At 35.9% G+C, this 72089-nt stretch overlaps 2 long non-coding RNA genes across 3 annotated transcripts; one reads left to right on the top strand and one right to left on the bottom strand.

Moving 5' to 3' along the window:
• The first annotated feature begins 705 nt into the window (after positions 1-705).
• On the top strand, positions 706-10938 carry LOC126826856 (uncharacterized). 2 transcript variants are annotated; one of them, XR_007682428.2, is made up of 3 exons: positions 706-884; positions 8411-8742; positions 9637-10938. It is a non-coding gene; the product is annotated as an uncharacterized LOC126826856 (long non-coding RNA). The 2 variants fall into 2 exon arrangements; XR_007682429.2 differs by lacking the exon at positions 706-884 and adding an exon at positions 7906-8302.
• A 2280-nt stretch (positions 10939-13218) lies between these two features.
• LOC126826851 (uncharacterized) lies at positions 13219-62822 on the bottom strand. The gene is made up of 5 exons (XR_007682421.2): positions 62534-62822; positions 57567-57720; positions 39393-39437; positions 16484-16573; positions 13219-15514 (listed from the first exon to the last, which is right to left on the bottom strand). It is a non-coding gene; the product is annotated as an uncharacterized LOC126826851 (long non-coding RNA).
• Positions 62823-72089: the final 9267 nt, after the last annotated feature.

The following is a 72089-nucleotide window of genomic DNA, read 5'->3' as shown; positions in this document are numbered from 1 at the left end:
GTTAGTTAAAGACGTTTGTCTTACCAGGTATAACAATGCAACAGTTCATTTTTACATTTTATATAGCATAGCTGGGTACATAGATACAAGCATAGTAGACTACAATACTATTTTATATAGCATAGCTGGATACATAGATACAAGCATAGTGGACTACAATACTAAAGTCATTCTCTCAAACTCGCTGGGGCGAGTCTGCTGATAGAAATTGCTACATCTTTTCCCATAAGAATCAAGCTGCTGTCTGACAAATGCTCACAGATACGATAGTTATGTAGCTTTGGGTATTGGACCTTCAATTATCTAATTGGTCAAATATGATGTAAATAGGTATAAACATCGGTTTATTAAGCCAAATGATGCAATCGTAATTTTCCGATCACGTGTTAAACGTGATATTCTCATTCCCACGGAACCAGCTAATGTTTACCAAATTATAACTCTTTTTTTATATAACAATCTGTCATTCATTCACTAATTTGATTTATGTACACATTAGAAAATATGTTTGAATCCCACAGCTTGCCAAAGACATTAATTAATAGAATATAATGCCATCATTTTTCTCTATTCCTGGTCTATAAATTTGAAAACAATGTCGCAACGACAATATTTCTACATGTCAAATTTTGGCCGGCGGTGATAAGAAACCGATATTAATTTTAATCGGCCTTATACGGCCTAAATCGACATCCGTAACACCATTTATCCTCGTGAATCTTGAATTTATTTCAGCAGTAGGAAGTCAGAGAGACAAACTGGTCTGTATTAAGAGAACTTAGTTTTCATTGTAATTACGTGCTTATCTAATTCATTCGTAGTTCGTATATAGTGATGGATACAATGTTGAATAGTGAGTGATGTATAAATCTTAGTGCTTGTTGGTAGGCTATGTTTTTGTTTTTTTAGTTTGGGGGTGGATTTATGATCAAACATTTTATTACTCTGTTGGCAAATCAGTTGGATTTGGAATAGCGGTTCGGCGAGAGAGGGAAATGGGGTTTAAAGTCCACTCGGCACAAACTAGGTCATTTCGGGACTAACGTACGGTTTAATTTTATTTCAATAATTCGCATGCGCGTAGGGGTCTTTAGCAGTGGGAGGAGACCGGAGGACCCGGAGAAAACCCACGAGGTTGGACAGGCAACCCTACTCCTTGTCACGTACAGCCGCGGATTCGAAACCACGCCAGTTGACTCAATGACAGGCCTTATGATATAGCGCGCACGTGCTAACCATTCGCCCCCCCCCCCCATAGCGGTTCGGTAGCCCTACGACCCTGGGTTGCACAATACAAGGGTGGCTGTCAATAGCTTACTGGACACCATGAAACTTGATCAGTTTGGCTCGGTAATTTTTTTACCAAAGTCGCCTGACCATTACAAACCATTGATCATAAAGTATTTTTTAAGGTTGAACAATTAGTAATACCACTGATGTGCAAAATATGTGGAAGTACTAGAAGCCATTTTATAATGTCACCTTCCCTCCCGTCGCGAAACCAATATTACAACTCAAATCACATTGATTATTGTTGCATTTTATTATTTAAATGTTCCTGATGATAAATAGATGTATTTAATTTTTATTAAACATTATAGCTTAGCCCTTTCTTTTATGGACGAAAACTCCGACCGTCTCGGCAGTATAAAAGGGAGATGACTCTTAATTTTGTAGGAAGAAGACATTAAATTACTATACGGCATTTATAAGCAAGCTAACGTTAGAAATATACTATATAGGTGGGGAATTTTCACCAGACAACTAAGTTTCCGTCAAATCTTCATCGAATTCGTACTTTATAGTCCGGGAGCTAGGTGGGTTTTGTTCAACATGAAAGGTGCGGAAGGTTTGGCATGCCAGTGGTGTATGGCTGGGTTAGGAGACCCCAGAAACCCAATTCTTAAGTTGCGCCAGTGGTGGGTGTGGTAGGAGGAGCCACCCATAGTATTCCCCAAAATGGGTTTATTCAACATGGAAGGTGCAAGTTCCACTTCAATGGCATTTGATAGAGGAATGTGCCCTGAATTCGGAAATATAACTTAAGAATAGGATTTTTCACATTATTTCGTGATCTATTCCAAGTATATTGCACAAAACTACATGGACATTTTTGATACTGCTAGGAACAAACATATGAGACATAAAATTAATGAAGTTTTAGCTAAAAGTATGACATAATCTCAAAAATAACGAAAATATCACTCGACCCCCATCGGTAAATAAAATGTTAATCAACATGAAAGGTGCGATTGAGGAAGCCTAAGCCTAAATTGTACGGAATGATATCAGAAATCATTATCATCAACTTGAGCATGAAATTCCTGGTGGTCAGTGTACTTAAGAAGAGAATAATGCTGGTTTGCACCGAATGCCCCCCTAATTAGAAATTTAATTAACATGCAAGTTGCGATATTGGAACAAGGTGTAAAATGTAGGGACTGATCATAGGATTCACAACCACTAACTTAAGAATGAATATTTAGGTGGTAAATGAACTTAAGAACAGCAGATGTGACCAATAACCTTAAAAAATCAGTGTCAAGCAGTGCAATATGCCCACAATGCTAAGTTTCCTCTTGATCTCTGATAGTAACACTGATACATTAAAATTACCGCCCACTTCCTTCATACTAAGAGTCATTTAAAACATAGATCTATGTCATGTAATTGCATATATCAACCAAGACCTAATCAACCAGAACCTAACTTAGGAGAGGCAACCATCTCCATCACATTAAGCATCATCAGATTTCTCATTCCTCAATGTCTTCCTCAACCAATGACTCCCATAGTTCAGGACCATTAAACCATAAGATTCCATACTGTCTTTCCTTAAACTCCCAACCATCTTCCGGCGATGGGTGCTGGTTAATTCCTGATTTATCAGCGTTTCCCTATATCTTTGCGACCAAAAATGCCCTTGTCATCTGTAGTGACACTTTTGATTCGCAGAGAGGAATCATACTACTATTGATGCCCTTTTCAGTTTCTCCAGAAGATTTTTACATCTTGCCTTAGACCCATTACGTCTTCATAAACACGGTGTAGCGATGCCTGTTGAGTGAGGAGATTTCTTGTCGCTTAGCCCCATACATATGTACGGTGAATGATATCGCTACATCGTGTTTGAGAAGAAGCAATGGGCCAAAGGCAAGATGTAAAAATCTTCTGGAGAAACTAAAGGGCATCGATGATAGCGATTCGGAAGTGTCACAAGTGTCACTACAAATCAAAAGGGGCATCTTTTGTCTCAAAGATATCGGGAAGCGCTGATAAATCAGGTATTACCCAGCACCCATCGCCAAAAGATAGTTGAGAGATGGACAGAATGAAATCATGCGTGTTAATGGTCCTGAACTCCGGGAGTCATTTGTTGAAGAGGACATTGAGCAATCTGTTCAGGATACCTCTGATGATGACATTAACACTGCTTCCTCTGATGAAGACAGTTGCCTTTCCTAAGTTAGGTTCTGGTTGATTAGGTCTTGGTTGATATCTGCAATAACATGACATAGATCTATGTTTTAAATGACTCTTAGTATGAAGGAAGTGTGCGGTAATTAATGTACCAGTGTTACTATCAGAGATCAAGTGGAAACTTAGCATTGTGGGCATATTGCACTGCTTGACACTGATTTTTTAAGGTTATTGGTCACATCTGCTAAAGTTCATTTACCACCTCAATATTCATTCTTAAGTTAGTGGTTGTGAATTCTATGATCAGTCCCTACATTTTACACCTTGTTCCAATGTCGCACCTTTCATGATAATTAAATTTCTAATTAGGGGTCATTCGGTGCAAACCAGCATTATTCTCTTCTTAAGTACGCTGACCACAAGAAATTTGATTCTTAAGTTGATGATAATGATTTCTGATATCATTCCGTACAATTTAGGCTTGGTTTCTCACTCGCACCTTTCCTGTTGATTAACATTTTAATTACCGATGGGGGTTGAGTGATATTTTCGTTATTTTTGAGATTATGTCATACTTTTAGCTAAAACTTCATTAATTTTATGTCTCATATTTTTGCTCCTACCAGTATAAAAAATGTCCATGTAGTTTTGTGCAATATACTTGGAATAGATCACGAGATAAAGGAAAAATCGTTTTCAGTAAAATCGAAAAATTGCTAATTAGTGACCTTTGACCTCTTCTTAAGTGGCCTTTCCACCAAAAATCCTATTCTTAAGTTATATTTCCGAATTCAGGGCACATTCCTCTATCAAATGCCATTGAAGTGGAACTTGCACCTTCCATGTTGAATAAACCCATTTTAGGGGGTACCATGGGTGGCTCCTCCTACCACACCCACCACTGGCGCAACTTAAGAATTGGGTTTCTGGGGTCTCCTAACCCAGCCATACACCACTAGCATGCCAAACCTTCCGCACCTTCCATGTTGAAGAAAACCTACCTAGCTCCCGGGCTATTAAGGGATCTTTTACGAACACGCCAACGTGTACACGGAACATTTGGGTTGTATCTTATCCGAACAAATAGACGTGTTGTTCCTTGCCAACCAGCCCCCTCGCTTCGCCAAGACCTGTTGTCTCCCGCCATTTAGAAATGAAATGAAATAAGGGTTAAGACGGACATATGTCATACAGTGTGCTATGAGGGAAATTTTGTCCGGACAGCGGCGCTACGGCTTTGTCTTATTTCAAATTATCGTTAAAAGCAGAACACTTCGTTAAAGTTGTGGAAAAGCACAAGAGAATCTGGTAAAAAAATTGAAGGAATTGCAGGATAACAATGTAAACATGAACGCAAAAGTTATCACGTTAAAAGCTCGCCACATTCTGTACAGGTAAGGAAAAAATGAGTGAAATGAATGGGATTTAACGTCCTATTTTTCTTTTGCAATCGGACTAAAAAGGACGGGCATATGCCGTGCATATGAGGAAAGTTTTGCCCGGACATAATTGATTTCCAACTGTCAAGGTGTACACGGGGTCTCGGTTTTGTCACACCATCCAAACGACTAGAGACTGTTCCTTGCTAGTGTCTGTGTTATAGTCATTGGGCCAGCTTCACAATAACTCTTACTTCCCCATCCTTAAGGAAGTAATAGCTGTACAGAGAAGTGCCTGGAAACACATTACAGTTGTCGTATATTGTCGTCACCCCATCTGGTCGGTCCGGTTGAAATAAACCATATATATTTCTGAAATTTATATTGATTTGGTTGTTTTTCCCATCGAAAGAAAGAGCCCTAATGATGTTCAAGGATTTTTGACAAGAATTTCCAGGGTTGTTCATCGTTGTTACGATATATTGTAAGCCCCTCTGACATACCATAGTCGGTTACCAAATGTCGCATAAACAATTCTTTTCAAAATTGTATTTTACAGTGAAGCTGTTGTAAGTGATGTAACAGTATTAGAATTTGGGTCTGTTTCACGAAATTTTAACTAAGTTAAAATCTAAATTTTAGTAATTTGATTGGATAATATTAGATTGATTTTAGTGCTTAGCCAATCAAAATTGAAATATCTACTAAAATTTGGATTTTATCTTTAGTTAAAATTTCGTGAAACAGGGCCCTGGAGTCTAAGTTAAATACCGAGTTACAGAGAAGAGATGTTGTTATTGACGAAATAGAACGAAGTGGTGTTGGAACTATATCACTATATATGGAAAATAAAACTTATTCATTGAAAGAACATTATTTGGAAGATGGCGACATAATACATTTTATTTTATGATCAGTAGTGGAATACCACGTTTTATCAGTGAAATAAAAGTGTTATTCCACTGGCTAGTTGTTTTTACCTAAAATGATTGTAAAATCATAAAATAAATAGAACATTTGTCGTTTTGTCGTGAATAACATATTTTATTTCATCTCTAAGCAAGAAAACGTTTATATTTTCACTCATGCTACGCATTCGTGAAAATATAAGTTTTCTTGCTTCTCGATGAAATAAAATATGTTATTCACTCTAAAACGACAAATATCCTCTATATCTTTATAAATAGCGTGATCATTGAATTAATTCTCTAAAATAGATGACGTATGAATTCAATGTATACTCTACCCCCCACCCCCAACTTATATTTATTATTATAAAATGGCACACGCGCGAATTGCATTGCAATACGTTCAGTAAAAATCATATTGATTGTATGAATTTGTCATTTTTTCATATTTTTGTTATTGTTCTGCATGGCCATTGTTTTGAATAGACTGCTCCATAATATTTAATCATTGGTTGTTTTGAATAAACTGCTCAATAAAATGTAATCATTTTTTGTTTTAATAGACTGTTCCGTAAAATGTAATCATTTACTGTTTTAATAGACTGTTCCATTACATTTATTGTTTTAATAGACTGTTCCGTAAAATGTAATCAATTCAGAACAACCCGCGGTGACCATGACAAATTTACTTTACGTGAAACATGTACACATGGGGTAACAATCGGAAGTTAGTAACGTGTGTCACGCGTTGTCGTCCAGGCCATGAGCCATGCCTGTGGACTATATCTACTGGAATTTGGCGTGGTTTCATATCCCCGCTTGTACGTGACAAGGCGTAGGGTCGCATGCCGAACCCCGTGGATTTTCCACGGGTCCTCGAGTTTCCTCACACTGCTAAAAAACCCTACGTGCTAGTTCTTTGGGAACTGTCTCTGGCCGGATGATATCCGCTGACATTCCTATCCGTCCCTATATAGCTGCAATATGAAAATGCGATTACCGCTCTTCCCCACCTCTTTTCGCAGGCTATTTTGGAAAACTTACCTTCTATTTTTCATCGTAATCCTTTATTTTTCGCCAAAGAATCATTTCTTGCCACAGCTGATACACATTTATAATACTTCAACACTATTTTCAAGTAGAATTTAGCGATTAAATAAACACCCGGTCTGTGCGTGTTCGAAACACGTAATGGCTGATAAGTTCAAAAGTATTCTGTGTATGTTTTTAATCTCAAAACTTAAATAATTCCTTTGGTGAACAAAGAAGAATCGCGGTGAAAAATAGTCGGTAAGGATTTCAAAATAGCCTTAGAACAGAGGTGGGGAAGAGCAGTATTTTCATATTGCAGCTATATAGAAAGCGATAGGAACTGTCAGCGGACATCGTCCGATCAAAGACAGTTCCTAAAGGAACCATCTATGCGCAAGCGAATTAAATGACCTAGTTTGTGTCGAGTGGGCGTTCTTGAATTAACACAAAGGGGCGTTCTAGGAAATGAAATGAAATGGGGTTTAACGTCCTACTGTTCTGCTCCTAACCTGGGCTAATGAAGACGGGCATACGCCATACAGTGTACTATGAGGGAAATTTTGCCCGGGTACCGGCGCTACGGCCTACTCTTATATCGAATTCCAACTGCCAAGGGATCTTTTACGTACACGCCAATGTGTACACGGGACCTCGATTTTCGTCCCATCCGAACGACTAGACAGCTGTCCTTGTGGGCGTTCTAGGTGTTGAGCATGAAATAATATAATAAAAATAGAACAAAGAAAGGAGGTAGATATAAGAAGTAAGATTATAAGCCTATATTAGCCTCTATTGTTTTAATTTAGAAATTGCATTGCGGATAGCACGACATTAACAAATTTAGAGTTTTGAATCTTGTCAAGAGAATATTTACGAGCACACTAAACATTTCATCCGAACGAATAAAATGGAGTAGTCTCCCTTAGACTTTATGTTTACCTCATTTTGAGGAAGTAAATATGGGATTTCCCCCTTTAAAAATACATAGAAGTTGGTCATTTTTTACAATAGAAGCCGTAAGCAGTCACTTTTGGCTTACAAATATAGGGAATTAGGGCCGAAAATTATGGAAGCCTATAACTACCATTCATAATTTCTACTTTTCGCCTCTTCAGAACACTTCCTAGGCGAAAAATAGAAAAGTCGACAGTACGACAGATCATAGGTCGCTAATAGCGCAGTGTGTTAATTTCCTAATTTCTACTTTTCGAGTTACATTTTGGCTTGTATAGCGTGTTGGCGCCTTCTTACTGACATCAATAAATACAAAAATATGACTAAGTCGAAAGTCGACAAGACGGTATACAAGCCAAAATGCAAGTCGAAAAGTAGAAATTAAGAAAAAACGGGGGGCGCTGTTATCGCGGTGTGTTATTTCTTAATTTCCTATTTTCGAGTTGATTTTGGCTTGTATACCGTCTTGTCGCCTCACATTTTGTCGTAACTTCTACTTTTCGACTTTTCGACTTTCGTGTTCTGAAGAGGCGAAAAGTAGAAATTATGAATGGTAGTTATAGGCTTCCATAGAAAATAGTTTAGGAGCCGGGGAATATATTGAACACGGTAAGATTGCAAGCACCTCCATTCACACAACATTCATCAACGATTTTGTATAATGGTTTAAATATCATAACAAGGGTATTAATTTAATTTCTTTTTTTTACATTTTAGGCTTTAGTAAAGACGTCACACAAATATATAATTAAATCATGAACAAAGAAAGGGGAAGAATGTCAGTTGAGCATGACAGAATAATACAGCAGAACTATGTATACTTGTTGGATAATCTAGATGCTAAGCACCTATGCCCGTATCTCCATCAGTGTGGCATCCTATCGGTGGATGAAATGAACGAAGTGATGACTGAGGAAGAATCAAGGGGTAGAAGACAGAGTGTTGTGAAGGTTTTAGACATTGTTAGAAGGGCTGGAAGCTCGGCCTTCCGAAACTTTAAACAAAGTCTCATTGAAAGTGGATACAGCTCAGTGGCTGATAAATTAGAGGTATGACAAACTTAAATGTTTTAAGTTGTCAGTCATGTTATATTTAAACGATGTACATTACAAGGGGGAGTTCCTCACGGCTTGGTTTTTGGGGTCAGTTTTGGTGCAAAATTGATGGAAAGTTATATTAGCGACGTAAAAAAGAGTCCATACCCAGATATTCACGAAGAGCTGGAGGTATATCTAATTTAAAGTAGCTAAGTCCGTACCTCAATATCTTCCAAAATCTTCGACATTGAAAACACGATTTTTTTGGCAATTTAAATCAGCATTGGTGTTGTGGTCTTACCTGGAAAAGGTCGGCTTCTGATATCCAATATTTAATACAAAATAAACATTTTACCATTGGTACACGAATCGTGTACCATAATGCGTTTCAGCACCATTTGTAGCAAGGTGCTCAAAGAATGAGGCTAGACATATTCCACAAGTCATGTCAAACGGTGATGCCATATTCTTATTTGGAGAGCATGCGCAATATATACTATCGGTGTTGACTGAAATAACCAGACGCTAGAAACTGTCTTTCGGTTGAGACTTCTGAAGTATTTCGCCGAACATAACTGATGACAATTCACAGTAAAACGGAAACGATTGAATGTAAAAAAAAAGTTTATATAAATTCATATTACATTATTATATGTGTTGCGACCCATTTGTGCCAATTTCTAGGCCCAAAATATTAGCGATTTAGCTCCTTTAAAATTACACGTATTAAGATATTAAGTACATGTAGGCCTACATTACTTAAACGCTGTACATTCAGGCGTTCCTTGTAGCTGAGTCTTATGGTCAGTTTTGGGATTCAAAAATAAGCATGGCCGTTTTGTCACTAGGTAGATTATAATTAGATATATATTTAAACACCGTTGTGTGTGAACTTTCTTTTGACAGGGTCCAACTTTAAATGCAAATAATCCACCCCATAATTATGTTCACGAAAAAATAAAATGGATGGAACGTTCTATAAATCAACATAAAGAAGAACTACAAGATGTGAAGGACACACTTAATGCCGAGATCAACAGAAGAAAGTCCGATGAGGAGCGTGATAAAATTAAGAAACCGGGGAGCTTACTAACACCATTTAGGAAACTCAAATTGAACAAGGAGAAAACTGGAAAAGAAAGGAGTGCAACCACAGACAACCTTAAAACCAAAGTTAAGGAATTCGAGAAAGCACCCGTACGTAGACGAAGCTTAGAAGAAACGCAGACGTCAGAAGTAATAAGATCGTTAAAAGCAGAAAACTATTCGTTAAAGTTGTGGAAAAGCACAAGAGAGTCTGGTAAAAAATTGGATGAATTGCAGGACAACAATGTAAACATGAACGCAAAAGTTATCACGTTAAAAGCTCGTCATATTCTGTACAGGTAATGTAAAGAATGAATGAAATGAATGGGATTTAACGGTACTACTTTTCTGTTCCAACCGAGATAATGAAAAGGGGTATAATCATGCCATGCGGTGTGTCATGAGTGAAATTGTGTCCGGACGCAACTGAATCACAATCGTCAAGGGTTCTTTTACGTTCAAGCCAATGTTTACACTAGACCTCGGTTTTATCGCCCCACCTGTTCCTTGCAAGTGTCCGTGTACTTTCATTGCGTCAGCTTTAAAAAGACGTTTAAATAACTCTTACTTTTCCGTCCTTTAGGAAGTAATAGTTGTACAGACCTGAATTTCAATGGGTGTCTGGAAACAACTTTAAATTTGTTGTATTTTGTCGGCACCCTATTTTGTCTGTCTGACTGCAGTAATCCATATATTTCTAAACTTGTTTTTTCTATTGAAAGAAAGAACTATAGTGATGTTCAACTATTTTTAACAAGAATTTCCAGAGTTGTTCATGGTTATTATGAAATCTTGTTAGCACCTTATTGAAAGGAAGATCATATTGGCTTTTAATGATTTTCGAGCAATTTCATTTGTTGCGCAATCTTATATAATCCCCTCTAGAGTTATGCCCCTTTTTGTTGTAGCATGTCAGAACTTTATAGATACTGTTGTCTATCAGCCCTAATGGTGGCTCGTTCACCAGAAGTTCTTAGGCTCGATCCCGGCGTTCGCCGAGAAAGTTTCTCTGGATTTTCCGGGTTCGTTTCCCCATTCGGATGGGACAAAAACCGAGGTCCACTGTACACATTAGCGTGCACGTAAAGAACCCTTGACAGTTGGATTTCAAAATGCGAGAAGGCAGTAAAGCGCTGCTGCCTGGGTGTGACACGTACCCTGTGTCCGGACGGCCAAATCTTCTGGGGGGGGGGGGATGGCTGAATGGTTAGCGTGTGCGCGCTGTATCATAAAGTCTGTCATTGAGTCGACTGGCGTGGTCTCGAATCTCCGGTTGTACGTGACAAGAAGTAGGGTCGCCTGTCCAATCTCGTGGGCTTTCTCCGGGTCCTCCGGTTTCCTCCCACTGCTAAAGACCCCTATGCGCAAGCGAATGTTTGAAATAAGATTAAACCATATGTTAGTCCCGAAATGACCTAGTTTGTGTCGAGTGGACGTTAAACCCCATTTCTCTCTCTCCAAATCTTCTGTGTCACACTGTCGTGTGTCTAAGTAGGACTTGACGTTGTGATAAATAAGACTTCAAACTCTTTTCTGTTCTCTGGAGATATCTTTATAGGTTACAATAATATATTCTACAACATCGACCCAGCTATTGTTCTTTAGGTATTTAAACGTTAACCACGATTAAAACCTATGATGTGTACCCTGGCTATTTCGCCCAACCGTCTCCCGGGAAAACGCGCTAGTCTAATTTGTATGAAAAGGTGAGGGGTGTCAACTATCAGGGCGGATCCTTGGCCATATTTGGGCAAGCGCCGCATTAGAGCACGCCGTTACGTCAACCCTAATTTTATGAAATTGGGCTAATTTGTACTGTACGAATGGTGCGGAGACCTCTGACCTGATGTCTGATCGTTAACGTAATAGGATATCATTTTTAACTAACCGTGACACAACAGTAGCCCTCTTCCAGAAATAACTGGTAGCAGGAACCGTGAGTCAAGTCTAAGAAAGATGAAGGAATCCTGCAAGCGTAGCCTGCATAGTGTCACATGGGCACGGAAAAGTAAGACGTTTTTGCAGGGGGGGGGTGTTGGAACTATATCAGTATATAAGGAAAATAAAACTTATTCATTGAAAGAACATTGTGTGGAAGATGGCGACATAATTCACTATCTTTATAAATAGAGGGGGTGAGGGGAGGGGTATGTGGTCGAATAGTTTAACGCATATGCATTAGATCATAAGGTCTGTCATTGAGTCAAGTGTAGTCAGGCCCGTAACTAAGGGGGGGGGGGCTCGTTGCTCTGGGCCCTGGGTGTAGTGGTTTAGATTCCCCGCTTGTACGTGACAAGGAGAACAGTGTCCAAGCTCTTGTGTTTTCTTTAGGTCTTCCTGTTTCCTACAGCTAAGGATCGCTACGCACAAGCGGTTTATTGAAATAAAACTGAACCATACATTAGTCCCGAAATGGCCTAGTTTGTGTCGCATTGAATCAAACAAAATGTCACACATTATCGTCACACATCATCGTCACGCTTCACCATTTGTCGACCACTGTCAATATGTTGGAATTTTTAAAAATCATTTGATTATATGATGACAGTTGATAAATATGGACTACCGTAATGTTTTTTTTTATTATTATTATTTAGAATGTTTCGTTTGTGATTTGTTTAGAATGTTTCGTTTGTGTTTTGTTTAGAATGTTTCTTTTATACATAAATTTAAAAATGTGATTTTTGTACAATGCTGTCTTCAGTGCTTTTATGATAACGTTCAACTTTTGTAAAGGTAGGCCTATGCTAAAAATCGAATCACAGCTCAGAATTAATCGACGCCATTGGAAGACCCCCATCTCAGCCCCTTATAATACAATTATTGCGTGTTTCGCCCCCATCCCACCCCGCAGGGTCTTGTTCCTAATTTAAAATCTGAAAGATTGCTGCTCGTACTAGCAATTATTTGCCAATTGACTTCAATGTTGAATGGCTGTAACATCACAGGTTGTAGTTTTTTGCTGAACATACCGTTGGTTCCGATCTTTATAGGCACACAGGGGGCCGCATTTGGCACTCACCACACCATAATTTTGAAGGGTGTTGACAGATTTTTTGCTAGGAGAAAAGTACGTTCTCTCAAGAACCCGACTCTACAATTGGAAGAAAAAGAAGGGGATTTGATGATGACTTGGGTCAAAATGTCACTTCCGACGTAATGATTGCTCTATACATAGACACTTTACACCCCCTATCCGTCCGCTATAATATCATCAGTATTACACAAAACTGCTATGAAATAGCACATTTGGTCCCTTTTCTCAAATTCTAGACCAAAAAGTCAACCCCCAAAAAAAGCAGGAAAAGGGAAGAAAAAAAAACAAGGGAAAAATTGTGTATTTACAACTCGCGCTAATTCATACTAATGCTCCATTCATCGGTGTGGTTTGATCACAAAACAAAAAGTACAGAACAATTTATTTCAGAAAATATCTGTTGGACAAAAGAAGCTTAATATTCACATTAAATAAATTACATTAATAAATCAGTTGATAATAGAAAATAGATAAAAGGGTATTATTAGAGATGTTACTTTATTTGCATAAACTGAAAATGATCACTTTGTATGGCTCTGGGTCTAAAAGCACATATGAAACATGCGTTATGCAAGACTAAATCTGCCTATTGCAGGTCTTTTTTTAGGCCTTAAATGTTATCTAAATTATTAATTAGACATTAATTAACTTATCAAGACCATAATAAACCCTCGATGCCATCGTAAGCCTGCGATATTTAGTAGATTTCAATACGTTTAGTGATGGGTTATTTAACGTAAAATTGGATAATCGAGACTTTGTATATTATCGTTGCAAGGGTAGTAATGACGATCGAAGCTAACCTAATAATTAAATAGTTAATTGAAGCACTTTGACTGAAATTTTCAGCATATTCTGTTTTCATTATATGTTTTTTTAATTATTATAGCGAGAACTGTCATCTCACTATCTAATCTTACCTAATGCCCCTTTAATGTAATATGAATGTACAAAGTGATTTATATTCAATTTTTATATTATTTATTGCAATTTCTAATCAATTATATTTGGTGAAATACTAATTACTTCCCATTTTTATATTATTTATTGCAATTTCTATTCAATTATATTTGGTGAAATACTAATTACTTCTGCTTTGTCTTGTAGAATATGTTTGTCTTTGTTCATTACAAATGGCGCCAGAAACCATAGAACCCACGACTCGTGTACTGGTTTTAAAATGTTCATTGATATTGGATATTAGGATCCCATATTTTCACGGCAAAATAACAACATCAATATTGATTGAAATGGATAAAATAATATTGAATTCTAATTCGTGTTTTTAATTTCGAATATTATGGAAAAGAAATGGGCCCCTTTTACAATTGTTTGTCATGTGTGGGGTTTAACATCATACATCATGCTATGGGTGAAAATGTGCTCTGATAGCGGAGCTAGCTCCTACTTTTGTAATGGTATTCCAATGGTATACACGATACATACGAACGACTAGACATGTTACCTCGACAGGCCCATCGCCCTGCGCCATTGACACGGGGAAACCAAACAGGGAAATCCCTGGGGAACTTTCTCGGTCACGACCGGTATCGAATCCGGGACATTCTGATGAATGAGTCAGCGCCATATAGCCTTAAAATTTCGGATATATATAACGCGCTGTGTTATCCTTACAGACAATAGAATCATGAAAATGCAGAAATAAGAAATCATCTGTTCGTTTCGATAGTATATTTCAAACATTTTCACACAGCCCCTAAAAAAAGGCAGTTTGTCATTCTTTATTGATACTATAACGTTTTCCTTTTTCCATGTCCGACTGATTTACGTCTGTCGACGAACACTGTAACAAATTCGACGAAATTCGGCTAGATTGTCACAGACTCGGCTTCTGTCGATAGGCAACTTTTTCACCATAATGCACTAATTGATAAACATTTACTATTCGTCAGTTGTGGTTTTCAATCAACTTGATTACGACAATTGAAACCAGTGGTATTATTTTAGTCAATGTGTGCCTTCCTGGACGACTGAGTCAATAACAAGGCTAAATGAGCAAATAAAGCGAAATGAAGTAGGCTATTAAATAGGAAATATATTCGTACTAAATCATTCCATGGCCATAGGCCACAAATGAATCTTCTAATACACTGCAGCAAGTTTCGGCTTCTACTAGAACTAGAACTTGTCTCCGATGTGACCTTTGTGGAAGCAGACGTTAAACGACCACGTGATAGATAGCTGTTAAATAACATAACGATACGACAGTAGACGATCTGGGGGTTTCAACGTAGAACAATGTTTTGGTGGATACATACATATATATAAACAAGTACGAATGCACTATGGACCAGGAAGCACAGCCATCTTGGAATTGTGACGTCATATCAAAAACCAAATGCAGTTGTTCGAGGAAAACGCATGCCAAATTGATCGTATTTGAATTGGCGGAGCCTTAAGCCTTTTTCGAAGATTGTCGCTCCCAGCAACAAGAAGAATAAGATGGGTAGCGCTTGGGCCCGAGTTCCTGGTCCAAAGATCAAAATATGATATAAGAATAAATATATTGATGTGTATATATAATTGCATCCTTTGAAAAATGAAAAATAAACCACAGATGAACCAGAACTTTAAAAAAAAGTTTCCTTTGTAAGAAATATTTATGTTTCAGCAGATTTTATCTTCCTCAAAAACCATAACCTGAAATGTATCAAATAGATAACTCTTAAAATAGTGACACAACATAATAAATTTATTATTCTCGGCTGTTATAAAATGGGTTACATATCAAAACAGGGAACCATATAGATACATTACATGTACGGGCTAATCAATGAAATGAAATGGGGTTTAACGTCCTACTTTTCAGCTTCGACTGGGCTAATGAAGACGGGCTTGCGCCATACAATGTGCTATAAGGCATATTTTGCCCGGGCAGCGGCGCTATGGCCTACTCTTATATCGAATTCCAACTGCCAAGGGATCTTTAACGTGCACGGCAATCTGTACACGGCGCTATGGCCTACTCTTACATCGAATTCCAATTGCCAAGGGATCTTTTACCCGCACACCAATGTGTACATGGGAAGTCGGTTTTTCGTCACATCCGAAGGACTAGACATGTTTCCTTGTCAGGCCCACCATCCTCCACCACTGACAAGGGGAAATGTGCTGGGAAATCTCGAGGAACTTTCTCAGCCAACACGGATGTCGAACACGGGACCTCCAGGTTAGCAAGCCAACATCTTACTCGCTCCTCATAACGTTGATCTTTAAATAAGGAAAGAGGGAAATGGGGTTTAACGTCCACTCGACACAAACTAGGTCATTTCGGGACTAACATATGGTTTAATTTTTTTATTTCAATAATTCGCTTGCACGTAGGGGTCTTTAGCAGTGGGGGGAAACCGGAAGACCCGGAGAAAACCCACGAGATTGGACAGGCGACCCTACTCCTTGCCACGTACAACCGGGGATTCGAAACCACGCCAGTTGACTCAATGACAGGCCTTAAGATAAGATAAGATAAGATAAGATTTTATTGTATCAAGACATCCATTAAGGACAGCATACAATATGAACATGTATATAAAGATATAGTATAACAGATAATAGATATATACATGTATTTTGATAGATCTTTAAATAAAGTGAATAATGTACACCTACCTCTATGTTGGTTAAACACGGGCAGCTGCCATGGATGATATTGTTTATAAGATGGTCGACCATATGATCTTGATATGACTGATGGTGTTCCTAGAAAAAAATACATCAAATTAATTATTAAAGGGTGTAATAGGCAGCGTATGCACGTTATTTCCAAACACCTAAATTCTCATATATTTCAGTCGTGTTGTTTTCTTACAGGGGATGTTCCGTGATTGTAATGAAATGAAATGGGTTTTAACGTCCTACTGTTCGTTCCGTGATAGAAATGAAATCAAATGGGGTTTAACCGTTCCACAACAGATAGGTGACAATATCAGCTACCACCAGATCTTTCAATATGGCGTCTGCAAGGTGATAAATTGAAATGTTTCCGGTGAATCGGCCAAATTTCTTCCCCTGATTAAACTCATTAAAAACCAATATACAAATTTGTACGACTCGCAAATTGATAGTTTACATATTATTTTCAGTGATAGCTATGCAGATGTGTGTCATGTTTTGCCTACAATCTAATTTGAAAATTTCCCATGTAACCGTATAGTCAAATCATTTCACATCAAACATTGTTTTCTGTGCTAAAGAACCCAAGAGATTTAATGCTACTTTAGATTTAACGATTATTTGACACTGTCAATATAAAATCCGCCACATTAAAGGACGATATTGGTGCCAGTCATTATCACATATGTGATAGAGCTGGTTAAACACATTCCAAATATAATTTTAACACAGAGATCATTGCTACGATAGCTGAGTAATACAGGTTTGAAAACACGAGTCATACCTCTATATAACTTCCGATTCAGGAAACCTGTATTACTGTATTATATTTGGAACGTGTTTAATTAGTGCTATCACATATGTGATAATGACTGACACCAATATTGTTCTTTAATTGTAATATTCTATCATTTATGGCGAATGACTAATGGATTTTCTTTACTGTTTAGACACTTTTAAAAAGGTTATTCCAGTTCAAATAATTTGTCGTTGTTATTAAACAGCCTTTAATCATAGTAATTACTAAATATGGATTACGCTCCGTTATTATAAATATCTTTGGATGCTCAAGTTTAAACATGCATTATGCAAGAGCAAAATCTGCTTATTACACGTCTTTCTTTAGGCCTGAAATGTTATCTAAATTATCAATTAGACATTAATTAACTTATCCAGACCATAATAAACTCTCGATGTCAAGGCTAGCCTTCGATGTTGGCTGGATTAGATTCCTATATGCCGCTAACGGCCATTGATAATTAAATCAAAAAAGTGGATAATCGAGACTATGCTGTTTATATTAATGATTTTAGTAATGATGACCGAGACTATGCAAAAATTTCACCCGCTTCTTTCTCGGCTCATAGTGAATCAATTTGACTGAAATTTTCAGCAAATTACCTTTACACTATCTAGTTTTTAACTATTATAGTGAGAACTGCCATCTCGTTATCTTATCTCCCATAATGTATCTTTAATTAAACAGACAGTATGTAACAGTTAAATTTGCCTATTGCGGTTCTTTCTTTGGGCCTTAAATGTTATATAAATTATTAATTAGACATTTATTAACATGACAAGATCATTATCGGATGGGTACGATTTTAAGTAGATTAGTACGGTTCGGCCATTTAATGGTTTAATTAAAAAATGGAGAAGCGAGGCTAAGACTCGAAAGAACAGTACGGTGGTTACGATCAATGCACACATCTTGTCAAAACTACAAACAGTGATAAATTCGCTCAAAATAAAGTAGCTTTGATGAAATGTTCAATATAAGTAGTATCTGTGGCCTTCTGGCCATATTTTTACCAAGGAGAGTTGACGCCTTTGTTCTATTCAATAGATTGAATAGGGTATTGTTATCCGAACAATGGGGATATGAATATAGATGAATAGGTATTGTTATAATGAACTCTTGTTTATCCTTTGACCTCGTTTGACTTCTGTTACGAGGTTAGCTGGAGGTCACGCATTGATTATTGGGGGGGGGGGGTGAGGGGGGGCGTGGGGTTGCCCCTTTATAGACAGCCGCGTCGGGGTTCGTGCTGAGGTCAGGTCGTGCGTGGTCTAGCGTTAAGGGCTAATGTTAAGATCGACCATTGATTGGATTGCGATTGTTTATCCGGGGTTGGTTACCCCCCTCCCCCTTCCACTCAGTTACCAGCCCCCCCCCCCCCACACACACACACACCTGAGATTTTTTTACTTGCGAGGAACCCCCCCCCCCCCCCTGGATGTGATAGGTTTCGGAAAGGCGGGTTTGTACGCCAATATATACACGGGCCTCAGTTTTTCGTCGTAGCCGGACGAGGGCGAGGCCAGACAATCGCGACGAAGTTATTCGGCCAATGCAGGGATTAAACGTGCGACCTGCAGGCTAGCGAACCGGCGACTTAACCACATAGAGGCTCCTTGATAAAGGACCGCGTAGCAGACGATATGGCACGCGTGACTGACCCCCTTGTGAATGGTTGTAACGGCAAAGTGAACATACACTTCTCAATGGATGCAATCAACCATGAATTTACACAGATAATAGTATTATCTGTATATTATAAATGTTTTCTGGCAATATCAACCAAAATTTAACGTTAAATTTAACATATACATATATCTCAATTTTTATGTATAAAAAGACGGAATCAGATTAAAAGCAAAGACCATTTACTCAACACAAGTTAAATCTAAATATACTAAACCATTATCAATAAATAAATGGTGAAATAGAGAGATGAAACGGAAAACTGCCGCATATTCAATTTGAGCAATAAAATAAGCGGTAACCCTAGATTACCGAGAATGCATTGCACATACAAGACGATGTTGTCTTTAATCACTGATTATTTATCATAAATATCGAAGCCCAATAAATTCTCGAATTTTACATTCCCAAGTCTTTTTCCGTGGGTTTTTATCTTAGAATCTTTATCGACTTGATAAAGGTACGCGCCAAACGCTCACTAACGCTGGGAGATTTAGACAATCACAGCGTGCTACCTTTCACGTTACTCGCGCAGCCAACACTAATCGTCGCAGTTGCCAATTAGAGAAACCTTACATTTTTGATTTTTGTCTTAATAACGAGTAATTGCTCCACCAATCCTCAGACATTCAGCAATTCGTCGTGGCATGCTCCTAATGAACCGTCCAATCACGATTTGGGGAAATCTGACCCACTCATCTTGCAGTGCCACGGCCAATTCTTGCCGTGTTGTTGGTTGACGTTGACGCCGACGAACACGTCTTCCGATCAAATTAAACGTAGTACACTAAAGTAAAGATACCATAAACAGGAAATCTTATGCAAGAATCGATAGGAAAGCAAACATGGATAGGATAAGCCAGCAGGCGAGAGTTTTCATCAACCCATCCTTGAAGTGTCAAATTTGACAATGAACCCCTCCCCCCGTGGTTCTGTTGGGGTGATAAGTTCTTCATCTGTGAACATACTCTTAGAGCATGTCCATGACTATTTATCATATCACAACTGCATAGGTATTTTCATTGCAATATCCCCTACTTTTTTGAAGAGTATAACGGCTTTTCATTCAAAATCAAAATAAAAGAATCTTCACTGGGTAGTTTTTGTTCTTCGAATATTGAAATCTCTTGAACGCATCTTTACATACTGCAATTACATTACCCCCCCCCCCCCCCCCCGCCAAAAAAAAAAATCAAAAAGTTGAAAAATCAACTTTAATCCACACAAAACAAGGACTATTACCTTCTCAAGAAAATTAAACCGCACTCTTAACACTCTTTGCTGTGCTGGAGCTGGGTTAACTGATAGCAAAGAACTTAAGAATTAGTAATCGTAATGGGGCTGTTCATACTAATTATTCCGTTATAAAAGGACTGATTTGTGTCAGAAGTTTAAAATATCTAGAATCAATATACTGGGCTTTAATGTCGCCTATTATTCGACTACGTGGACGTTCTCCGAAATGAGTGTACTACAAAAACCAAGGTCCTGTACCTTGAAAACGTAAATCTTGATGTCCTTAGAACAATCACTGGATTAGTGAGAGCTACATCTTATAACCTATCGTAAATTGCATCAGGGTTCACTTCGATTAAAATGAGACGGTGGCCCCATAAACTAACCTTGTTTTACGAAATGGCGAATTTAGAAATTCTCGTTTGCAATTGTCGAAATCATTTATTTATTTGGACATTTATTGTTTTAAAGAAAGAATTCATACTTTATTTTTTTTTATTTTGGGGAATATTTTATACTTCTTGCCAAAATATTTTTAGACAAAACAAATTTTCAAATTGTGGAACCTTTGAATACTAGTAGATGTCATTTAAATTTGCCCCCCCCCCCCCCGGTCCCGCCCCTCACATGCGCACACACCCACAAACACCCAACACCCCATCACAGACTTTAACATCAACACGAATAATATCTTTTCATGTTGTTTTATTATAAAATGTATATATTCCCCCCTACGGTCGTTTTTTTAAATTATGCATACCAATCTTACTCACCTTTATCTCAAAAATGATGATTAGAACGCTCCAGTACACATGTAATGGTGAAAAGACAGACAACCAGCACGAATAATACCTTTTCATGTTTTTTATTACAAAATGTATATATTTCTTCCACGGTCGTTTATTTTTAAAAATATGCATACCAACCTTACTCTTTTTTCTCCTCAAAAATTGGTGATTAGAACGCTCCGTTACTCATGTCATTGTTTTTTTGTCTTTATGTATTTTCATTATCTATTTGAACTCCCTTTTCAGCCCGAAACACGTAACTTATTATATTCTTGAAATATCACAAGTAAATGATATAGCCGCGTGTGCAACTATTATATCGTTTAGTTTCGAGTAATATTCATTTTGAGCTTTTTAAAGCATCCCCGTGAAAAAATATTATCTAAAATACTTAATCATTCAATATTCCATTATTTTGAAAATAAAAACCACACAAAAAAATGTTTAGGAAGCAAATTTCTGAGCGTTAATATCCCCGTGAATAATATTATCTAAAATACTAAATCATTTGAGTTACCGTATATCCCCAAAACCTGTAAGAAATAAATTAATTGTTAATTATCATCCTAGTTTATACATGCAATGTGTTCATTTTATTGTATTTCATACTTGGTCATTTTTGAGAGTAAATAGCAGTTTTATCAATAATTTTCTCAAATTGCATCAATCACACACCAAACGTCAATTGTGATTAGCTTATCAAACGGGGGAAATTTGTTGCAATAAGAAATACCTATATTCGGACATTGATTTACTATAACATTAATACATCAGCAGTAACTATAAAAAACGTTAAAGGAGCTAAATCGCTAATATTTATGGGACCTAGAAATTGACAGAAATGGGTCGCAACGAATATAATAAGGTAATGTGAATGTATATAAACTGATTTACATTCAATCGTTTCTGTTTTTACCGTAATTTCTAATCAGTTATGTTCGGCGAAATGCGCCAAAGTCTCAATTGAATGACGACCTTTAGCGTCTGGTTATTCCAGTCTAAACCGATGGTATTTATTGCGCATGCTCTCCATATAAGAATATAGCATTGACATGACTTGTGGAATATGTCTAGCCTCGGTCTTCGAGCCCCTTGTGCCAAATGGCACTGAAACGCATTATGGTACACGATTCGTGTATCAATGGTAAAATGTTTCTTTTGTCTTGAATATTGGATATCAGAAGCTCATCTATTCCTTGTAAGATCACAAGACCAATGCTGATTTGAATTGACAAATAATTCGTGTTTTCAATGTCGAAGATTTTAATGATATTGAGTTAGAGACTTAGCTACTTTAACAATAATTTTTGTAGATATGGAAAAAAAGATATTGATCACATAGAAATACCAACATTTTTTTTAAAGATATGGAAAAAAGATGTTGATCACATAGAAATACCAAATTTATATTCCATAAATGGTAGATGTAGACATTAAACATACATTATGCAAGGGCTATATCTCCCTATTGCAGGACTTCCTTTAGGCCTGAAATGTTTTCTAAATTATTAATTAGACATTAATTAACTGATCCAAGGCCATAATCAACTCTCGATTGCTTCGGATTTCTCAGATATTAAATAGATTAGAACGGTTCAGCCATATTTTAATGGCTGCAATTATTGCAACATCTTGTCAAACCTTCAAAGGCTAATATCTTCTCTCGCAATAGAGTAATTGGAATGAAAATTTCAAATTATTCACTTTACATTATCTATTGTCGAACTATTATAGCAAGAATGGCTAGCTCTTTATCGAAATCTTACATACTGTATCTTTAAGTTAAAGATAAAAGTTACAAGTTTGTTTTTTATATGAAATTTTACAATTTTATAATAATCTACCGGAAATATACATAACAGGGATAAAGCATAACGTTTCCACGATATAATAACCATGAATGTAAGTGAATAAACAACAAACAACGCTTCAAAATTCATACGTTCATGGAAAAATCTTACCAATCGGTGCATAGATACGATAAGCATTCATTAAAAATCACAGAGAATATAAAATATGTGACTGGACAAAAATATTACTATATGATATATATGTCCAGACTGAAAAATCTCTGTTTAGACTGATATAATAAAATATCTGCAGTTTATAGGGAACTCTGTAAGATGCACATAAGTATATACCACTGTTTTATTTCGAACAAGTATAAAAACATTTCATTGGAGAGATTAAACATTATTGACATAGATTTATAATGATGTTTAGTTATTTTCGAAAGATATTTACTCGTGAAGTAAGGTTTGTTAAATAATCTCTTCAGTGTTTAATCAATTGTAACGGTGATTTTCCGAGTTGTTAGATTTGAACCGTGAATTTTAAATATGTTTTGTACTAGACAATGTAACGGCATATATATACATTTCGATAATTGCACTTTTATTAAAGTTCAAAAGTTCGGTGTGGATATTCCATATGTCGTGAATGCGGCGAGGAAAATGATACATGCCTATTTTTTAAGTTTCATAATAAACCATCTAGAAACCTCAATTTAAAGCCGGAAATCAACTGTATCGCGTTATGGGGAATGGAAGTAATTGTATAAGGTATTAGACAGGGAAAGATTTGTCAATGAATGTCGGTGAAGGGGAAATTTCCAAATAATGTTTAACCCGTTTCATATAAGTTGTGAATAAAAGGGGTAGCTTATTCCAAACCATATAGCTCATATTGTCTTGATCATCCCTATGTGCGTAAATAATCATCTAATAATAAATATAGCCTCATGCAACAGAATGACCATATGTTCAGATAGGGAAAAATGCCTCTTCAGACTAAAATATCTGCAGTTTTGCAGAACGACGAAGTCCAGTTAAGTTTATCCACGTAAAAGTAACTCCATCTCGACAAATAACGACACCCCAGTTTGAAAGGTATATTATTTGTGTGCTGGTGATATCAAATGGAAGTACTAAAATGGCTGAAGTATGTCGAATGTACAACCGTCTGTTATCAACACAAGGACGACAGGGTATTCCCTTATAGTAGTAAACCAAGCATCCATTTTTTTAAATGCAGTTAAGCCCCCCCCCCTTGTTATATAATCTGTTACTCTAATGAACTTTTAAAAAAAAAAAACCAAAAAACGAAGAATTAATTTATCAAATTAAAATTGAATTTATAAGATTAAAATTGAATTTATAAGATTAAAATTGAATTTATAAGATTAAAATTGAATTTATAAGATTAAAATTGAATTTATAAATTGAATTTATAAGATTAAAATTGAATTTATAAAATTGTAAATGAATGTCATTATAAAATTGAAAATGAATTTATAAAATTAAAAACGAATTTATAAAAATTAAAAAATGAATTTATAAAATTAAAAAATGAATTTATAAAATTAAAAATGAATTTATAAAATTAAAAATGAATTTATAAAATTATAAAATGAATTTTTAAATTTATAAAATGAATTTTTAAATTTATAAAATGAATTTATAAAATTATAAAATGAATTTATAAAATTTATAAAATTAAAAATGAATTTATAAAATTAAAAATGAATTTATAAAATTAAAAATGAATTTATAAAATTAAAAATGAATTTATAAAATTAAAAATGAATTTATAAAGTTAAAAATGAATTTATAAAATTAAAAAGTTATTCTACAAATTTAATTATTTCTTTTTTTTTAAACTGAAGATTATTTTCCAAAATTAAAAATTATTTTCCAAAATTAAAAATTATTTTCCAAAATCAAAAATTATTTTCCAAAATTAAAAATTATTTTCCAAAATTTCGATTTCCATACTCCCCTGGCAATACAATCTTTTGTTCTTCAAATGCTGACAGAATATGTTTTTCACTGTCAGAGCATCTAAAATATGGAATAATCTTCTAGATACACACTTAGTCTTCGTTGTGTCATTAGTAACAATAAACAAATTGGGGGGGGGGGACAAGAAAACTAACAAAATTCATACTTTCAAATGAAATCTTTATTATACACATTACGGTATCAGAAATTTAAAATCGAAAAGATTATTTCGTATATATATATAAAAAAAACATATTAACCATGCCAGTATGACAAAATGTGTTTTGTTTTCAATACGTTTTAGGTATGCCACTCTAGAATTTCGTTGGATTTCGTAATGGGGTTTTATTATCTTTCGATGACTTGTTGTCGCAGAATCTCCATTTTAAGTTTATGTTCATTCACGATAGCATTGATCTTAGCATTTAACAATGCCAGTCTTAAATCATGCGCAGATGTCCTATTATTTACACTGAATGGTTCGGAAATGATGTCGAGTGGATGCTGACTGATTACATTCGGATCTACATTACCACCGTGGCGACCGCCACAGTATTCAGTATTATCTGAAAAAAGAAAATATCCAAATAGTTTAGTCTAACAAAGACATATCAATATTTTAATTATGTGAATAATTTATGTTGTTGCAATGTATCTAAATCTTTCAAGCACAAAACAACGTATCCACCGATGCATCTAATGTGTCGTTTTAACATAGTTAGGGTGACCCACCATAAATAAATATCTCCATATATCTCGACAATTTCGCCACAATATTTATATATATGCCAAGCCTCAAATCAGTTTCACACAATTATAGTCACTAAATAAACGATCATGTTGTACTTAAAAAGCTATGACCATTAATCATCTATAAATAATAGACTGAAAACTGGTTCCATGTGTCGTCCATAACATCCAGACACTTTTGAGTAAAAGATAGGTTACGTGCCCTTGTTTTGAAATTAGTCTCGCTTAACCAGTCTATCGACCATTCTAGGGCTGATTGACAGGTCGGGATAATCAAGACTACTTTTTTACGAAACATAACAGAAAGCTAGAACAAGAAATTGAATTTAGAAATGAGCACGTTATCTAGCTCAACAATTGTAAAAGTAAAATGAAACTACTGCTAGTATCATGTTCCTGTCTAACCCGAGTGTTTCTGAGATATTATTTGTACTAAACCAAAAGATGCCGCTCTTAACGGTACAGTTAATGATAAAGCGATTTAAAAAATGAAACGAACGTAATTTCTAAATCTGCTTTAATAACCAAGAAGCTTAATTTTACTGCTATTCAAAATCGTCAACAATAATTTTTTTACGGCTGTAATAGTTGATAGATTTGTAGAGAATTGCACGTGCCATGGCTATTTATAGTATCATACTGTCAGAAAGTTGGCCTCGACACCACGAATGTGCACGCTTCAGTGGTAGTCTCGAACTATCAGCGGTTGACTGTATTTCTGTAGGTGCGTGGGTCACCCTAACATAGTATAGTGTTTTAAGTGGCTTTTAATTACTTACCAAACGAAGCCCCATTTTTTACGCTTTCACCCGGCCTTTTCTTTGACGTTCTCGTTAGCTTCATTTCGTTTCTTTTAAGATGACGCCAGTAATTCTTTAATTGAGTCGAACTTCTAACAGGGAAATTTGGCTGTGCACAGAAACGTTTTTCAATTTCTTTCCAAGTCTGTTCTTTGAGAGAAACCGATTCTATATCCCTTCGCTTATTATCAATTATATTTAGGAATTCTTTTACCACTGTCAATAGGAATTGTTTCTCGAAATCTGTCATTGAAGGTGAGCGACTTTTTGGGGTATCCATCACGTACAAATTATGTCTGTTGTACTGAGAAAACTTATCACAACTCTACTTTATAAATAATCACAATAATACAATAATAGAAGCATTGCAAAAGAAATTGGCCAGAGTATAGTACAAACGGTAGTTGTGTACAATATACACAAGATCTGCTACGTCACACAACGTCTTTCAATGCGACTTTTCCGACAACGATACCATTTCGTCCACGCCGTCAGTTATTTCGCTAGGACAAATTTTGTGGTAATTGTATCTTCAGATGTTTGGCCCCAATATACACCATATACACACCCATCAGGTATTTCGCTAGGACAATTTTTGTGGTAATTGTACCTTCAGATGTTTGGCCCCGATATACACCATACACACATCCACACACCCCACACACCACACCAAGCATCTTTACTAGACGGTCATGTCTGAGTACATTGAGTATAATAATCGTCTAGCCACGTTTGACAACCAATGGACCCATGTTCATCCATCAGCTTACAAGTTAAGTGAATCCGGATTTGTTTATTTCGGGGATAATGGTCGTGTGCAGTGTTTCAGTTGTAAATTGATATTGAAGGATTGGAAGCCATTCGACGATCCATTCCACGAACATGCTAAATATAAACCAAACTGCCCCTATATGAGAATGATTAAAGGGTCTTTGGGTGGTGGTTACCGATGGGAATACAAAGGAATACTAGATGGAAAAGTCATCCAGTTGGCACATTCCCGTGTGTTGTACAAGTGTAAAGCCGAATGTATTGACGCTGCTAAGAAAGCCGACTTTAGCTATATTGATAGTATGGGTAGATCCTATTTATTCCTGACAGAGTGGAATTGCAAAGAAGATAAAGTCAAACAGTGGGATATAGACAACATGTCAGCCTAAACACCTGATTTCGAAGCTTATTTGTTTAAACAGTGAATTACCACAAAATTTGTCCTAGCGAAATAACTGACGGCGTGGACGAAATGGTATCGTTGTCGGAAAAGTCGCATTGAAAGACGTTGTGTGACGTAGCAGATCTTGTGTATATTGTACACAACTACCGTTTGTACTATACTCTGGCCAATTTCTTTTGCAATGCTTCTATTATTGTATTATTGTGATTATTTATAAAGTAGAGTTGTGATAAGTTTTCTCAGTACAACAGACATAATTTGTACGTGATGGATACCCCAAAAAGTCGCTCACCTTCAATGACAGATTTCGAGAAACAATTCCTATTGACAGTGGTAAAAGAATTCCTAAATATAATTGATAATAAGCGAAGGGATATAGAATCGGTTTCTCTCAAAGAACAGACTTGGAAAGAAATTGAAAAACGTTTCTGTGCACAGCCAAATTTCCCTGTTAGAAGTTCGACTCAATTAAAGAATTACTGGCGTCATCTTAAAAGAAACGAAATGAAGCTAACGAGAACGTCAAAGAAAAGGCCGGGTGAAAGCGTAAAAAATGGGGCTTCGTTTGGTAAGTAATTAAAAGCCACTTAAAACACTATACTATGTTAGGGTGACCCACGCACCTACAGAAATACAGTCAACCGCTGATAGTTCGAGACTACCACTGAAGCGTGCACATTCGTGGTGTCGAGGCCAACTTTCTGACAGTATGATACTATAAATAGCCATGGCACGTGCAATTCTCTACAAATCTATCAACTATTACAGCCGTAAAAAAATTATTGTTGACGATTTTGAATAGCAGTAAAATTAAGCTTCTTGGTTATTAAAGCAGATTTAGAAATTACGTTCGTTTCATTTTTTAAATCGCTTTATCATTAACTGTACCGTTAAGAGCGGCATCTTTTGGTTTAGTACAAATAATATCTCAGAAACACTCGGGTTAGACAGGAACATGATACTAGCAGTAGTTTCATTTTACTTTTACAAGCTTCTTAAAACAATTGTTGAGCTAGCTAACGTGCTCATTTCTAAATTCAATTTCTTGTTCTAGCTTTCTGTTATGTTTCGTAAAAAAGTAGTCTTGATTATCCCGACCTGTCAATCAGCCCTAGAATGGTCGATAGACTGGTTAAGCGAGACTAATTTCAAAACAAGGGCACGTAACCTATCTTTTACTCAAAAGTGTCTGGATGTTATGGACGACACATGGAACCAGTTTTCAGTCTATTATTTATAGATGATTAATGGTCATAGCTTTTTAAGTACAACATGATCGTTTATTTAGTGACTATAATTGTGTGAAACTGATTTGAGGCTTGGCATATATATAAATATTGTGGCGAAATTGTCGAGATATATGGAGATATTTATTTATGGTGGGTCACCCTAACTATGTTAAAACGACACATTAGATGCATCGGTGGATACGTTGTTTTGTGCTTGAAAGATTTAGATACATTGCAACAACATAAATTATTCACATAATTAAAATATTGATATGTCTTTGTTAGACTAAACTATTTGGATATTTTCTTTTTTCAGATAATACTGAATACTGTGGCGGTCGCCACGGTGGTAATGTAGATCCGAATGTAATCAGTCAGCATCCACTCGACATCATTTCCGAACCATTCAGTGTAAATAATAGGACATCTGCGCATGATTTAAGACTGGCATTGTTAAATGCTAAGATCAATGCTATCGTGAATGAACATAAACTTAAAATGGAGATTCTGCGACAACAAGTCATCGAAAGATAATAAAACCCCATTACGAAATTCTAGAGTGGCATACCTAAAACGTATTGAAAACAAAACACATTTTGTCATACTGGCATGGTTAATATGTTGTTTATATATATATATACGAAATAATCTTTTCGATTTTAAATTTCTGATACCGTAATGTGTATAATAAAGATTTCATTTGAAAGTATGAATTTTGTTAGTTTTCTTGTCCCCCCCCCCCCAATTTGTTTATTGTTACTAATGACACAACGAAGACTAAGTGTGTATCTAGAAGATTATTCCATATTTTAGATGCTCTGACAGTGAAAAACATATTCTGTCAGCACTTGAAGAACAAAAGATTGTATTGCCAGGGGAGTATGGAAATCGAAATTTTGGAAAATAATTTTTAATTTTGGAAAATAATTTTTGATTTTGGAAAATAATTTTTGATTTTGGAAAATAATTTTTAATTTTGGAAAATAATCTTCAGTTTAAAAAAAAAGAAATAATTAAATTTGTAGAATAACTTTTTAATTTTATAAATTCATTTTTAACTTTATAAATTCATTTTTAATTTTATAAATTCATTTTTGATTTTATAAATTTTATAAATTCATTTTTAATTTTATAAATTTTATAAATTCATTTTATAATTTTATAAATTCATTTTATAAATTTAAAAATTCATTTTATAAATTTAAAAATTCATTTTATAAATTTAAAAATTCATTTTATAATTTTATAAATTCATTTTTAATTTTATAAATTCATTTTTAATTTTTTAAATTCATTTTTTAATTTTATAAATTCATTTTTTAATTTTTATAAATTCGTTTTTAATTTTATAAATTCATTTTCAATTTTATAATGACATTCATTTACAATTTTATAAATTCAATTTTAATCTTATAAATTCAATTTTAATCTTATAAATTCAATTTTAATCTTATAAATTCAATTTTAATCTTATAAATTCAATTTTAATTTGATAAATTAATTCTTCGTTTTTTGGGGGTTTTTTTTAAAAGTTCATTAGAGTAACAGATTATATAATAAGGGGGGGGGGCTTAACTGCATTTAAAAAAATGGATGCTTGGTTTACTACTATAAGGGAATACCCTGTCGTCCTTGTGTTGATAACAGACGGTTGTACATTCGACATACTTCAGCCATTTTAGTACTTCCATTTGATATCACCAGCACACAAATAATATACCTTTCAAACTGGGGTGTCGTTATTTGTCGAGATGGAGTTACTTTTACGTGGATAAACTTAACTGGACTTCGTCGTTCTGCAAAACTGCAGATATTTTAGTCTGAAGAGGCATTTTTCCCTATCTGAACATATGGTCATTCTGTTGCATGAGGCTATATTTATTATTAGATGATTATTTACGCACATAGGGATGATCAAGACAATATGAGCTATATGGTTTGGAATAAGCTACCCCTTTTATTCACAACTTATATGAAACGGGTTAAACATTATTTGGAAATTTCCCCTTCACCGACATTCATTGACAAATCTTTCCCTGTCTAATACCTTATACAATTACTTCCATTCCCCATAACGCGATACAGTTGATTTCCGGCTTTAAATTGAGGTTTCTAGATGGTTTATTATGAAACTTAAAAAATAGGCATGTATCATTTTCCTCGCCGCATTCACGACATATGGAATATCCACACCGAACTTTTGAACTTTAATAAAAGTGCAATTATCGAAATGTATATATATGCCGTTACATTGTCTAGTACAAAACATATTTAAAATTCACGGTTCAAATCTAACAACTCGGAAAATCACCGTTACAATTGATTAAACACTGAAGAGATTATTTAACAAACCTTACTTCACGAGTAAATATCTTTCGAAAATAACTAAACATCATTATAAATCTATGTCAATAATGTTTAATCTCTCCAATGAAATGTTTTTATACTTGTTCGAAATAAAACAGTGGTATATACTTATGTGCATCTTACAGAGTTCCCTATAAACTGCAGATATTTTATTATATCAGTCTAAACAGAGATTTTTCAGTCTGGACATATATATCATATAGTAATATTTTTGTCCAGTCACATATTTTATATTCTCTGTGATTTTTAATGAATGCTTATCGTATCTATGCACCGATTGGTAAGATTTTTCCATGAACGTATGAATTTTGAAGCGTTGTTTGTTGTTTATTCACTTACATTCATGGTTATTATATCGTGGAAACGTTATGCTTTATCCCTGTTATGTATATTTCCGGTAGATTATTATAAAATTGTAAAATTTCATATAAAAAACAAACTTGTAACTTTTATCTTTAACTTAAAGATACAGTATGTAAGATTTCGATAAAGAGCTAGCCATTCTTGCTATAATAGTTCGACAATAGATAATGTAAAGTGAATAATTTGAAATTTTCATTCCAATTACTCTATTGCGAGAGAAGATATTAGCCTTTGAAGGTTTGACAAGATGTTGCAATAATTGCAGCCATTAAAATATGGCTGAACCGTTCTAATCTATTTAATATCTGAGAAATCCGAAGCAATCGAGAGTTGATTATGGCCTTGGATCAGTTAATTAATGTCTAATTAATAATTTAGAAAACATTTCAGGCCTAAAGGAAGTCCTGCAATAGGGAGATATAGCCCTTGCATAATGTATGTTTAATGTCTACATCTACCATTTATGGAATATAAATTTGGTATTTCTATGTGATCAACATCTTTTTTCCATATCTTTAAAAAAAATGTTGGTATTTCTATGTGATCAATATCTTTTTTTCCATATCTACAAAAATTATTGTTAAAGTAGCTAAGTCTCTAACTCAATATCATTAAAATCTTCGACATTGAAAACACGAATTATTTGTCAATTCAAATCAGCATTGGTCTTGTGATCTTACAAGGAATAGATGAGCTTCTGATATCCAATATTCAAGACAAAAGAAACATTTTACCATTGATACACGAATCGTGTACCATAATGCGTTTCAGTGCCATTTGGCACAAGGGGCTCGAAGACCGAGGCTAGACATATTCCACAAGTCATGTCAATGCTATATTCTTATATGGAGAGCATGCGCAATAAATACCATCGGTTTAGACTGGAATAACCAGACGCTAAAGGTCGTCATTCAATTGAGACTTTGGCGCATTTCGCCGAACATAACTGATTAGAAATTACGGTAAAAACAGAAACGATTGAATGTAAATCAGTTTATATACATTCACATTACCTTATTATATTCGTTGCGACCCATTTCTGTCAATTTCTAGGTCCCATAAATATTAGCGATTTAGCTCCTTTAACGTTTTTTATAGTTACTGCTGATGTATTAATGTTATAGTAAATCAATGTCCGAATATAGGTATTTCTTATTGCAACAAATTTCCCCCGTTTGATAAGCTAATCACAATTGACGTTTGGTGTGTGATTGATGCAATTTGAGAAAATTATTGATAAAACTGCTATTTACTCTCAAAAATGACCAAGTATGAAATACAATAAAATGAACACATTGCATGTATAAACTAGGATGATAATTAACAATTAATTTATTTCTTACAGGTTTTGGGGATATACGGTAACTCAAATGATTTAGTATTTTAGATAATATTATTCACGGGGATATTAACGCTCAGAAATTTGCTTCCTAAACATTTTTTTGTGTGGTTTTTATTTTCAAAATAATGGAATATTGAATGATTAAGTATTTTAGATAATATTTTTTCACGGGGATGCTTTAAAAAGCTCAAAATGAATATTACTCGAAACTAAACGATATAATAGTTGCACACGCGGCTATATCATTTACTTGTGATATTTCAAGAATATAATAAGTTACGTGTTTCGGGCTGAAAAGGGAGTTCAAATAGATAATGAAAATACATAAAGACAAAAAAACAATGACATGAGTAACGGAGCGTTCTAATCACCAATTTTTGAGGAGAAAAAAGAGTAAGGTTGGTATGCATATTTTTAAAAATAAACGACCGTGGAAGAAATATATACATTTTGTAATAAAAAACATGAAAAGGTATTATTCGTGCTGGTTGTCTGTCTTTTCACCATTACATGTGTACTGGAGCGTTCTAATCATCATTTTTGAGATAAAGGTGAGTAAGATTGGTATGCATAATTTAAAAAAACGACCGTAGGGGGGAATATATACATTTTATAATAAAACAACATGAAAAGATATTATTCGTGTTGATGTTAAAGTCTGTGATGGGGTGTTGGGTGTTTGTGGGTGTGTGCGCATGTGAGGGGCGGGACCGGGGGGGGGGGGCAAATTTAAATGACATCTACTAGTATTCAAAGGTTCCACAATTTGAAAATTTGTTTTGTCTAAAAATATTTTGGCAAGAAGTATAAAATATTCCCCAAAATAAAAAAAAATAAAGTATGAATTCTTTCTTTAAAACAATAAATGTCCAAATAAATAAATGATTTCGACAATTGCAAACGAGAATTTCTAAATTCGCCATTTCGTAAAACAAGGTTAGTTTATGGGGCCACCGTCTCATTTTAATCGAAGTGAACCCTGATGCAATTTACGATAGGTTATAAGATGTAGCTCTCACTAATCCAGTGATTGTTCTAAGGACATCAAGATTTACGTTTTCAAGGTACAGGACCTTGGTTTTTGTAGTACACTCATTTCGGAGAACGTCCACGTAGTCGAATAATAGGCGACATTAAAGCCCAGTATATTGATTCTAGATATTTTAAACTTCTGACACAAATCAGTCCTTTTATAACGGAATAATTAGTATGAACAGCCCCATTACGATTACTAATTCTTAAGTTCTTTGCTATCAGTTAACCCAGCTCCAGCACAGCAAAGAGTGTTAAGAGTGCGGTTTAATTTTCTTGAGAAGGTAATAGTCCTTGTTTTGTGTGGATTAAAGTTGATTTTTCAACTTTTTGATTTTTTTTTTTGGCGGGGGGGGGGGGGGGTAATGTAATTGCAGTATGTAAAGATGCGTTCAAGAGATTTCAATATTCGAAGAACAAAAACTACCCAGTGAAGATTCTTTTATTTTGATTTTGAATGAAAAGCCGTTATACTCTTCAAAAAAGTAGGGGATATTGCAATGAAAATACCTATGCAGTTGTGATATGATAAATAGTCATGGACATGCTCTAAGAGTATGTTCACAGATGAAGAACTTATCACCCCAACAGAACCACGGGGGGAGGGGTTCATTGTCAAATTTGACACTTCAAGGATGGGTTGATGAAAACTCTCGCCTGCTGGCTTATCCTATCCATGTTTGCTTTCCTATCGATTCTTGCATAAGATTTCCTGTTTATGGTATCTTTACTTTAGTGTACTACGTTTAATTTGATCGGAAGACGTGTTCGTCGGCGTCAACGTCAACCAACAACACGGCAAGAATTGGCCGTGGCACTGCAAGATGAGTGGGTCAGATTTCCCCAAATCGTGATTGGACGGTTCATTAGGAGCATGCCACGACGAATTGCTGAATGTCTGAGGATTGGTGGAGCAATTACTCGTTATTAAGACAAAAATCAAAAATGTAAGGTTTCTCTAATTGGCAACTGCGACGATTAGTGTTGGCTGCGCGAGTAACGTGAAAGGTAGCACGCTGTGATTGTCTAAATCTCCCAGCGTTAGTGAGCGTTTGGCGCGTACCTTTATCAAGTCGATAAAGATTCTAAGATAAAAACCCACGGAAAAAGACTTGGGAATGTAAAATTCGAGAATTTATTGGGCTTCGATATTTATGATAAATAATCAGTGATTAAAGACAACATCGTCTTGTATGTGCAATGCATTCTCGGTAATCTAGGGTTACCGCTTATTTTATTGCTCAAATTGAATATGCGGCAGTTTTCCGTTTCATCTCTCTATTTCACCATTTATTTATTGATAATGGTTTAGTATATTTAGATTTAACTTGTGTTGAGTAAATGGTCTTTGCTTTTAATCTGATTCCGTCTTTTTATACATAAAAATTGAGATATATGTATATGTTAAATTTAACGTTAAATTTTGGTTGATATTGCCAGAAAACATTTATAATATACAGATAATACTATTATCTGTGTAAATTCATGGTTGATTGCATCCATTGAGAAGTGTATGTTCACTTTGCCGTTACAACCATTCACAAGGGGGTCAGTCACGCGTGCCATATCGTCTGCTACGCGGTCCTTTATCAAGGAGCCTCTATGTGGTTAAGTCGCCGGTTCGCTAGCCTGCAGGTCGCACGTTTAATCCCTGCATTGGCCGAATAACTTCGTCGCGATTGTCTGGCCTCGCCCTCGTCCGGCTACGACGAAAAACTGAGGCCCGTGTATATATTGGCGTACAAACCCGCCTTTCCGAAACCTATCACATCCAGGGGGGGGGGGGGGTTCCTCGCAAGTAAAAAAATCTCAGGTGTGTGTGTGTGGGGGGGGGGGGGGGCTGGTAACTGAGTGGAAGGGGGAGGGGGGTAACCAACCCCGGATAAACAATCGCAATCCAATCAATGGTCGATCTTAACATTAGCCCTTAACGCTAGACCACGCACGACCTGACCTCAGCACGAACCCCGACGCGGCTGTCTATAAAGGGGCAACCCCACGCCCCCCCCTCACCCCCCCCCCCCCCCCAATAATCAATGCGTGACCTCCAGCTAACCTCGTAACAGAAGTCAAACGAGGTCAAAGGATAAACAAGAGTTCATTATAACAATACCTATTCATCTATATTCATATCCCCATTGTTCGGATAACAATACCCTATTCAATCTATTGAATAGAACAAAGGCGTCAACTCTCCTTGGTAAAAATATGGCCAGAAGGCCACAGATACTACTAATATATTCATTTTGCATCATCTATTTGTGATATATTATAGCGAGAACTACCAGCTCTTTATCTAAATCTTACATAATGCTCCTTTAATCAAAGCACTATGAATTAGTTCCAAATTGTACGTCCTTGAAAAAGTGTCGCAAATTTGTCCATCTACAATCATCTTTGGCATTGATTGTTTAGTATCGTAAACACGGTACTAGCACATTCGAGACTAAGACTCGTTCCTCTATTTTTAAGTTAAATCATTAAATGACTGAACTGTTCTAATCTGGATAATATCTCGAGCATCCGATGACATCGAGAGTTGATTATGGCCATGTCATGTTAATAAATGTCTTAATTAATAGTTTATGTAACACTTTTAAGTAAAAGGCCTAAAGAAAGACCTGCAATAGACAAATGTAGCTCTTGAATAATGTATCGTTGGGGTTTTAAATTTGAAATGATCGCTGTTAAATTTATTAAACAAGCCACCCTACATAATTTGATTAACAGGTCTTATTTCATCTATTTTTACATATTCAAAATGTCCTCCTTTCCTAAATTTCTGAGTACTTTACCCTATATTTCAGTCCTGGGACATACAAATGAAAAGATATGAAATAGGGTTTAACGTCCTACTGTCCTGCTCCGACTTGGCTAATTTGCCAGGATAGCGGCGCTACGGCCTACTCTTATATCGAATTCCAACTGCCAAGGGATCTTTTACGTGCACGCCAATATGTACACGGGACCTCGCGGAAAATCCCGATGAACCCGCGACCTCCAGGCTTACTCACTTAGCCACCATGGCTCCTCTTGGGCCTTAAATGTACAATCAAAGAGTTGGCCACGAGCATCGCCAACCCTTTGCACGCCACTGTTTGAGCATCCTCGGGGATGCTGTTGAGACACAGTAAGCTAATGTGGGGTATTAGCCAATGAAACGATCTGTTACGGCAATCTAGAAACATCAATGCTGATTGGTTGATCAAATGCCTGACGTCATAGGGTCAAAAGAAGCTCGTATGACCTCTGACACGACCTCCCAAAACAACTGATCAGATCTTCATGTGGTGTAGGCCATCGAAATTATAAAAAAAACGAAACGAAATATAGATCTGTATTTTAATCCGATTGCACGTTGATGTCTATTTTTTAGAATAAAAGTTTTGCATTTAGACCAGCATACACAGCGATATATTATTCATATGAAATATCAAATACCAAATTGATTATATCTTTTAAAAAATCTCAACAAATTGACTATAAAATTCTCCGTCATCATTTAATAATCCCCGGGGGATGGTAATAACCTATACATATTTATTCAAAATTATGACTGCTCTCTTAGAAATTTTGGCTTGCACAAGAATAATACAATTTTAGCAACTGTTTCAAATAATAAAAAAAAACAGAATGTAGAAAGATCTATTTGTTATTGTATTATACTAAAAGTATTTGTTCTCAGTCATTGTACCATTAATAGAATTCATGCGTCAGCGGACATTTTTATTATATAAAACAATTAGGTCGGTTTTCAATTTTATTTTCAACAATTAATCATGTTCTTGATCTTTTTGTTAGTCACTGTGGCAGATATACTCTTTCAGTCTTCTCAAATTATACATGCATTATTAACAAGCATAATATCTGCAATGTGATATGTGTAAATCGAACCTGTTGACAAGTTATTGGATTCTACTTCTATGGTGGGCGAAATCACAAATTAAGGAGCTTTTTCTTAAAGGGCTCATTCAAAGATGATTTTGCTTTCCCGAAAGATTAGATAGATATATAACCAATCTGATTAAAATACAGATCTATATTTCGTTTCTTTTTTTTTTATACTTTCGATGGCCTACACTACATGAAGATCTGACCAGTTGTAGCGATAGGTCGCGTCAGAGGTCTTACCAGCGGCTTTTGAACTATGACGTCAGACATTTGATTAACCAATCACCATTGATGTTACTGGTGGATTATCCACAGTTCCATGCAAAACACGCCTAAAGCTCGCCGTAACAGACCGTTTCATTGGCTACTCCCTCACACCATTTCATTGGCTACTCCCTCACACCATTCAGGACACGTCAATGATAACAACTCTGCCAGACAAGTAAAACGAAATTTTGAACTATAAAAACGAAACGAAATAGGATCTGTGTTTTAGTCAGATTGGATATAAAACTAAAATTTAACAATAATTTTAGACAGTGCCTAAGGAATGTCGTCAGGTCTACCATCGGAGAGGAAAAGCCGAGGTCCCGTGTACAGTTGGTGTGCAGGTAAAAGAAGCCATGGCAGTTGTAATTCGACGACGAGTAGGCGGAAACACCGCTGCCGTCGGGGAAAAATTTCCCTCACAGCACACTGCATGCGATATGCCCGTCTCCCAATGGGATTAAAGCACAGATCCTATTTCGTTTCGTTTGTTTATAGTTCACAATTTCGTTTTACTTATCTTCACTACACTGGATAAGTGGTTTGTTGTCTCGAGTTCTTGCCGTCTAGCACGCGGAACTGTGGGTAGACATTTGCAGACATAGAAAACAAAACAAATCAAAGCTTGACTTCATAGGGTCAAAAGCCGCATCCGTGACCTCTGACGCGACCTCCTTCTACAACTGCTCAGATCTTCATGTTACGGAGGCCATGAAAGTATAAACAACGGAACGAAATGTAGATCTGTATTTTAATCAGATTGCCCATTCCATTAACCCGGTATTCATTTCCTTTCTTTATCCCGGTTGGTGCAGAAAAGTAAAACTTAAACCCCATTTCATTACATTTAGATTATTTGAATAACCATGGTTATTCATTTCATTGGCTCAACGCCTTATAGGGAAATGAAATGAAATGAAATGGGGTTTAACGTCCTACTGTTCTGCTCCTATACTGGGCTAATGAAGACGGGCATACGCCATACAGTGTGCTATGAGGGAAATTTTGCCCGGACAGCGTCACTATCGCCTACTCTTATATCGAATTCCAACTGCCAGGGGATCTTTTACGTGGATTCCAATATACACACGGGACCTAGGTTTTTCGTCTCATCCGAAGGACTAGACAGCTGTCCTGCATCACTTACAAGGGGGGACCACGCCGGAAAATCTGGATGAACTTTCTCGGCCAATGCAGGGATCGAACACCCGACCTCCAGGCTAGCGAGCCAGCTTCTTACCCACTTAGCCACGTGATCCCCCGCCTTATAAGGTGGTAAAATACTAAGTAATAGCCATTCTCTGCATGCGTATTCATTTCTCCGTAAATAAGCCAGCAATCAAAAGATTTTATTTATCTATGCTTTTAAAGTAATACCACTAGATAATATTTTTGAAACTTACGTCTGTTTTCTCCAAGTCTTTTCTTTATATACCAAGGGAGATAACCTGTAACAGACAAAAATAAATAAATGACAAAATATAACAAAGTGCAATTAAAGATACATTATGTAAGATTTAGATAAAGAACTGGCCATTCTTGCTAGCTCAAAAATCGATAATGTAAAATGAATAATTTGAAAATTTCATTCAAATTACTCTATTTCGAACGAAGATATTAGCCTTTGAAGGTTTGACAAGACGTGTGTAATAATGTCAACCAATATTTAAATCAAAATATGACTGTACTAATCTATTTAATATCGGAGAAATTCGATGCCATCGAGAGTTGATTATGGCCTAGATAAGTTAATTAATGTCTAATTAATAATTTAGAAAACATTTCAGGTCTAAAGAAAGACCTGCAATAGGCAGATTTAGCTCTGGCATAATGTATGTAAAACAACTGCCATATTTAGGTCGACGAAGATCCTCGGGACTTGTCATTGGAGTAAGCGTATGGTACTTCGGTTAGCCGGAAACATTGCTATCCGGGCGAAATTGCCCTATTACATTACTGCATGGTGTATACCCGTCTTCATTATCCCGTTTTGTACAGAAGGGTTCGTGTAGAAGAGTGGAACGTTAATGCCCATCTCATTTCATCTCCTAGGAAATATGCGAACAGTCTAAAATGAATGGGCGTCGTTTGTGTCTGCTTTGTACATTTTACACGTTTCTTCCGCATTATGAGTCAACAAGTTTTAATAACGTCCACGTTGTCTTCTGACATGTTTTTCTTATTTGTTCATTAGAAATGGCGCTCGAAACAATTATGTCTATGACGCACACGACGTCGTGTACTGGTTTTAAATTGTACATTGTGTCTTAAGTATTGGATATTAGGATCCGTATTTTCACCGTGAGATAACAACAATATTGATTGAAATGTACTAATATTGAATTTTAAACAGTGTTTTTAATTTCGAACACTATGGATAACATTGATTTAGAGGATTAGTTCCTTTAAAATAGAGAACACTTAAATATATGAATGTTGATTCTTCAAGAAAGCTTGACATCGAGCTGGGAGACACTTGGCGGGCTCGCTAGCCTGGGGGTCGCGGGTTCGCTCCCGGTGTTGGTCGAGAAAGTTCATCGGGACCTTCTGGCGTGGCTTCCCCTTGTCAGTGGTGCTGTCGGGGCAAAATTTCCTCATAGCACACTGTATGGCGTACGCCTGTCTTCATTAGCCCAGTCGGAGCAGAACCGTGTGTTGGTCCCGAAATGACCTAGTTTGTGCTGAGTGGACGTTAAACCCTCTCTCTCTCTCTTTAAAACAAAGAACACTTTGACTTTTTCATGCATGTTGATTCTACAATACAATAATGCTCGACTTCCAGCTATTCATTTTTAATCTCACACAGCACAGAACCGTAAAAAAAGAAATTTACATGTGGCCATAGAAACCGAACGATGGAAAGCCATTGTAATTAAACTGAAGTGTAATTAATGGAATGAAGAACACTTATATTACAATATCCATTTTATGAACCACAAAGATTGCTACTCCCGGGTACATCTAATCCGAAAAACATCACTAATTATATATTGATAATATCTGTTTAACAATACGGGGTATCATGTAGCTGAGTTTTTAAAGAGCTGTAAGAGTTAGAGTAATTGAAATGTAGAGACCTATGACTATTAGAGACCATAATATCAATGCATTAACTTGATATTTCTGTACAGAATGTCGTATTAATGATACTGATTCAATTCTGATGAGTATGTACAACTACTACTTAATTTTTCATAAATATACAATCTGATTAAAATACAGATCTATATTTCGTTTCGTTTTTTATACTTTCGATGGCCTACACTACATGAAATACAGATCTATATTTCGTTTCGTTTTTTTATACTTTCGATGGCCTACACTACATGAAATACAGATCTATATTTCGTTTCGTTTTTTATACTTTCGATGGCCTACACTACATGAAATACAGATCTATATTTCGTTTCGTTTTTTATACTTTCGATGGCCTACACTACATGAAATACAGATCTATATTTCGTTTCGTTATTTTATACTTTCGATTGCCTACACTACATGAAATACAAATCTATATTTCGTTTCGTTTTTTTATACTTTCGATGGCCCACACTACATGAAATACAGATCTATATTTCGTTTCGGTTTTTTTAACTTTCGATAGCCTACACTACATGAAGATCTGACAAGTTATAGCGATAGTCACGTCAGGGGTCAAAAGACCGAATTTTGACCTATGACGTCAGACATTTGATTAACCAATCAGCATTGATGTTACTAGTGGATTACCCACAGTTCCGGGCAAAAAAGGTCAAGCACTCGATTCGACAGACCATTTGATTGGCTGACCCCTCATTTCAAGCAGAACACGAGTTTAATAACAAGTCTTCCAGATCCAAGTGTAGTATAAAGACAAGTAAAACGAAATTTTGAACTATAAAAACGAAACGAAATAGGATCCGTGTTTTAACCAGATTGATAAATATAAAGACAAAAGACACAAATTGGTTTTTAACATCTTACTGATCTACGAGCAGACGTCATGTAGAGTGCTATGAGGGACATGTTGCATGGGCAGCGGCACCATGGCCTACTCTTATGTCTTTCTAAGTCCCCTTTCAAAGTCCCATGTGATCACTAGACTGCTCTATCGCCCCCTACTTAAATGGCATATAACAGTCTGGTCTCACTTCGTATGTAATCGTTCCATCTTCAACCCAGCAAGTGGTGAGTGTCATAGAAAATGCCTAACTGGGACCACCAAATGAATGTTACTGGGTATAGACAAATAATATTACTACCACCAAGTGTCATTTGATTTCGGTTGAATACTGAACATTTCTGTGGACCTGAAACATTGAACCACATTTTTCTCGGAAATGACCAATGTGAACAGTAGAGCAGTATGATTCTCATGTTTGATATCCTTCTCTAAGGGCGCGCTGTATCATAAAGTCTGTCATTGAGTCGACTGGCGTGGTTTCGAATCCCCGGTTGTACGTGCCAAGGAGTAGGCTCGCCTGTCCAACCTCGTGGATTTTCTCCGGGTCCTCCGGTTTCCTCCCACTGCTAAAGACCCCTACGCGCAAGCGAATTATGTAAATAAAATTAAACCATATGTTAGTCCCGAAATGACCTGGTTTGTGTCGAGTGGACGTTAAACCCCATCTCTCTCTCTCTCTCTCTCTCTCTCTCTCTCTCTCTCTCTCTCTCTCACCCTTCTCTAACGGAGATCGAATGAGATCCAACAAATAATTCATAAAATAACAATTATATTTTGACCTAGATTAATGGGGTCTTAACATTTATAATTGGATGTTTGCCAAAATGTCAAATGGTTCCCATAAATAATTCCAAGGAATCAACACCCAAATCACTGTTTGATTGTGAAACAGAAATCATTTGTATTGAAGGCAGTTCATGGTCAGAAACTATTGGGCCGCAGGTGTTGCCCGTGGGTACAATAACCACCATGTGTATTCTATAGATATATTTACATACATGTTTGACGTGAGATATTGCTCATAATTAAACTGGCTAACCAAACATAATAATTTATTCATAAAGTTTGTCAAGGGGAAATAATCAATGTTGCAAACAGTGCTAATCAATTTATCCTCGAGCGCTAATCAAATCGACGACAATATGCCAGTTTTATTACAGGACCCGACGTGGACCATATCGTCAATGACAGATGGTCGGTTCAGTTGACTTGGTACCTATAAACCGAGGATAATATTGTAGTCAATATTAATGAAGGGTTTTTATTACTTGTTCATAACATAAAAGTACACGCAGTTGCTTTACTTAACTTAGACTAATCGCACCTTCCTTCCACGACAACATGTCAGCTTAGCAAGATCGCATGCATATTCCTAAGTACAGCAAAATGACAGTCCTTCGTTTAATCTGGGGTCTTCCCAAAAACTCTGGACAGTGATTTAAGGTATTAAAAACGGTGAAAGTGTTGTTCGACTCAAAACAGTATTGTTTACGTTGTAGCTGTTTTGATAGCCTCATTTGTCACGCAATTAGTTTTTCTGCAATATTCTTCTATGCACTGGTTAATTGGGCGTAATAAATTTCGTGATTCATGACGTAACGTTATGTAAACATATCTGGAACTCTGTTTAAACCCGAATGATATTGTTATGAAGCTAGGTATTGGTTGTTAATCGGACTATTGACCAGTCATAATTTGGTTTCGTTACAGCTGTGTTTAGTGGGATTAGGTATAATCAAACGAAACACTGCGAGGAGTATATGGTTTCTGTTAGCCTTTATTATAATCATAATGACAATATTTACCGTTCATTACCTTATATAAATATTATTTGTACATGCGCAGTGTTCTGGGCGAGAAGAGCGACTTCCGCCTAGAGAGTCTGGGTAGGGAACATGGCATCGGCCTCTCTGAATTGTTAATTAATAAAACAGTTTAGTAATTAGTGATTTGAGTGTCAACAGTCTCTATTCTTTGGCACCTAGAAATGGACACAGATGTGTCGCAAGGCATATAATAATGTAATATGAATGTATAAATTGATTAAAATTCAATCGTTTCTGTTTTTACTCTAATTTCTAATTGGCGAAATATGCAAAGAGTCCAAATTGAATGTGGGTTATGTTTAGCCTCGTTTATCGAGTGGCTTCATTACAAATGACGCTAGAAAGCATTCTGGCTTACGATTCGTGTGCAACATTTTAAATTCTCATTTTGTCTTAAATATTGTATATCAGAAGCCTGTCTTTTCACGGTAAGATAACAACATCAATGTTGATTCAAATTGACCATTAAGTCGGGTTTGCAATGTGGCAGACTGGGTGATATTGAGTTAAAGACTTGCCTCCTTTAAATCTATGACATTTCTTGGTCTATAACACTTTTATTTTTAAATTCCGATTTTCTTAATCTGTATAACCACAAAGACCCCAATGTGTCACAGTCATTTGGTAAAAATTTGAAAGGCGTGGTCTGTTTAGATTTGTTGCTCAGTCTGGCTAAAGGAATTTATAGGCGATCAATCTATGTCATGTGCAATGCGGGGAGGATAGTGTGGCGTTTTGCCCGCGCTTCTTCGAATTCCAGTTTCCAATATGAACATGGGTTGACGTCGGCTTACTAGATCTAAATCTTCTTTGGCTTGTGAATAATTGCAAGCAGTGTCGGACGCGGAACATTTGGTTAGATGGGGACAGGGGAAGGCGGGTGTCAATGATGATTTGTGCCGCATATCTAGACCCGAATATAACACCCAAATTCATCAGCTACATCACCTCAACAAACAAAATCTCAAATTTACACTTCTCATTGTAACAGAATAATAAATAAATTTCTTATATCGTCACTTAGATACGCCATTGATTGCAATCTAATTCAAATACAGATCTACATTTCGCTTCGTTTTTTTTTTGTTATACTTTCGATGGCCTACACTACACGAGATCTGTCCAGTTGTACTGGAAGGTCGTGTCAGGGATCGTACGAGCGGCTTTTGACCCTATGCCGTCAGACATTGATTAACCAATCAGCGTTGACGTTTTTAGTGATTTACCCATAGTTCCGTGCATCGCACGCCAAGAACTCGCCGTAACAGACCGTTTCATTGGCTAATCCCTCACTTCAACCAGGACGCCAGTAATATAACAACTCTTCAAGATCCTAGTGTAGTAAAGAAAAGTAAAACGATATTTTGAACTATAAAAAACGAAACGAAATAAGATCTGTGTTTTAATCAGATACGCCACTGATTTGCCTCATTAAATAAAGTTTTTATTATTATTATTATTGCAGGATTTCTGTTGTAGTAAAACGCACAAATACAATCTAAAGAACATTAATGGCATATGACGTGCCATTATGGATTAAATATTTCTTATTAATACAATTTTTACAATGCCTAAGATATAAGAGAACAATAAAGAAGATTAACATTTAGAATATATTCTAATAATTGGTATTAGGAAATACTATAGAATTGGATTGTGGATAGTTTGAGAAATAAAATGGTGGTTTTGTTTATAAATCAATAATAATCTATTTATCTTTTTACATGGTTTGTGTCCTAAAGAAATTAATTAATTGAAATGGTAAGAAAAGACGGTTAGGCCAACAAAGTTACAATAAAAAAGGGCACCTGTCTATAATATCAGAATTCACATCATTTACAGATTTATGGCATTAATAAACAAAAATCTAGACCTTTATGGTTTGACAAAAGGAAATCGTACCAAAGAAATTAATTGTAATTTTAGTGACGATGTGAGATATTTGTACATTATTTTTTCTGACTATGAGATATTTTTTAACACGTCTTTAGTTATCCATAGATGAGTCAATGAATGCTGTCAATAGAAAAAACAATTGATTGAGTAAAGACCGGGGATCTGAAATGAAATGGGGTTCATTCAACATCCTTTTCGCATCAACTGGGACAATAAAGACGAGAGAGAGAGAGGGGAGAGAGAGAGAGAGAGAGAGAGAGAGAGAGAGAGAGAGAAAAAAATGGGGTTTAACGTCCACTCGACACAAACTAGGTCATTTCGGGACTAACACATTGTTCAATTTTATTTCAATAATTCGCTTGCGGGTAGGGGTCTTTAGCAGTGGGAGGAAAGATATTTCTCATAAACAGTGATTGAAAGTTGAGTAAATTCTTAAGTCTGAAAATGCTTTGTGAACTCGTGGGCTGGAGGTTGGAATTGAAAAAAAAGAACCACTCATATACCACAGTACATGGCGTATGTCCATCTTCATTCGATTGGTACTGAAAAGTGGAACATTTATCCCCATTACCACGATGCTCTACTAACCTACAAACCTCGTAGCTTTATCATCGAAAAGGGTATAGGAACGAAATAATTACCAAAGGTCTGTGAATGAATCGTCAGTAATTGATTTTTATCGCTGTGTGTATATGTCTTGATATATAGAACTAGACTAGAATTGCCTGTGGATATGAATTGCTATATGATTTAATATCTGCTGCAACTGATTGGTTGATGAAGTGGATTACTGTTTATGTCAGACCATCTTTACTCACGTCCACTTCTAACAGATATGGGGGTAGGCAGCCGAATGGTTAACACATGGCAAGGTTTGGGGGCGTTTGGGAAAGTGAACAATGAAATATTTATGATATATTTTCTTTTTATTTCGCTGGAACAATAATAGTTTATCCTATCATCTTGTAAGATGTGGGGAAATATAGGGATGCCTGAGAACAATTTTTTGAAAAAAAAATTTTTTTTTCTAAGTCCAATTTCTTGTGGAACTCTTGTGGTAAAAAAACACCACAGACCCAAAACACTGTATCAAAATTATTCGAAGTCAAAAATTTTGTGGAATGTGGTACCACACAGGCATATAGGGAGGTCTGAGAAGAAATTTTTGAAACAATTGATATTTTTACTATGTCCAATATGTTGTGGAACTCTTGTGGTGAAAAACACCACACACACAAAACATTGTATCAAAAATGTATTTTTTTTTTTATCTAAATCCAATATCTTGTGGAACTCTTGTGGTGAAAAGTTCGACACAAATGTCCTCAAACCTTGCCATAGATCACATGCGCGCTGAATCATAAGGTATACCACTGAGTCAAGAGGCGTGGTTTCGATTCCCAGCTTGTAGGTGACAAGGACTAGGGTTTTCTCTGGGTTCTCCGGTTTCCTCCCACTGCTAAAGACCCCATACGTACAAGCGAATGGTTAACGCGTGTGCGTTGCATCATAAGTTCTGTCATTGATTTAAGTGACGTGGTTTCGGTCCCCAGGTTGTACGTGACAAGGAGTAGGGTCCCCTGTCCAAACTAGTGTGTTTTCTCCGGGTCCACCGGTTTCATCTCACTGCTAAAGTACAAACAAATTAATGAAAGGAAATTGAACCATATGTTAGTCCCGAAATGGTCTAGTTTTGTGTGTGTGCCTCTCTCCCTGGACACTCGAATGAAGGATGTGCGCTTTTTTAAATTTGTAATTACCAAAGAATATGACCCCCATTCCCACTAAGCTGTGCACAGGTGCACGAACGCACACAGGAATTTAAAGTGTGTACAGATTTTACGCCATATTATGAACAGGTGAACGGTTAATGACTGACTTGTCAACGCGCTGCTGAACCGTACTCGTTATTATCCCATTATCAACCGAAGCCCTCCCTAATAGTCGTTGATTAAGATAATCATTTGCAGCTGTAAACCCTGATAGATCACAGAAGTTACTAGAAGACCTTTCATTCGAGATTATCAGGTAGATTTTCACGACAGACAACAACTTATATTACAAGAGTTAACGACCTTTTTCTATTGTAAAACCTATAATCATAAACTTGAAATAGAGATAATGATTCAACATACATTACGCAAAAGCTGAATCTGCCTATTGCAGGTCTTTCTTTAGACCTGAAATGTTATCTAAATTATTTATTAGACATTAATTAACTTATCCAGACCATAATCAACTCTCGATTGGATTAGGTTCCGATTTGCTGTTCGACTTCCATTCATAATTTAACCATGAAATGAATAATCGAGACTTTAGTAGTGATGATCGAGGCTAGGCCTAAAATTCAATCTCTACTATCTCGGTTCAGAGTGGATCAATGTGACTGAAATTTTCAGCAAATTCCCTTTACATTATCTAGTTTTTAACTATTATAGAGAGAACTGTCTCCCATAATGTATCTTTAAATAGACATTGTAGGAAGTATTCCGTGTCTTACTCATGCGCGGAACTCGCAGTTTATCTAAAGGTGGTGAGATACACGGAAAGAACTTTAACGAAGGGCAGAAATTATGTCCAGTGCTGGGTTTTACTGATAAATAGTAGTAACTAGTTCTGTTATCATGAACAAGTTATGAACTAGTTTATTATAACTTTTTAGATATCTACAGAATATTAAAGACACAATATTCCATACTAAAAGACAAATACAGACTTTCAGACTATAAACAACTTACAGTACATATCTTACCCAAAAACATACTGGGTCTAAAATTATTAAAACTGATTGAGTTACGTTCTCTTGATTTCACGCCGCCATCTTTATTCTCTTTGAGACGGCTGAATGATACCACATTTGTTTTATATGAACATCAACGTCAAGATGGTATATAAATTACTATCTATAGAAAGCGTTCCGTCTCTATTAGTAGCCTACTGGCACATTCGGGCTTTAATGGTGAATAACCTCCAAATGTAAGATAATACCACTGTCTTTTACTGATCAATTTATTTACATATAAAAATAAGTAAATATCTCCCAGGGCAAGATGAAAGACATGTGTATTTAACGCTTCGTTAAGCAAAGATGCTATACGAATTTAATATAGAAAAGTAAATATTTTGAGAAACAGGATTAAAGCCTGATTAACTATAGATAAAATTAAAGCCTCGGTGCACAAATACTCGTGTTTCCTATTTAAATTTCACAAAAGTAAATTACAACTTAATTACATTAAAAATTAGAAATCATTTCGTGCACCAATACTCGTGTTTCCTATTTAAATTTCACAAAAGTAAATTAACTTAATTACATTAAAAAAAATTAGAAATCATGAATTGAAGTTTATCAATCACCAGACAAATCTTGAAGTAGCTAATTCTCTGACTCGATATCATCCAAAGTCTTTGACATTGAAAACACGAATTATTTGTCAATTTAAATCAACATTGATGTTGTGATCTTACCGGGAAAAGATGGGCTTCTGATATCCAATATTTAAGACAAAATAAACATTTTACCATTGGTAACAAGGGACTCGAAGAACGAGGCTACACAAATTCCACAAGTCATGTCAAACGGGGATGCCATATTCTTATCTGGAGAGCATGCACAATAAATACTATCGGTGTAGACTGGAATAACCAGACGACAGAGGATGCCATTCGGTTGAGACTGGTGTATTTCGCCGAACATAACTAATTTGAAATCAGAGTAAAAACAGAAATGATTGAACCTAAATCAGTTTATATACATTCATATTACAATATTATATGCGCTGCGACCCATTTGTGTTAATTTCTAGGTCCCAAATATTTGCGATTTAGCTCCTTTAAAAGATCCAAACAAACATTGTGTGAAAAGAGATAAAACACGGAAGTAAAGAGGCGTGGGCTGAGACAAAGGATCTCTGAGAGCAGATTTCTAATAACAATCGTTTGTGTAACCCTTTGTTCTTATGCCAAGGTCATTAACTCTGCTAATTACTAATCAGATATAGACATCAATACATTATTTGATAAACATAAAGGACCTTTGTTTGTAATTTTACCATTAATGACGGTGGTCTGTGGTTTCAATAAACAAATATTTGTAGTTCCCGTAAAATGCTGTTAGTAGATTTAGTACAAATATCTGTTTGTAATTTGCCATTAATGACTGTGGTCTGTGGATTCCATAAACAAATATTTGTAGTTCCCGTAAAATGCTGTTAGTAGTTTTAATACAAATAGCTGTTTGTAATTTGCCATTAAAGACTGCTGTGTGTAAAGTTCCCATAACAAAAACCTATTTGCCATTTTTTTTATTAAAGATGTAAGATTTAGAAAAAGAACTGCCCGTTCTCGATATAATAGTTTTAAAATGGGTAATTAAGAAGGAATATATTAAAAATGTCAGTTAAATTACTTCATTCTGAGCGAAGTTATGTTTGAAGAATAGCATAGTCTCGATTTCCATTGCAATTATACCGCTAGTACGATAATAAACAAAGTCTCGGTTATCAATTTTTAAATTAAATTATTAATTGGCGAACGTGTTTCAATCCGTTCAAAATTACAACCATCCAATGGAAGAGAGTCGATTAAGGGCTTAGGTCATGTGAATAAATGTCTAATTAATGATTTATATCACAGAAAAATCTGTAAGAGACAGATTTAGCTCCTATATAATGCATCTTAAAAAATTTTTATTGATATTATAGTTTCCATACAAAAACTATTCCCCATAAAATACTGATATATTTAGTTTTTCCATAAATAACAACTGTTTCATACTCCTATTTGTAGCTTCCCACAAATAATTACTATTAAACATACATTATGCAAGTGCTAAATCTGATTATTGCAAGTCTTTATTTAGGCTTCAGATGTCAAAGAAATTATAAATTAGATCTTTATGTACACAACAAGCACAAAATCAACTCTGTAGACCCACGGATGGCTTGGATTCAGCTTGGATTTAAACGGGATTTCCTTGACTGATTTAATTTTAAATGGCGCCGTGAGCAGAGATTAACGATTCCGTTGACGCCATACTCCCGGATCGAGGCTAAATGATAGAGTGTACGAAGCGAGGCCGCTATTGAGCGATGCCTTAACAAATAACATCTAAACTATTTAAAGTGCAATAAACTAAACACAGATAATGACAAATTATACAATTCCTGGAGACCGTGTGATGACTAATACAGACGGACAGGTCTTCTGTCTTAATAATATCAATAAAAATATTTTTATTTCCCCAATAGGCACGACGCCACTGGTGTATACCTATAGATTTATCATAATTGTATTATAATATTATGTCCTAAATTCAATTGATTTAATGAATGCCCAAAATACAAGTAAGAATGAAAATTTACCCTCTCAATCATTTTGTCCAATTGTTATAAAAATCCAAAAAGGTAAAACACAAATTCGGATATGATGACAGCAGACAAAAGACAACAGAGATTATGTAGGAGTTAACCCCTGTCAATCAAACGATCGGCCATACTAAGAATCGGTGAAGATGGAATTCAATCCCATTTCTAGTCAACAATTACACTGGTGATAACTATGTTCAGAATAAAGTAATTTGACTGAAATTTTAATATATTCGTCTTTCATCATCTATTTTTGAACTGTTACAGCAAGAATGGCTAACTCCTTTTAAAAATCTCCCATAATGTATCTTTAAGAGGTTCCTATTTGTAGTTTCCCATAAATGAATGTTATTTGTAGTTTCCCATAAATGACTTCTATTTACAGTTCGCCATGAAAGACCGTGGTTTGTATGGTATCGCATGAAATACTGATATTATAGTTTCACATTAAAGGCTGTTATTTGTTTTATCATAAAACCCTATTTGCAATTCCCATTTAAAGACTAAAGTTTGTAGTTTCTCGTTAAAGATTGATATTATTAGTTTGTAGTTTCTTATTAAAGATTGATATTATTAGTTTGTAGTTTCTCAATAAATCATTTCCCACATAAAACAATGCTAGTAATGTTTCCCATTAAGGACTACTCTTTGTAATATCATTTTATAGGCTGCTGTTTATAGTAACCCATTATTGACTATCGTTTGCAGTGCCCCATTACATACTATCGTCTGCAATGCTCAATTACATACTATCGTTTGTAATGCCCCATAATAGACTATGGTTTGCAATGCCCCATTATTAAATATCGTTTGCAGTGCCCCATTGCAATGCCCCATTATTAGATATCGTTTGCGGGGCCCCATTAGACAATAGTTTGCAGTGCCACATTATTGACTATCATTTGTAGTACCCCATTATAGACTATCGTTTGAAGTGTCCCATTATAAACTATCGTTTGCAGTGCCCCATTACTGTTATTTGCCCATTTATAAACTCACATAAATGACAACTTTTTGCAATTTCTCATTAAATACTGTTATTTGTAGTTCCCCATTAAGACCTGCTAATTGTAATTCCACATTAAGAACTGCTATTTGTAGTTCCCCATTAAGAACTGCTATTTGTAGTTCCCGATTAAGAACTGTTATTTGTAGACCTACTATTTGTAGTTCACCATCGAGACCAGCTATTTGTAGTTCCCCATTAAGACCTGCTAATTGTAATTACCCATTAAGAACTGCTATTTGTAGTTCCCCATTGAGACCAGCTATTTGTAATTCCCCATTAAGACCTGCTAATTGTAATTCCCCATAAGAACTGCTATTTGTAGTTCCCCATTTAGACCTGCTAATTGTAGTTCCCCATTAAGAACTGTTTTTTGTAGACCTACTATTTGTAGTTCCCCATTAGGAGCTGCTATTTGTAGTTCTCCATTAAGAACTGCTATTTGTAGTTCCCCTTTAAAGGCTGCTATTTGTTGTTTTTCATTAAATTATTAATAATGTTACACTGTCATTTGTAGTTTGCCATTAAAGGTTACTTTTTGCACTGTAGTATCTATATTAATAGTAATATTAGTTGTTCCTCATTACAGACGGCTTGTAGCAAAAGTGCGAGTGAACTGAACTGGTGTTGACGAAGACGTCAAAATAAGTTGGGATATTCGGAATGAAATTCTGGGGAATTATTTATGTTGGATAGACGTTCATGTTTTCACTAAGACCTGAACTGGTGTTGACGAAGACGTCAAAATAAGTTGAGATATTCGGAATGAAATTCTGGGGAATTATTTCGGTTGGATAGACGTCTATGTTTTCACTAGGACCTGAACTGGTGCTGACGAAGACGTCAAAATAAGTTGGCATATTCGGATTGATATACTGGGGAATTAAATGTTAGATACACGTTCATGTTTTCACCAGGGCCTCATCAGTCAAACCGTCTTTTAGAAATCAACGGTTTCTAAAATGAATTAACCTATGGTAAAGATTTTGGTTTCTTCACACTAATTAAATCATCTATTTCAACACCTCCCCATGGTCTCGTTTGTGAAATACCAGGCGGATATTTCATAATGTTGCAATGCATTTTAACATTACAAACAGATAATGTTAATTAAATGTAATGGGGCTGTCACACATTGACGTATAGCGTCAGCGTATGAGACGTATGAGAAATTTAACAAACATACTGGTGTACGTTGAATACGTTATGGGTACGTTTTTAACAAGTTACAAGCAATGTTTACATGTCTTCCTACTTAAAGTTGCACTAGATAAACCAACGTTACATTGTACCCTATACATACAGTTCCCAATGGCCAGGCAATGTAAACATATCACTTTGCAAACGTGTCATCCTATTTAAAGTTCCATTAGGCCAACCATTGTTTATATTTTATCCTAAATAAAGTTCCATTTGACCAACCATTGTTTACATTTGGTCTTATGGAAAGTTCAAAAAGGTCAAATCGATGCTTACGTTTTATCTTATCTAGAGTTCTACAAGAAAAAAAAAACAATGTTTAAATTATACTGTATCGGTGCAGAAAAGTAGGACGTTAAACCCCAACTCCGGTTGGAGTGAATCCAGCTATATATGGACTATATAGTCTATTAACTGTCATCACCAGAAGAGACCCCCCACGATAAACACGTCATCTCCAAACATATCGATAATTATGTCACCATTATTCTTATATATATATATAACAAGAATTACCTTAATTTCCCGTAGGTATCATCACTGAATAAACGGCCACGTTGTATTTAATACGTTTTACCCATTCAAAGTACCCCAAAAATACACTGCAATCGCACATGACAATTCCGCGCCCCAGTCGGACATTTTCAAGTATACAACTTGGTTACGTGTTCTTGATCTGAAAAAGGCCGCGTTAAACCAGTCTACTGGCCGTTATCCGTCTGATTGACAGTCCTGAATTATCGGGACTATTTTACACGAAACATCGTAAACGGCTAGGAATATATCCGAATTCAGAAGATCGCGACCATGTGTTATATAATAATGGCTTAAAGTCAATAAAATATCAGACCGAGCGTAATTTTCTCAAGTCGTCGAAGAGATTATGCAGCTGGCTATATTGCATCATACCTGATTAAACGTTCAGTACAGATTGCTTAACAAGACAAAGGACATTACATAAACGGGCCAGCTATAAATTTATATTATGGTATTGACAGAGATTTTAATTTGTGTTTTAAGTAGTTACTTAATATTTTGGGATTGGGATGCCCCGATATTTTACCGGGGAGATTTTAATTTGTGTTTTAAAGCGATAATTTCATATTTTCTAAGAAAGTCAAAACATAATTATTTCTTCTATGTCTTTTGCTCAATAGGTTGTCAACTCACTATTATACGATTATAGTTATTATTCTCCCTCTTAAAAATCCTTTGACCCCTGAAATAATAACACAATTACCTCCCTTGTTTTTCTAACACCCCCCCCCCCATGGAATAGCTATCTTCAAACGTTTGAATTTAAAGTTGAAAATGATATTTTTGCCAATTTCTCAATTGGCAATAGTGAATTATTGGATTAATAGGTTTATTCTTTTACAAGGTAGGACTTTTTAAAGATACTATTTATTTTAAGGCTTTATTTTAATAAATTTTAAAAATATAACTTAAAAATATGAAATTGCAGCTTTAGCGCAGTTACCCCCCCCCCCCCCCCCGCCCCCAATATTACGGGATTGGGATGCCCCGATATTAAAGGAAAAAATTTATTTGAATTCCTATTAAAAGAGGAATTGGTTATATACCCCGAAGGGTCGCGCTTAGATTAGGGGATAAATAGAGATAAACCGCTGGTTAATTTGGATAAGTTCTTTCAAAAATATCTTATTTAAGATCGGTGAAATGTGTTCAGATCATTCCTTATTCTTTATCTTGAGGTAAAACAATATGACATCCTAGTTTCAATTTTGTTTATCTAAAGTCTAATGTAAATATATAGGTCGTTATCTAAAGTCTGTTCGACTTGCTAATTTGATTAACTATAAACTGACTTCACCCCATGATATAATAAGCTGATGATAAAACTTGGGCACGGGTGGCAGTTATAATATTTTTTATAGCACCACATGTCATTAAACACCGTTCGGCCAGACGATATGGAAAATGGAAAAGACTACCCGACAAAAATAATGGCCTCAAAGAATGCTTATTGTGACCTTTGTCATAAATACAGAATTAAAAAAGAAGAAATGGGAATAAAAGAAGAATAAGTGAAGAATTTGTACCCCCCCCCCCCTTGACCACAACGACGAGGTCCTGAAGAGAAAAAGGGAAATAATTTCTTAATCACGTGTGTGAATTGTGTTATGAAAACAAAAATTGGTCGTAAAAAAACGGGTTTCTGAGAATTGTGCTGTGTACAAGTGAGCGTAAAAAAAAGAAAGAAGTTACGAGTATTGATCGTGGAAAAAACAAAACAAACTCTGTGCTTTGTGTATATAACTGTTTAAACAGTGTTTTGTTCCTGGGGTTTTCTTTTAAGACTTTTGATTATAATATGACATTTAATCAGTGTTGAATTTTTGTTGTTGTCTATATTTTAATCGGGGTAGTTATTGTCGACTCTATTTATATTTAATTTTGTAACGGTCTTAAAAAAATATTTTGTAACCTTTTCCGTAAGGAAGGAAGGTATGTTACACAATTTGCAGATGTTATAGATACGTTATCGTGCCATCTTGACACATGAAAGCAGAATTGATTACAATATTCTTATGTCGGCTATTAACACCCATGGCTGTCCAGATGGCACACAAAAGTCATTACCATAATATAAACTTTTGATGAATATAAACGTTATTGTTTCGTGAATGTAGGAGAAACGAATATGGTCTGCGTGACAAGGGCGGGGTCCGACATTAGTAGAGATCTTTCTAAAATATAACTCTAGTAACTTTTCTGACTTGTGTATAGGGTCGGACTAGAGATGAAACTGATATAGGGCAGACTGAAAGCTAGTCTTTCAAATATCGTTTCTATGTGGTTAGTACTTTGCCTGATCAACGAACCACCCCCACCCTTGAACTTCAGTGAGAGATCAAATTCGTAAACCAAGGCCAAGCCCCCACTCTCCGTATGAAAGTCATAGCGACAAGGTTGCACATGGCCACAATTATTACGCTAATATGTCTAAATAATCTCGTCTACCCTAATCATCCCTCTAATTGTTGGCAATATATTACTGGAAGGTTCCATTATAAAATGTCTGAACCTCATCAGCGATATGACGTTATTCTGAATCAAGTCCATAAAATATAATTTAATGTTGCAACAACGATGACGTAAAACTATACATCAATTACTGATGGTCAGATCGGCTAATTCCTTATCAGAAATCCATGATGGTCCACATTATGAAGAGGCTATCGGCTGTCAAAACACTCCACATAAATTAATCCATAAAACATCTAATGCTCCTCATCTTAGTAATTCTGTTTTTAAAGATGCATTATGTAAGAGCCGAATCTATCTATTACAGGTCTTTATTTTGGCTTCAAATGTTGCATAAACTAATATTTAGACATTTATTAATATGACAAGCCCGTAATCAACTCTCTAGATCATCGAATAACAGATTTAAATGGATCAGAACGCCCATGTGATTTTAAAGAATAACAATAAATTGGATAATCGAGACAATCACGTTTGCCCTGTACCGTTACTACGATAATAAATAACTTGAATGAAATTTTTAATATTTTCATTTTTCATTATCTATTATTGAACTATTGTAGCAAGAACGGTCAGCTCTTTAACTAAATCTTACATAATGCATCTTTTAATTTGGTGCTATTCGTCTATCATGAATTATGGGTATGGTCAAGGTTGGGGTGACCTGAATGCACCTGCAGCGTAGTCCATAAATGTAGTCTGTCTCCGGTCTCCTCCTACTGCTAAAGGCTCCTACGCGCATGCGAATTTTTGAAATAAAATTGGATCATATGTTAGTCCCACAATAACCTACACACTCTCTCTCTCTCCCTCTCTCTCTCTCTCTCATCGCTAGTCACAACGTTGCTTTGATCGATTCGTAAAGGATTAAATTAATTTTTACGCGAGACGCTTGTTTGACTTTATGACTATCCGGGGAAAGAGAGATAGATCTATAAAGAAAAAACAAACTGGTTCCGCAGTGAATCTAATTCCAACTGAGCCCCCCATTCCAATTTGTAGCGTAGTGCCCTAATTGCAACTGAGCCACCCATCCCCATTTTAGCGAAGTGCGCTAAATGTCGCATAATAATGCAGCGGGGTTCATATTGGGATACTGATGGAAGACGGTATCGCTGCTTCATTAGTTGTTAAAATTGGTTTATTTATTATGTCTGTTATTGGACAATGGTGGACCTCAGTGTTTTTCCGTCCCACCCAAAGAACTAGACTCTATTTGGGGTTTTTTTGCCAAGTCTTCATCATAATACACATGTTTGCAAATATTAAGCCATTTAGGAACGTTTAAGTTTTCTATACGTCTATTGAGTTTTAAAAGATAAACTGCTTACCTCGTGATAAAGTCAATCTTTGAGAATATGGACTAGGAAAAATCCCCGGGGAATCTTGATCTCTATCATAATACTGACCAAAAACTGACATAAGACAAAGACCGAAAAATAACACAATACATTCCACTTTCATGGTGACAACAGCTGAGATAATCTGAAAAAGAAATCATAGAATGATTTATGACTGTAACGGTTCACCTTTGATTTCTCACATCCTTCAGATAGCAAAAAAGCAGCTCGTTAGACTTTATGTGGTATTAGGTATTGACAGGTTTTTAATTATAGGGATAACGATATTGTGTATTACAGTTTCTAATAACTTATAATAGTCTTAACACGTACATGGTGTAATCGGAGGAGTGGATTAAGTGTGATTTAAGACAAACGTCATCGCATGTGTTATACACAGTAGAGCTGTCAGATGCTGAAGAGGGTGCTTGAACATCATCCTAATAAACATCATAGTCTTGAAACGTACATGTCGTAACAGTAGGAGCGGGTGGAGGGTTTACAGTGGCTCTACTGTAGGGTGCCCCGTGCAGCGAAAATTGCTGAAAGTTGCACGCTTCAGTGGCTTGTCTCGAAGTGATTTCTGGCTAGTCACGCAGTACGATAAAACTCTTATGAGTCTATAAATAGCCATCACACGTGCAATTCTCTACACATCTATCAACTATTACAGCCGTAAAACATCTATTATTGACGATTATGAATAGCAGTAATATTTAGCTTTTTGGTTATTACAGCAGCTTTAGAAATTACGTTCGTTTTATTTTTTTAAATTGTTTTATCATTAACTATACCGTTAGGAGCGGCATCTTTTGGTTTAGTACAAATAATATCTCTGAAACACTCGGGTTACGCAAGAACATGATACTGGCAGTAGTTTCATTTTACTTTTACAAGGTTCTTAAAACAATTGCTGAGTTGCCTAACGTGCGTGTTTCTAAATTCAATTTCTTGTTCCAGCTTTCTGTAAAAAAAAACGTAGTCTTGATTATCCCGACCCGTCAATCAGACGGAGAATGATCAGTAGACTGGTTAAGAGAGACTAATTTCAAAACAAGAGCACGTAACCTATTTTTTATTCAAAAGTGCCTGGATGTTATGGCCGACACCCGTAACCATGTTTCAGTCTATTATTTATGAATGATTAAATGGTCATAGCTTATTAAGTACAACATGGCCGTTGGTTTAGTGACTATAAATGTGCAAAACTGATTTAAGGCTTGTTATATATATAAATATTGTGGTGTAATTGTCAAGATATTTGTAGATATTTATTTATGGTGGGGCATCCTATCTATTGTGAACTATACGCCATGTTATGTGTTATACATTATGGATCATTACAGGGGCAGAAGAGTGTGCTTGAACTCATTAGCCGCATAGCAGTGTGTGCCCACATACGAATACGTGAAACTGAATGAATGAATGAATGATTGAATGAAGTTTAACATCCTACTGGTTACGCTGTGAACCTAACTCACAGGATGACCATAGGAATAAAATGGGGGGTAACATCCTACGTTTCTGCACCACCATGCATTGTGCTATGAGAGAAATTTTGCCCGGACATCAACACCAACCGTGGAAGTCAGTGTCATTATCCCGAACGTTGATGAAGAGCTAAACCGATGGAGTAAAGTACACTTAAACACAGCTTAACTCTAATCAACGTCCTTAAAAATTAAAGCCCCATATCCACTTTGGTAACGTCGCCAAACATCAAATTGCATTTAAACTCAATAAAGACATTCGGTCCATACATATTAAGAAATATTCAAGAGATATAAAGATCCAAAAATTATTAAAATCGATCAATCTAATCGAAAGTTATATCCATCTAAATTTCCCATTATGGTCTTTATTGATGAGGTCATCTTTTCTGTCTTAGAACAGAACTGGTTTGTATCCATGAATAGTGACATCAAAATGGCTTCTAACGTAAATTTTGTCAACTAGAATTTTATTTTTAGAAACCCTTTCAGCGCCTATTTTTTGTTAAATTTAAAATAGAAAACAATTATTGGGTATATGGGTACTTCCTAGATTATCATAGATACGAGGTGAAACTTATGAAATTTTCATTCGTGTAAATTTCTAGTGAAATTATCATTCGCGTACAGTTCTGGTGAAATTGTCATCCCAGAGAAATTATCATGCGTGTGCGTTTCTAGTGAAATTACGATTCGTGTGCGTTTCTAGCGAAATTACGATTCGTGTGCATTCCCAGTGAAATTTTCATCCCAGAGAACTTATCACGCGTGTGCGTTTCTAATGAAATTACGATTCGTGTCCGTTTCTAATGAAATTACGATTCGTGTGCATTTCCAGTGAAATTTTCATGCGTTTGCATTCTATAGTGAAATTATTAGTCGTGTGCGTGTCAAGTTAGATTGTCATTTCTTCGTATTTCTATTGTGGGTTTTTTTTGTGTGTTACACATTTTAAAGCTTGTAAATTTGTTGAAATAATAAGTGATGATTTGTTCAAAGTGAATCGGATGTGGGCCTTTAAATTTGTGCGTCAATCGGACTGCCTTCGCAAAATCCTGAATTACTTCCAATGGCGTTAATGATCATAGAGACGGTAAGTGTTAATGGTTTAGCAATTTGTTTCCATTGTGGGACTATTTTATTTAAATGCAAAAACACATTACTAAACTAATTCATCATGTTAATGTAGAAACGGAACGGACACTTTGCAGGTTAGAAAGGAAGAGCAGAGAGGGTTATGAAAGTCGGTTTTCGTTTTTAAATTCACAATAAATATATGAAGAGTCCATGGGGAAGAACGATCTAAGTCACAGTTTTGTCTTTTCGCATAAAAGGCAAAACAGACTTTCGGACGAGAATGTTTGACGCGAGTGGGTTTAATTACAACTTCAAAATGATGTTTAATGCGAATCATAATTGCCTGTACAACTGATTTCAACTTTTCAGGCAAATTAAGGTTAAATAAAGGGTACGATGGACTTGTATTTGTCCGGGAGGCCATTTCAGAAGGGCCTTGGTTCGATGTGACTCCAATCGTTTTTACCTGGAATAGTTTGTTCCACAGAAAGCTTATACAATTTGCTACCAGATGGGGCCATCAACCGGGGTTCGTTGAAATGGTAACTTAGATCGTTTTTCCCCGGGGCTGTTCATATGCATCTTACAGCTATTATACTTTCATCGACCTACATCTATAGAAAATTACACCACCTCAAACACACAAAGCGCGGATGGTGGTCTTATCCGCCTTAAAGATACTGAGTTAATTAATTAATGGAACGGGTATGTAGAAACGCAAATACCAATCGGCTGATTAGAGATGCAGAGAGGAGTCTTTGAATCTACACTATATATACTCTTCAAAAAAAGGAGGGGATGTTCAGAAACAATACAAAACTACGGAAATGCACTGTTGTTATTATTAGAGGTAACCAGTGTATGTTAATAACAGGCCAATTGCCTACACATGAACATAAACAGTTCATATGGGCTGCTTATCTGACGGCCCCATTTCACTCGCAAAGAGATACACCGCCAAAAGTGAAAATGGACAGGGACAGCTGTATAGCTCGGATGAGACGAAAAACCTAGGTCCGGTGTACACATTGGCGTGCACGTAATTGATCCATTGACAGTTTGAATTCGATATAAGAGTAGGCCGTAGTGCAGCTGTCCGGGCAAAATCTCCCTCATAGCACTCTGTATGGCGTATGCCCGTCTTCATTAGCCCAGTTCGGAGCAGAACAGCAGGACATTAAACCCCATTTCATTTCATTTCCATTGACCTGAAACACATAGTCTTATCCGCCTCCAAGTAATTGATATCAGATATGGTTGGAGGCAATGACTGACGTGGATCGGAAAAATATCTGAATTTATCCTAAAGCTAGTAACTGTCTTAAAGATCCATAAAACGCCCCCCTCCTTACCAACAGGAAGCGTGGATCGTGGCTTTTGTCTTTTGCCAGACTTTTTATGTTCTCAATATAAATCGACTGATCCTTATATAAATCTATTCTTTGTATTTTCATAGACTTAAGCCACGGTGAATTGTATTGGGTTTTCTTTTAAAACGAAAAAAGACACGGTAAATTCGCCATGGTATTATTGTAGTGATCACGATCACTCTTCAGTAATGATCAAATCTCTTAACGTAAAACTAAAATAAAGCACGTATGGTTTATCTAAAAGTGCGGGGAATGCGTAGGCCTTTTAGATATTTTTATGCAGATAGTGAAAATATTAAACAGATGAAAAAAAAAACGATCCTCCTAGAATAAAACAAAAAGGCTCTCAAAAGTGAAGATGAGGTTATTAATAGTAATAATAATAGCGGACTATCCGGCGCTGTCCGGGTTGTGCCCGTAACTCCGAAACCGGAAGCGGTAGGCCAACGCCTCCTAGCCTAAGGACAGCCTTAGTGTAGCCGCAAGCCCTGAACAGACAGACAGACAAACAAATGACAGTCACACATATTGGTATAAATATTCTATCACATCAAAGGACTAAAAGTAGGTTTTATGCTTGAGAGTAGATTTTTACCTGAATATGGTAAACTAGTGTTGGTTTTTATTCAAATCATGCCAGATTATACAACATGGCTATTCAAATATAACATATTAAGACTATATAATAAATTTTAGTGATGTTATAAAAGTTATAATGTTAAATTGTTCGCAAAATTATCGCTCAACATTTTGTACATTACTACCTGTAAGAAAAAAAAACGGTGTACTTTTTTTTTTTTAAAAAGTGCACAATTACATCTTTTAATTTCTTCTATCTTACTCTTCTTTCTTTTTCGTTTTTCTGAATTAATATAGTTGGGATTGTCCTATTGAATTTCAAATTTTTATTTACTCCCCAAGTAAAGAAAACTTTATCAAATTAGAAGAACCAAATTATAGTATTACAGATTAAAAATGCTTTAAAAGTTTTGCGCCTTCTTTCGTTTTTTTTTTTACATACCTTTTAAGTGTAGGTTTACTTCCCGAAATAAAGTCCTTCCTTAGTTTCCTAATAGTTTCCCTATAAAGGCAACGGTTCCGATCTAGAGTAGGAATGAAGCGCCGTCGTCCCGTGCAGGTTGCTTAACGTATTGTGTTCTCTCCACTGTCACCGTATTGTGTATTAAGAGTGGAAATGACGAATGGTTGTATTATAACAGATCTATACTATCAAGGGTTGAACATTACTACACATAAAGACACTAATAGCATCACTGATCGCTACAGACAAAACTTGAGCAAATAATCAAACGGAAGCAAAGCGAATAATTAAACCTCTCTTCCTACCTCTATCTAGAGATCGTGTTACCATGGAGATGTCACAGTCATGGCGAAATTCTAAATTACAAGTATTATACAATTTGATTATCAGAAGACATGTGGCATTGGAATTGGTAACTGTATGGTTTGACGTAATTTATTTATTGTTGTTTACAACGGATATCCACGCGACATATTTTACGCCTTCATTCAGATGAATGAAATCTCGCGGGTGATCACATGAATGTCGTGGGCGTGTTTTTGAAGTTTTAGGGTTATTACAAGGAAATTGTGACAATAAGTAATAGATATGCGTTGGCGTGTGTGGGATGGGCGGGGAGAGAAGTTTGGTCGAACGGCGCCACAGCTTTTGTATTTGCTCTTTTTCGTAATAAAGATTGGTCATTTTAATACTCTATTAAAATACTATCCGAAGAATGTTTTGCTAACTAACACTGACGTAATCAAACGGCTTTCTTGAACAAAACCAAAATGGATGTTCTGTATATAGGCCTATTATGTCTTTGAAGCAGAGAGTAAACGTACGAGTATCTTGTAGGATTTCGTCTTTGAAAGCCGCTTGTCATCAGTCAGTAAAGAAATTTAAATCTTAATCTCTAAGTGGAATATCAGTCCAAATAAGGTTTGATTCCATATATACAAAGACTTGCATTAATCCGATTAATTCCAAGCTGAGAGATTATCTACCTTCGGTTTATTTTGGTCTTGTTTTCTTGATAACTGAATGTTAATAATCAATTTGGGTATATATTAGCGGTGATTAAATAGCCATTATTCAACAGCTAAATCTGCAGGTCTTTATTTAGGCCATAAATGTTATATAAATTATTAATTATATATTTATTAACATGGCCAGGCCATAACCAACTCTCTAAGCTATCGGATGCTTTTGATGTTCAACCGATTTAAAAACGATTAGCAGTGACTGATTTAATTTAAAAATGGATAATCGAGACTTTGTTTACTATGGTAACAACGGTAGCAATGACACTCAAGACTCTAAACAGCCCTAACAGCTCAAAATTAAGTAATCTGACTGAAAATTTTAACATATTCACTTTTCATTATTTATTTTTGAACTATTATAACAAGAACTGTGAACTCTTTATCTAAATGCATCTTTAAGTGATGAAATAGTACATCTTGTCCAAAGAATACATCCAACCTCGTGGGTTTTCACCGGGTCCTCCGGTTTCCTCCCACTTGGCAATTGGAATTCGATATAACAGTAGGTCGTAGAGCCGCTGTCCGGTAAAATGGCGTATGACCGTCTCCATTAGCCCTGTCGGAACAGACCAGTGGGACGTTAAGCCCTAGTTCATTTTTTTTAAAAGTGTACTATATACGATTGCTAATTGTCAGTGTACAAAACAAAAATTAACGGGTAATTTTCTCTCAAACTACACAAATAAATCTAAATTAAGTCTTAGTTTCGTTCCGCTTATTCGGTTGCTCAGGGTAAACCGAAATATATAACGAAACGAAATATTGGTAAAATTCTAACGAGACTATCTAATACACAAGGGGGTCACGGTGGCTAAGTGGGTAGGACGCTGGCTAGCTAGCCTGGAGGTCGGGTGTTCGATCCCTGCATTGGTCGAGAAAGTTCATCCAGATTTTCCGTCGTGGTTCCCCCTTGTCAGTGATGCAGGACGAAGGGCCTGACAAGGACAGCTGTCTAGTCTTTCAAATGGGACGAAAAACCGAGGTTCTGTGCACGTAAAAGATTCCTTGACAGTTGGAATTCGATATGAGTAGGCCGTAGTGCCGCTGTCCGGACAAAATTTCCCCCATAGCACACTGTATAGCGTATGCCTGTCTTCATTAGTCCAGTTCGGAGCCGAACAGTAGGACATTAAACCCCATTTCATTTCATTTAATTTCATTTCTAATACACAAGGTAGATTGGGATGAAAAGGGAAGTGCTATTGGGCATTATTATCAAACCATTGATATAGTGTTTTGTCTCGTGTATCTCGTAATACGACAAACATAGCTTTACATTCGATTTCCTATCATTTCCGGTTTCCAGTTAACGTATCAGGAATCAAGTAAACTACCACAGCTGTTCGTTATCCTGTTTCTTGACATATTATCGCTTTCCAAATTGTTTTATTAAACCTGATGATGTCTCGCATACATATTGGTAAATTATTCTACACAATAATACTATATTAAATTCGGTGTTCAGACTCTGTCTTGACCGAGATGTTTCCACCCTGGGTACGTGTTCAGGGAAGCTAACTCAACATATCCTTGTATAAGAACTTTTGTCAGCACGCGCATAGATCATTTCATTCAATTCATTATATATTTAATTATTAACCCCTTGAGTTAGATTAATCTAATTACAGGTGGTTAATGGGTTGTTTTAAGTGTTTTTTATATGTGTATTTGTAGCACCATGAGCCTGTCTGTCAGATGTGGAGAGCGGGTCACCAAATCCGGTCGCCACATCCTACGTATGACCCAAACATCTTTTCTTACTACATATTTTAGTAGCCCTGTGATCGTCTAGTATTTTCACTTGTTGTCTTTGCTTCCCCTTCACGTTGTGTATTTACTTCTTACTGATTTCTCAGTTAGTTAAGGCGTTTGTCTTATCAGGAATAACAATGCAACAGTTCGTTTTTACATTTTATATATCATAGCCGGCTACATAGATACAATGCATAATAGAATAAAGTCATTCTGCTAAACCTCATCCAGCCAGACTCGCCCTGATAGAAACTGCTACATAATATGGTCTAAGAACTTAGATGGTAATCTCTCCGGAATTTAATTAAAATCTGCCTTAAAAATTTGCCATGATTTCTTTTATAGGACCTGTGGACATCACGCACAGACTAGGCTATTCCTGACCCTGAACCTGTGCAAATACTGATATGATTGGTTACTCAAGCCAAATGATGCAATTAGTAAATTTCCAATCACGTGTTTTGGTTCTATAACCCTTTTTTATATACCCATCTGCCATTCATTTTGATTTAAGTACACATATGTAAATCTAATAACTTGCCAAAGATATTAATTAATACAATACAATGCCATCATTAATTTCAAGAGCAAAAATTCTAGCAATATAAGTACATATTTCGATGTTTTCCGGTACTAAATTTTCATTGATAATTCCAGCGCATATGTTTCTAAAGATTCTCGCCATTATATTCTCGATTATCCATTTTTTGATTTAATCAGAAGCAGTAGAGCGGGTTCTAATCCAGTAAATATCACAGGCTAGTTGATTATGGTCTGGATAAGTTAATTAATGTCCAATTAATAATTTAGATAAAATTCAGACATAAAAAAAGATCTGCAATTGGCAGATTTAACTCTTGCATGATGTATGTTTAATAACTGGCTAATATTTTGCTTTTCAGGGTTGCTGTTATTGAAATTCAATGCACTTAATAGTTCAAATCCTGCTTTTCCAAATCACTATAGCATCTAGTGTAAATACTACTTACTCATTTAAGCAGTCGGCTTCAAGGGGACCATTGATGATTTACGCAGTCTTTGTTCCAAGGGTTTTCGTATTTAAGTGGAATCACTTACATCAACATGCACATATCAACATTTTTCGTTTATAATACCAATCAAATTTTATGTTTTTAGGGTGTTGTGATTATTAAAATCTGATCAAGTCATTGTAAATACTCCACAACAAGCTATCTATTAATAATTTGTGTTAATACTAAACTTAAAAACAGGAAATGCTACCAACACTTTGCTTTAACGAGGCGTGTTATAGTCCCAACTTAAATAGAAACACTTCGATATGTGTCGCCCACGTTATGCGGCCTATACAATGCAAATTGTACGTCTCACAGAAGTTTATAGCATGCGTTAGGGTATCTATCAACAGACAACCGGGTTATTGTTAGCGAATATTTAATCATTTTATACTTAAGGGTGACATGAATAGGATGCCTCCCTAGTTCATCATAGACTGCTATACTGGGGGTGTTTGAGTTGACATGTAGAAGTCTCTTATAAAATTTATGGTACACTAGTTCAATATTTGGATACTCGAAATAACCCCATACTTCAGAACCATACACTGTAAGAAATAATTCTGTTAAAAAAACAGAAATGTTCTGGCAGCAGATTTACCAGATTTTTTTCTGTAATTTTTATTCTGTTTGTTTTTTAACAGAAAATTTCTGTTAAGTCACAATAGCATGTTTCTGTAAAATTACAGAAAAACAAATCTGGTAAATCTGCTGCCAGAAGATTTTCTGTTCTTTAATATAATTATTTCTGTTAAGTCACAATAGTACGACTCTGTAAAATTACAGGAAAACGATCTGGTAAATTTGCTGCCAGAAGATTTTCTGTTCTTTAACATAACATTTTGGTTAAATATAAACAAAATAATCTGTAAAACAAGTAATTTTTCAGTCATGAATTTACAAAAAACATTAAAAATGAACAGAAATTCAGAGCAAGAAATTGTACATGACTTCAAATTTTGTGATTTCTGAAGGCTACGTTTATTACTTTCTACCGTATCTTCTTCCATTTGCAATTCTTCAATATAAACCTGAAACAAAATTATGAAGCACATACAGAGACATGAATATGTAAGGATGGGTGTTATACCATCCTATCAAACAAAAACAGGGATTTCTCTGTTGTTAAATCCAGGTCCGTAACTATAGGCGGGAGGGGGCGCCCTCCTCCCCTGCAAAATGTTTCGCCCCCACCCCCCTGAGAACACTTCCCGCCGCCCTCGTTGCTCTGAGCTAGTTACGGCCCTGGTTAAATCGCCCCTATAATACTCATTAAAACAAATTTTCTAAACTCAATATATATTCTCATTGTAGAATTCTTTAACTAACTCGTTTCGGCAGAAATTTTTTGAATTATATTTTAGATGGGACTGTCTAGGAAAAAATAGATAAATAAATCTGAATTGACGAACTCGCTCTTAAATCAGACCAACATAATGGTTACGAAAAACATTGTTACGACGCTATAACCGAATTATCACAAGGCAGAATAACACAAGACAACGTATCAAAAGTTTGTATATACTTTTAATACGGACAGTATTGGCAATTTATGGTCACGGCTATATTATTCAACAATTTATAAATTTTGCATTGCCGTCCAGAAACGATAAATGCAGCGAATAATTAGTTAAAAAATAATTCATTTCGAGTGATAACACATAGAATTAACTCTAACTCTGAGGGGCAGGAGCTAATTATCTAAAATTAACTCTGAGGGGCAGGAGCTAATTATCTAAAATTAACTCTGAGGAGCAGGGGCTAATGATCTAAAATTAACTCTGAGGGGCAGGATTTAATTATCTAAGCCTGGAAGAACAGGAATGAAAACGGCATTAATTCAAATGTTTTGTGTGTGTGCAAATGCTAAGGAACAAGGTTTGGGAGGACAATTCCTAACCTGTTCACCATACCAAGGCGACAGCACACAAATTACGCAACTGCTGCCATGACCAACCGCCCAACCAAGTAAATATTTTCTCCAGTAAAACCTTTAAAACATTGCAACTTATGGAGGCCAAATATTTACAAAAACTTCCGGGTAAACCGGGAACATAACAAATAGACCCCAGTGCACACTATGGGTATTTCTGAAGGATCATTATCAAACAGTATAGCGGGGGATTTCTAAAGGCAGAGGATTTCTGAAGCATCATTATCAAATATAATAGCAGGTGATTTCTGAAGGATCATTGTCAAACAGTAGAGAAGTATCTCCGATGCACATTATGGAGAACCATTATAAACCAAAATGCATCTTCAGAAGGTGCAATGGCAAACATTATAGCAAAGTATCTCTGATGCAAATTATGGAGAACCATAATAAACAAAAACGCCCCCCAAATCGAAACCTCCATAATGGATGGACTGCAATTCGTTCCCTTTAGATACCATCCATAATGGGAAAAAAATGTCTGCAATTCGTTTCCTTTAGATAATGGTACATGTTACTCTCCAACGTGAAAGAATCAATGTGTATACTGCTCTGAAAACATTGGCCTCCAGCATCTAGTGGCATGTGCTTTATTAACTTTTGAAATTTGCGAAAGGTCAATGTAGTCACCCTTCAAAATACAATTAATAATTTTATGGGACACATTCGATCACATCAAGCCATGAAGGCAGTCGAACAAAGTAGGGTGCTTATTTCGATGCTCAAATTATGCCTTCGGCTTCTGCATCTTCTGAATCTGCATTGATTGCAATGCCCCTCTCTGCAGATGTAACGGTTTACTCTTTCTGCTACCTCGTTTGCGGGTAAAAACGACTGGGGGTGGCCTAAACAATGGATTTTCTTGAGTATATGGTGGTTGAATACAATAGTTGGTCGTCCTCGTGGCTGGTCAGAAACAGTAGCTCACCGCTTTCTTAGTTTGCTACATACTGAGTGCCTCCCAGGCGCTAACTCCACTCGAGGTTTACTCCTAAGGCGGTGAATTTCTATCATCTGAGATAAAGATATCCCACTGTTGTCTATTGTGATAGGAGGCATGGGAATTCTGGTTTCACTGATAGTCCCTTCGTGATGTTCTGTGGTTCCAGTTACAGCCGCGGATAAAACCGGTTTTACATACGGACTGTTGGTTTTGTGTCTCGATCCCAGCGACGGTGTCCTATCGGACTGGCAGTTTTGCGTCTCAATGCAAGTGGTGGTGTCCTCTCCATGATATAATTGTGGAGAATGAAGCTAGTTTAAGGTATTTTATTGAAAATCAATCTGATTAAAACACAGATCCGATTTCGTTTCGTTTTTTTACAGTTCAAATTTTCCTTTTACTTGTTTTTTCTACAGTAGGATAGTGTAGGCAATCGAAAGTATAAAATAACGAAACGAAATATAGAGCTGTATTTTAATCAGATTGATTGAAAATGTAAAAAAAAAACCAACGCGTTTATAAAATAATCGACAAGCGTTAGATCTCATCGTCAACAGGACTTCGACCCAATGTAATATAATTGGTTAACAAAAAAAAAGAAACATTATCTTCAGCAAATAATAAAAAAATTATTAACATCACAAAATGCATTTAAAAAACCTTATTCTGTTTTTAACGATATACACTGCTGTGTTGACGTGACGAACGCTTCTTGAAATGTGCCGGGTCAAGTAGATTTCTAGAAAAGGTAATTAACTCCATTTAGGAGATCACCAACAGTTCATCTACTGTAATAACATAATCTATTCACAAGGAAGAGATTTATTTATTACGTCAAAATGTGAGACTCTTTTCTCTGTGTCAGCTGCCGTTTAACTGCCGGATATATAAACATTAAACAGAATAGCTATATATTGTTGAAAAAATGACCGGAGTATTGTGTTGTTGATGAGATGTTGAACTTCATTACAATCTCTGCAAACTAAAATGGTGGTGTTTAAAGATGTATACCCACGACATTATAAATTATTCATAGGGTAATTTTTGTCAAACAAAAGTATGGCATATATGATACTAAATATATGTGGAAAGTACAGACAGTCAAGCTTACTAGAAAAACACATATGAGCGCCCACGTGGCGAAAATGGAACGGTGTCATTAACTGACAGCCTGTCTGGTCGAGTGACGTAAGGAGCGCTTAGTGTGCTTTGATCGAATGGCTAGCAGTTTTGAGGACATTGCGAGACTTAAATGTCCAGCAGACTCTGCGATATAACGGCGGAAAAGGAAGTTAGCAGACGATAATCCAACAATTTACTTAAGTCTCCATATTTAGGGTAAATGCAAGTTGTTTGGGTTCTTCCTCAATCAAGTCACGTGACAAAAAAGGATACTTAAAATAGATTCTTGCGGCAGTTTTCTTGCGATTAAAATGTGTTGATAGGGATTTGAAGCAAATATTTATAGATAATTAGTTTGAATATGTTTTTAGCCTAAATATATCATCAAATTAAAAAAAACAATGTTTGCGCGTAAAGCCACCTTAAAAGATGAATTAAACGTGAGATAAGCACCCCCCTCCCCCTCATAAGTTGTAATGTTATTAGCATTATAATTGTTTTATAGAACCCCAACATGCTATCGTGGGGTTGAATGGCCGAATGGTTAGCACGTGTGTGCTGTATCATGAGGTCTGTCATTGAGTCAACTGGCGTGGTTTCCATTACCCGGCTGTACGTGACAAGCAGTAAGGTCGCCTGTCCAGCCTCGTGGGTTTTCTCCAGGTCGTCCTCCCACTGCTAAAGACCCCTACGCGCAAGCGAATTATTGAAATAAAATTGAATCATATATTAGTCCCGAAATGACCTAGTTTGTGTCAAGTGGACGTTAAACCCCATTTCTCCCTCTCTCTCCCAACATGCTATCGTACAACCAAAGTAGTTAATACAACAGATCATGACTGTAAAACACTATAAAAACGAAAAGGGTGGACGACATGTAAATACAGTAATAATCGTGTCACTTGTGCAATCTGCGACGTAAATTATCCCCTACTGGGAAGTGCAATGCAAAAACTTTTGGTGTCTTTTCTAGTGATTTATCACAATATGTTACATTAAAACAGGTTTGCTAAATACAAATATCCCATGTTTATACGCTCACATTTCAGCTATAATCTCCATATAGATACCCCAAGATATGTTCTACTCCCTTTAATCCTATAGAATCTATAACGTTCATATACCTAACAATGTATGTTTTCCGGCGTGGTTTCTCCTTGTCAGTGATGCAGGACCTGACAAGGACAGCTGTCTAGTCGTTATTAGAGTAGGCCGTAGCGCCGCTGCCCGGGCAAAATTTCCCTTATAGCACACTGTATGGCGTATGCCCGTCTTCATTAGCCCAGTTTAGGAGAAGAACAGTAGGACGTTAAACCCCATTTCATTTCATTTATACGCCTTTAATCGCATAGAAGCTATAACTTTCTTATAGCTAACAATAGATGTCATACTCCCTTTAATCGCATAGAAGCTATAACTTTCTTATAGCTAACAATAGATGTCCTACTCCCTTTAATCGCATAGAAGCTATAACGTTCTTATAGCTAACAATAGATGTCCTACTCCCTTTAATCTCATATAACCTGTAACGTCCATAACGTTTAATGTCTGCTTCCACAATAACGATATCGCAGGTAAAATATATGTTCTACTCTTTTTATTTCCATAGAATCTATATCAGATTCTCCATTTAATTGAATCATGAAAATACCACGAGCCCGTCATCATTAAGGAAATCAATATGGATTAATTCTTCAGAGATTCAAAGAAATGAACAATAATCAAA

This window comes from Patella vulgata, chromosome 7, assembly GCF_932274485.2.
Source record: "Patella vulgata chromosome 7, xgPatVulg1.2, whole genome shotgun sequence".
In the NCBI taxonomy this organism is placed as follows: domain Eukaryota; kingdom Metazoa; phylum Mollusca; class Gastropoda; family Patellidae; genus Patella; species Patella vulgata.
The sequence above is the reverse complement of the archived record's forward strand: the minus strand, read 5'-3'. Positions and strand labels throughout refer to the sequence as shown.